At 36.0% G+C, this 64,030-nt stretch overlaps 3 protein-coding genes and 1 non-coding gene across 4 annotated transcripts; 2 read left to right on the top strand and 2 right to left on the bottom strand.

Annotated features, from left to right (window-relative positions):
* Positions 1-11,155: 11,155 nt before the first annotated feature.
* On the bottom strand, positions 11,156-11,668 carry LOC140873958 (uncharacterized). Its single transcript, XM_073277241.1, has 2 exons — positions 11,558-11,668; positions 11,156-11,455 (listed from the first exon to the last, which is right to left on the bottom strand). Exons 1-2 carry the CDS (start codon positions 11,666-11,668, stop codon positions 11,156-11,158), a joined length of 411 nt encoding a protein of 136 aa, XP_073133342.1.
* A 2,237-nt stretch (positions 11,669-13,905) lies between these two features.
* Positions 13,906-15,216, bottom strand: LOC140873957 (uncharacterized). Its single transcript, XM_073277240.1, has one exon. It carries the CDS (start codon positions 15,214-15,216, stop codon positions 13,906-13,908), a length of 1,311 nt encoding a protein of 436 aa, XP_073133341.1.
* Positions 15,217-21,749: 6,533 nt separating this feature from the next.
* TRNAM-CAU (transfer RNA methionine (anticodon CAU)) lies at positions 21,750-21,834 on the top strand. The gene is given in 2 exon segments: positions 21,750-21,787; positions 21,799-21,834. It is a non-coding gene; the product is annotated as a tRNA-Met (tRNA).
* An 8,064-nt stretch (positions 21,835-29,898) lies between these two features.
* LOC140873956 (uncharacterized) lies at positions 29,899-30,751 on the top strand. Its single transcript, XM_073277238.1, has 2 exons — positions 29,899-29,954; positions 30,142-30,751. The coding sequence occupies exons 1-2, from the start codon at positions 29,899-29,901 to the stop codon at positions 30,749-30,751; spliced, it is 666 nt and encodes a 221-aa protein (XP_073133339.1).
* Positions 30,752-64,030: the final 33,279 nt, after the last annotated feature.

Genomic DNA, 64,030 nt, shown 5'->3' with positions numbered 1-64,030 from the left:
ATGGTCTAACCACACGGAGAGAGATCGCACTTCAGAACTTGAGGAAAAGATGCGCAAGATATATCCCTTTCTTTTAAAGGGCAAGTTGACTCGAGTTTCGGGGACGAAACTCTCAATAAGGAGGGTGGGATGTGAAGATTCAGTTTTTTTTTTAGTAACATTACAAGGAATTGAAAGGCCAACATCAATGTAGAAATTGAAGAGTCATGATCAAGGTTTGTAACAGCCCAATTCATGGTTGATAATGACATTAAAGTGGGATTTAATGGCCTTTAACCATGACCATTCAGCTGATCTAAGTTGCCTATAAATACTCCCAAAGGTTGAGTGAAAAATCACAACCAAGAAGCATTTCAAAGTCCATTGTACTGATTTTTTTTGTCACCCCATATGACTTCGAAATCCAATCTTCACCGTTCACAATATACCTTTATATGTTATACATATTATGTTCAAGTTTCAGCTCAATCCAACGGTTAGATTTACGTAAAAGTCCTTCGCAATAATAAGTGGCAGATTCTAGGCGAGAAGGGAGCGACTCCAGTTCGTCGACCAGAAACGGTATAAAATGACCTTCAAAGCCGTTCTTCACTGTTCATAATATTTTTCACATCCTTATAAACGCGCTGACCAAATTTGAGGTGGATCCGACGGTTAAAAATTCCAAAAATACTTCTGCAAATTGACTGAATTTTGTTGCATACAAATCCAAAAATAAGGTAAGTGGGTTTTTGTTTCTTTAAGCCATATTTGTTTTAATTCGATGGAAATCATTGAGTCTTGTTTCTATTGAACTCTTTTTGTTCATTTTGATTCTCTAAGCATTATTCTAAGAAACCATCGATATCTTTGTTTGGGCTTATTCTTGTTTGAAATCACCAAGTATCCGTTTAATGTTTTGATCGTACACTTTTTGTTTTATGTCCTTTGATTTCTTATATTTTTCGTTCCACATGAATCCTTTGTTATGCTTCATTTTGAAGTACCTTATGATTCGTTATGCATTCCTTTGTTAAGCCTTTGTTCAGATTCATTATGTCTTTTTCGTTTCAATTGATACCCATGTGATATGTTCGTTTGTGATGATTCTGATTTGAATAATGGCGCATTGGGAAAATCCTGTGAGGGAAAAAGCCCCAGAGGGAGCCTGTCTACGGGAAAAGGCCCCAGAGGGAGCCCATGCGTGGGAAAAGGCCCCAGAGGGAGCCCGTTTACAGGAAAAAGCCCCAGAGGGAGCCCAAAACCAGTAAAAGCTCATGGTCATTATGATAAGATATGAATAAATATATTTTTAAAAGAATGATGTTCCTGTTTTGAAAACTCGATCGTATATTTCTCGTTTCATGTCCTTTGATTTCGTTTCATGTTTCGTTCTGTACGATTCCTCTGTTATGCAATTAGATCTTGAAATGCACTGTTAAGATTCAAATTAAGAAATGACAAGGAAATTTCGAAAACATGATATGATAAGGCCCTGATGCGGTGGGTTATAATAACCGTTTAAGGTCTCGTCCCCTTATAGGAGTAACAATTAGGGACTGATCAGTAGCCAGGATTAACGAGATGAATAACAGTGCCATGTATAAGTTATGATTCGGTTATGATATGTCTTGATTCTTTGTTTCGTATTCTGTTTGTCTCCTGTCTTGACTCCTATTGAATTCGTATCATGTATATATATTCGATATTTGTGTGTACGATTGGCCCCCACTTGCTGTGTGTTTTCCGAAGCACTCACCCCCTTACTTCCCTCCCCAGATACGGGCGAGGATGAGTTGGAAGATGATGAACAACACACATTTTGGGGTTGGTGATCAAGTTCAAGATATGGAAATTCAAGAATTTATTTCAGTCTTATTTCTTACTACGTTAATTGCTTCCGCACTTGTGTTTTTCACTGTAAAAAACAGTTATGGTTTATGAAATAGACTGATTTTTGGAAATATTTGTACTACGAGGCTTGTTGTTTCAATGTTAAATTGTTAAACAAAGCCGATGTCAACTAGGCCCGATTTCGGGGTGTGACATCTATGATTGGTCCAAATTATGTGGGGCCCATGATTTGGCCAATCAAATACTTCCACACTACCATGGGTAGGATCGAAGTTTCCAATTAAAGGTTATAATATATTTCCAAGTTTGACGTTACATTTCAACCTAGCATATGAGTAATACCTTAATGATAGATCTATTGTCCATGATTTGCCACATCAACAATATATAATTAATTACGCCTATGTGTAAAAATACGAACCGTTGAATGCATGATTTGAGTATTACCCTTATGCTAGAATCTCATCTACCAAATTTGACCAAGATTTATTTGAGTTTTCGTAGTAAAAGTTTGAAAAGCGAGTGGCCATATTAGGCTTGTTGTCGAAGTATTAAATTGGGTTAGAAAAAGCGGACAGAAAGCAAAATAAGCATCGCATTCTTTCCTCTACAGAAAATAAAATTACAAATGTCCAAATTAAGGTCTTGTCTTCTCACATAACCAATCCATATGACCCCACCTCAAAACATCTTTCATGATATATATATATATATATATATATAGATTATGTCCGGTCGATTTTTTTATATGTATTTTGGTTAAAAAAATTAAATTAAAAAAATTAAATTTTTTATTATTTTTAATTAGTAGATTTCAATTTTCAAAAGTGAAAATTTCACGCAAAAGCTAAATTAGGGGGCTAAAAAAAGTATTTTAGAGATTCTGAAAATTACCTTGTTTTTTTAATATAGTTTAAGTATATGGGATAATTCTCAATTTAGTCTCTCATTTTTTTTGACACGGTCTCGATTTCATTCTTCCTTTTTTAATTGACCCAATTTATTCCTTAAATTTTCGAACGCTTTCTGAAATCGGTCCTTCCGTCTAATTAATTGTTAAAATAGACGGAACGACTTGTTTAGCTGATGCAAGTGACCTAATGTATGAGTTTCTTTTATTTTTGACTCGAGATAATTCTCAATTTAGTCCCTCATTTTAGGCCGCGTTCTTGATTTGATCGTCGTTTTTTCATTGACACAATTTAGTCCTCCATTTTCACCGTGTTTCCGAAATTAGTCCTTCCATCTAATTTAGTGTTAAAACAAACGGATTTTTCCTGCTTAGCCCGTTGAGTACTTTAATTCTAATCTCTTCAACATGTCCATCCCATCTTCGATTTTCCTTTGGAGAGCACACAGTATATACATATATCAAAATGAAAAATTTGATGAAGATAAAATATAATACAGCACACGGTACGAACATATATCAAAATTGGACCACAATTTCAAATAATTGATCCAATGATTCAAGTTGGGTAGAAGGGAACACTTTTGTTTTTGTACAAGTCACTGATAAATAAAAAAAATAGTGAAAATTCACATGTAAAAACTTGCTTCGAAAAAAATTAACATGTTAATAAAATTATTAAGTGACTAAGGCAACTAGATTTAAGTTTTGTATGAGTTATTTTCTGTTTTGTAGCCTGAATTTCTTTTCTTTTTTTCCTCTGTAATTTTTTGAATTTGTGGATTATATTCGTATTGAGTTCTTTTATGTGACTATACGAGTGGGTTATATCTGTCTGTGACTCTGTTTGTTGTTAGGTTTAAAGTTCGAATTTTGGTTCTTTTGAATGCCTCCGCTCTCTTGAATAATTTTTATTAATGTATTAATTTTTTCGAAGCAAATTTCCCATGTAAATTTTCACTCTTGTTTTGCTTTATTAGTGGCTTGTACAAAAACACAAGTGTCCTCTTCTGCCCAACCTGAATCCTTTGATCAATTATTTGAAATTGTACTGGTCCAATTTTGATATATGCATGTATCATGTGCTTCATTATATTTTATCTACATCAATTTTTTCATTTTGATATATGTATGTATTGTGTGTTCCCAAAAGAAAATTGAAGAATATGGGTTGGACAGGTTGAAGATGTGAGAATTAAAGCACTCAACGAGCTAAGCAGATAAAATCTGTTTGTTTTAATACTAAATTGGACGAAATGACCAATTTCGAAAACACAGTGAAAAACAGAGGACTAGATTGGGTCAATGAAAAAGCGAGGACCAAATCAAGAACACATCCTAAAATGAGAGACTAAATTGGGAATTATCCCGAGTCAAAAATAAAAGAAACCCATACGATAGGCCACTATCGGCTAAAAAAGTTTTTCCGATTAGACGGAAAGACCGATTTTGAAATGCGTTCGAAAATTGGAGGACCAAATTAGGTCAATTGAAAAATGAAGAACGAAATCGGGACCACGTCAAAAAATGAGGGATCAAATTGGGAATCATCCCATTATACTATATATAGTAAGTATAAGTTAGGGTGCAGTAATTGTCTTGGTTGGGAGAGCGATCGAACCGTATTGTTTGATTGTTCAACGACTTAAAATATTTGAGTTGCATCGTTATTAGCTACCATCTAAATCTTTTGGTAAAGCAACAAACGTTCGATCCTACAATTGGTATCAGAGTCAATGTCACGAGTTCGATACTCATTGATGGGAAGATGTGCAATTATTGAGAGAGAGATTGTTGGTGTTCAATAATTGTCATTGTAGAGACAATGTTCTAAAAAACGCAAAACATGACAAAACGTCACAATCAAGCTTCAAGCTTCACGAGCTTAAGCTGATTTAGAACAAGCTTAAACATGAAAAACATTTGTTTATTTATGGTACAATTTTAATTATATATATTAAATTAATTAATAGAATAAATAATATATAAATTTAAAAATTTTAAGAATAAATACATAAATTTTCAAGTTATAAAAAACATAACTATTAAAATAACAAATTATTTGAAATAAAAATATTTTGTTGGGTCAAGTTTCATCTTAGTCGCAAAAGAAGGAAACAAATTTAATGCTGATATCTTCAAGGTTTTTTTTGGTTTAAAAAACTTATATTATTAAATATTTATTATTTAAAATAGAATTTTTAAAAAAATTAAATAAAAAATAATTTAAATATTATGTTAAAAAATTATATTTTTCATATTTTTCGTGCTTAACATGGTCAACCAAAGTGTTGACTTACTATTTTCACGCTTTTGCTCAAAGCAAAATTTTTTATTCACGCTTCATGCTTAAGCGACAATTTTTTGCGTTTTTAGAACACTATTGTTGGAAGAGGGAGAATGATCAAACCGTGATATTTGGACTGTTGTGCTATCAGCTATAGCTTTTGGTAAGACGACAAACTCTCGATCCTACATGTAATATAGATATAGATATGTACACGCGTGTATACATACAAAGACGCTCAACACATTACCATACATTACGTCGTGTGGTGTAGTTAGAGGGCTAGCTCGAGCAAGAGCTAGAGACATTTTTGAAAAACATGATTGAGTGAATTAAAGTTATAAGATATTGCAAAACACGAGGGCTTATTATTTGATAAATCAATAAAATCACTCCTCACCTAATTAATGTCTCAGTCGGCCATCATTTTTTATATATAGTTATATATACATATAGATGACTAAAATTTTATTTATCTCATTCTTGTAAAGAGAACCACCCTCTCGCCTAATCGGACTGAAATCCACCTTTATATATATGTGTGTAGTTTTCATATTGAAATTCCACATGCTAAGCAATCTCATGTTAGAACTTATAAGAAGGCAAAAATCTTGAATAATATTCATTTACTAGCTAAGATCAATTATCCAAATCAACGTACACAGTCCCCAATTACTTTCCAATAAAGCCATGTTGCTGGCAAACAAAAATAAAATTTGGGTGGTGTTAGGTTGATGGAGAAGAAAAAGGAAATATAAGAAAGAAAAAGAGATTAATAGTGTAAACTAGGGTAAATTAGATACGTGATCAATTATTTTTTCAGTAGATCTCACATTTATTGAATTTTTATTCTTAGATGTATTATTAAAGCAGTTTCTGTACATGTAGGGTGAAATTTTTCGTAAATTAAATCAGATATTTGTCGATAAATATTATACAGGGGAAATCATAATTTGCTCTTATACCCGTTTTTGTATTTTGGATGTTTTTTATTTGTCCAAGTACAGTGTTAGTCATGTGTATTTTAATTTTTGACATTGTAATCATTTTCAACGGAAGTGCTAGTGTGGTATAGTACACATCAGCCTCATCTCCATATCAGAGTGACAGAGTCATGTAGCACGTCATATAGATGTCATGTCAACGTCAGATCAAAATAATGACCAAAATTACCAAAATAATTACAAAAAGTAGCAGACCAAGCAATGCATATAATGCCTATATCAACTTATAACTGGTATATATGATATATCAACTAACTAGTATATATATGCGTAAAAAAAGGACTCCTTCACTTTTTTTTTTGACAAACAATTATTACAAAATTCTATGATAATTAATTATTTAGATATTTAAATCAAATTTTACATAAATTCTCTATGAGACATAATATCATAATTATGTTATTCATCATTTTAATTTACTTATATTACTAATTATTTAAATGTGGACTATACGATGAAAGTATTTTTAAAATAGGACAATTATATATACTTAATGTGTATATACTAATTAAAAATTAAATTATCAAATCTATAGCACTATATATTAAAGTACCATCCATGTTATTACAAGTGTCCTTATCTATATTTACAATATCTATACTATATATTAATAATTTAAAGAGTTTAAAGTAATTAACATATTTGTTAATTTATGAAGTCATTTGTAATTTATCTATAATTACAATATATCTATTTCTTATAAAATTTTAAATTAATAAATATTATTTTATATTTATACAAACTTTCAAATATTGAATTCTTTATTTCATCCCGATCAAATTCACAAGAAAATTAATTAATACAAAAAAATTATATATATGCATGGATAAATATATACTTTTTAATATTTAATTCATTACATCATCTTAAAATCAACACGAAAATTAATTAACACAATATATATATAATATTAAATTAATCACATCTTCTTGAAATTAACACAAAAAATTATATAAATATGCACGCATTGTGTGCAAAAAAATTAAGATTTTATTACCACCTATATATATATATATAAATATAAATGTAAATGTAAATTATAAATTGGATAAAGGTGATTCCTAGCTATTCCATTTCATCATGCCATTTTCTTTTCCTAAAGTTTTACAACTTCCCATCAAATCCATTTTTATTTTATCTATTTTTATGATGATGAACTCAATGTCGCTGTTCTTGGATTTGTACGGGCTGGGGTTTAGGCTGGCTAATACAACCGTCAATAAACCACACTAATCGAATAAACCACATTTAACATACCGTATGTGACAAAATCATTCGAAAAAATATTATTAGAAAGAATCGAACTTATAACAATTGCTTAAGCTCTCACATATAGCGCCCACCAACTCAGCCACCATCGGAGGATCGATCAACTCTATTTGTTCATTATTATGTCAATGAAATACATTTTAATGGATAATCTAATCATGGCAATTCTGGTCCACTATGGTTTTGTTGTCTCAAATTTCTTACAATTAGAATTTTTTTAACACAAAATTAGATGTTTGACTTAATTTGACTAAATAAAAAACAAGACACAAAATAGAGCCATTTACGTACGTACGATTGTTAAAAATAATATCACCGTGGTTACATTAATTGTATATTTTCCACTATTTCTAACTGTTATTGAGACTTAATAAAAACGAAACACACATGTTATTCAGGACATACATATATACTAACTATTCATCTAATGACGTATAATGTGTGATGTATGATTTTTCATGACATTATACAATATGCATATATATAACCTAGCTTATATATATAAAAAAAAATCGTACGTAGCTCATTGCATGTTAATTATATTGTTATTGCATCCATCCTCGTCGAGTCATTGTTTTAATGATAGGATTAAATCAACAGTTATATCGGTCATCAATCCTTAACAGTTAACATTATTACGTGTGAAATGTGAAAAAGCCTAATTTAAATATATTAATGTAAAAAATAATAACTTTATCTATGCAAAAGATATTGTCCGCCAAAGCTGGTAGGGCACAATTATCTTCTGAAAAAGCACTATGCTTAATTTTTAGTGACCTTTTACAAAGTATTTACCTAGTTATTGCATGTCACTTTCTTATGTTCCCCACCACTGACCCGTTAGCGGAACAAATTAATTAAGGACCTATATTAATTCTTCCCGGATATTGAGTTGCACAAAATTAATTAAGAGGCAAAAACAAAATAAAGAAACACTACTAGTTCTCGAAAAGACGATTAATCTTGATTTTGATGATAACAAAACTTATTATTGTATTGTGAAAATTAAATATTTCATCAAACTTTTGGTACAATAAATTGTTTTTACGTACCTTATCTTATATATCGCTCGACTATATATCCAAATGACAAGTTGCAAATTGGTTGAACAATCAACTGAAAATGCTAAATATCATTATTAAGATATATGATGAAAACACAAGTACAAGTCATTGATGGTTATGCACTTCCTAGAGATAAGAAGTTTTCAGCTTGCATACAGATCTACTCATAAGTTTATAAAGGCATATAGACTTAGAATAGAACTGACGGATCAACTCAACTAGCTTAGTGTTTGGGAATACTTCTAGAAAGTATTTTTGAGCTTTTATGAATGAAAAACTCAAAAGTGCTATTTAGAAGCAATCCCTAAGGAAAAACTCAAAACTTCCTAGAAACAGTCTTTAACGAAACTAATTAGTTCAGATCTGAACCGATGACATGATAAGTAAAGAAGTGAAAAATTTCTAGCAATACAAATATGATAATTTGAATTAGAGCTGCCAAAACAAACTGACTCCCAACCCGTCACAACCCACCATTTTGTGGAGGACGGTTCAACCCGATGGATTTAACCATTTTTATTTATAATAGGTGGGATGGAGAGGCCCGACCCGCGATTTGGGTTGGCTGCGAACTTATCAACCCAAATCGCCTATTCGATTGTGTGGGACGAGCCGATCCGACATACCCAATCTATTTTGAAAGACGTCATAAATATAATGCTTAGAAGATAAAGTCAAGAGAGATTGGTGGATATTAAACCATGGGAAGCATATATGAAGAAAATCAGAAATATAGAGAGCAATTAATCACAAGAACGTGTAAAGTGTGAGAAACAAGAAGATTTATGGGCTTTCAAAGATAATCCTATGCATCAAATCAAGTTTGTCTGACACTTTTTTATGTCGTCCAAATATTGAAAAATATATCATTTTTTAAGATGACTCACTCACCAAAAAAAGCAGACAATTTTTATAGAATAATTGAGTGAAAATATTTACAAATATAGACAAGAAAAAAAAGTGTGATTGGTTGTTGACTTTCCGAAAATTGAGTTGTAATGTTCTTAACTTGCCATCAAGAACAGTCAGCGTAGGTTAGAAGTGTCACGCCCCGAAATCGGGCCTAGTTGATATCGGCGTTGTTTAACATTTCGAATTCAAAAATAACAAGCCACGTAGTATAGATAACAGCCTTCAACCAGTCTTTTACATAATCAAATATGTCTTTACAAAATAGAAAATACGATAATAGCAGAAGCGACAAAATAATAGAAAATAACTACTAATAAAACTTCAACTTGATCACCAACCCTAGAATGCATATTGTTCATCCTCTTCTAACTTTTCTTTGGTATCTGGGGAGGAAAGTAAGGGGGTGAGTCTTTTGGGAAACACTCAGCAAGTGGGGGCCGATCGAGCACGATAAACACCAAAATATATTTACATGTACACATGTATATTTCATAATCTCGAAACAAAATAAGCATGATAAATCCGAACAAATTCGAAGCAAATATTGCACTGTTAATTATTTCATTTTCCGTGGTTCTACTGATCAGTCCCCTATATGTTAATCCTCTAAGGGGCGAGGCCAAAGGAACGGTTATTATAACCCACTGCATCAGGGCCATATTAAATCAAATCAAATCATCAAAAATTCCTTAACCATTTCTAAATCGACTCTTAATCGTGCATCTCAAATATTTCCAATTAATTCTAACATGCTTCAAATAATATCACGAATATCCAACAAATAATATTTATCAAAGTGAAACGAATATACGTATCATGCCGATCGAATTTTCAAAAGCATAATTATTTATTTTATGAAACTTAACTCACACACAAAAATAAATATAAGTGTAGAAACTTATATTACACAAAAGAAAGGTAGAAGCCCACTTACCGTATTTGATTTTTCCAAGAAAATCGAGTAGGATAGGTATTTTTGGAAGGCCTCGTACTCGAGCAAATGTAAAACCCAAGTGAAGGTCCGAACGTCTTTGTTCCAATTTTGGGCAGAAAATATCGAAGCTTCTTGACCGATTTCGAGCAGAATTTATAGCTTTGTTTGTTGCAGATGATTGCTCAAACTTGTACAGATTCAAAGGCTTAAATAATGGATAGAATTTGCTTCTCAAAACACCGTTCAAATGTCTCCAAAATGCATAGCAATTCTGCACGAATCTTGAAATGAAAGTTCCTTCGAATCGATGCCGACTTTTTCCCGAGTTTTCTGGGCAGCTTTGAAGATCAACACCGAGCAGAATTTCTGAGCTTTGAATGGTTGCTGTGTGCTTCGAATTTCAGCAGGAACAAGGCTGGTTGAGATCTTTGATATTTCGACAAGAGATACGATCAAGATTTAGACAGAAACTTTGATCGATACGACGCCGAGTACTCCGAGATTTATGGGCAGAAACTTGAGGTTTCGAATTGTTTCTGGGATGCTCCAAACTTGGGATGAAAATAGGCTATATAATACCTCTAATTTAGGGACCGAATTTGGCTTCAAGATTATGCTGAAATTTCCCAACTTCAGCAGTTCCTTGATCACCAGAAAATGGAAGAAATGGGGCTCGAAAATGGTAGAATATTGTATGGGATTGTGGTGCTCGAACTTTTGTGAGTTTTCCATCAGCCGAATCCTCAATTTATATGCTTCAAGTATCTACTGAAAAGCCTCCCATGATCAGTCATTTATCCTCCATAATAGCCATTAATCTCCATCACATGACTGTTACACTAGCTATTACAATTCTTCAGTTCAGAATTTGAAACAAAATCTGACTTCGGTTATGGCTCATGCCTTCATTTCTTCGGTTATGGCTCATCATAGGTTGGGTTCTCACATCCCACCCTCCTTATTGAGAGTTTCGTCCTCGAAACTTGAGTCGATCTTCTCTTCAAAAAGATAACGATATTGTTTTCGCATCTTCTCTTCGAGTTCCCATGTAGCTTCCCTTTCAGAATGATTAGACCACTGTACTTTGACATAGGGAATGGTCCGTTGCCTCAGCACTTGTTTCTTTGTATCCACAATTCGGATAGGAACCTCTTCATACTTGAGTTCCTTATTCAGATTTCCTTCAACTACAAGAGGTTCAATTTCAAGGACATGACTTGGGTTTGAAATATACTTTCTTAGCTGAGACACATGGAAAACATTATGAATTCTTGACATATCCGGTGGTAATGCCAATCTATATGCCAATGTTCCCACCTTGTCCAAAATTTCAAAAGGTCAGACATATCTCGGGTTGAACTTCCCGTTTTTCCCGAACCGGATCACCCCTTTCATAGGTGAGACTTTAACATAAGCCTTTTCACCTATTTCAAATTCCAATGGTCGTCTCTTCATATCAGCTCAGCTCTTTTGTCGATCTTGAGCAGCTTTGAGTCTTTCCTTGATGATGGCCACTTTTTCTACTGTTGCTTGAACAAGTTCAGGCCCAGTGATGGCTTCTCTCCAATTTCATCCCAATACAATGGTGAACGACACTTTCTCCCATACAAAGCTTCATATGGTGCCATCCCAATACTGTTGTGGTAACTATTATTGTAAGTGAACTCAATTAAAGGCAAGTGTTCACTCCAGTTACAACTAAAGTCTAGGGCACAAGCCCTCAGCATATCTTCCAAGGTTTGAATTGTTCTCTCTGTTTGGCCATCAGTTTGCGGATGGTAGGCTGTACTGAGAGTAACCTTGGTTCCCATTACTTCTTGAAAACTTTTCCAGAATCGGGACACAAATCTCGGATCCCTATCCGACAAAATACTAGCAGGCACCCCATGTATTCTCACAATATTGTCCATATATAGGGTAGCTAGCTTATCCAGGTTATAATTCATGCGGACCGGTAGGAAGTGCGCTGTCTTTGTTAGTCTATCCACAATTACCCATATCCCGTCATGACTCTGTCTTGAATTGGGTAAACCAACAACAAAATCCATAGAAATGTGCTCCCATTTCCATTCCAGAATTTCCAGGGGCTGCAGTAATCCTCCAGTTCGTTAATGTTTGGCTTTGAATTGCTGACAAACCTGGCATCTAGAAACAAACTCTGCAACATCCTTTTTCATTCCATTCCACCAAAAATTTCCTTTCAAATCCCTATACATTTTGGTACTGCCGGGGTGGACTAAAAATTTTGATTTGTGTGCTTCGGACATTACCTCCTGACGAATATTGTCAATGTCAGGTACACACAATCGTCCTTTCTTCCACATAACTCCATTTTGATATATTTCAAGATTTGGTGCCTTTTATTCTCCTGCTTGTTACCTGAGTTTTGCTAAAGAAGGATCTTGGTTCTGTTTCAACTTGACTGTTTCTCGAAGACATGGTTGTGCTGAGAGTGAGGCTAAGATTACCTTACCCATGTTCTTCCGACTCAGAGCATCAGCTACCTTGTTTGCTTTTCCGGGGTGGTAGCTTATTGTCAAGTCATAATCCTTCAATAGTTCAATCCACCTTCTCTGTCTCATATTCAACTCTTTTTGAGTAAACAAGTACTTGAGACTTAGATGATCAGTGAATATTTCACACTTTGCATCGTAAAGATAAGGTCTCCAAATCTTTAGTGCAAAGACCACTGCGGCTAGTTCGAGGTCATGCGTGGGACAGTTTTGCTCATACGGTTTTAGTTGTCTTGAAGCATAAGCAATTACCCTTCCATCTTGCATGAGCACGCATCCCAATCCTCCCTTTGACGCATCGTTATAGATGGTAAAATCTTTGTCTTCGGATGGTAGTGCCAATACTGGTGTAGATGCCAGCTTTTTCTTCAAAATTTCGAAGCTCTTTTCACAAGTTTCATCCCAGTTGAACTTAGAGTTCTTTTGTGTGAGTTTGGTAAGAGGTATAGCTATCGAGGAAAAACCTTCCACAAATTTTCGATAGTAGCCATCCAAACCTAGAACGCTTCGAATTTCGGTTATAGTTTTTGGTCTAGGCCAATCCATAACTACCTTCACTTTCTTGGGATCCACAGATACTCCATCTTTGGATATTATATGGCCCAAGAAGGTGACGCTCTTTAGCCAAAATTCACACTTCTTGAATTTGGCATAGAGTTCTTTCTCTCTCAGCGTCTGGAGAGTGAGCCGAAGATGCTCTTTGTGGTCTTCTTCACTTGGTGAATACACAAGAATATCGTCAATAAACACCACCACAAACTTGTCGAGGAACGACTTGAATACTCTATTCATGAGGTCCATGAATGCTGCTGGTGCATTGGTTAACCCAAAAGGCATTACCATGAACTCGTAATGGCCATACCTTGTCCGAAAGGCTGTTTTTGGAACGTCTTCTGCTTTGACTTTCAATTGGTGATAGCCTGACCTTAGATCGAGCTTAGAAAAGACTGTACCTCCTTTGAGTTGGTCAAAAAAATCATCAATTCTTGGAAGGGGGTACTTGTTCTTGATTGTGATCTTATTGAGTTCTCGATAGTCGATACACAACCTCATACTCCCATATTTCTTCTTCACAAATAGGACCGGGGCTCCCCAAGGAGATGCTCTTGGTCTTATTTGCTTTTTATCCAACAATTCTTGCAGTTGCTCTTTTAATTCATTCAATTCCGCTGGAGCCATTCAATATGGTGCTTTTGAGATAGGTGCAGCACCGGGTACTAGATTAATCTCAAATTCCACCTCGCGGTCAGGAATTACTCCAGGTAGTTCTTCAGGGAACACATCCGGAAACTCTTGTACAATCGGAATCTCTTCTATTGCAAGCGTAACTTCTTTCTTTACCTTACCTACTATGGCTAGGTATACTTCTTCTCCACTTTTCATAGCTTTCCAAGCTTGAGAAGCAGATAAAAGAGACTTTTGCTCCTTGGTTTCACCATGATAAATGACTTCGTCGAGGTTTGAAGTTCGCAGTTTGACATTCTTCATGCAACAATCAACTAATGCATGATTATTTGCTAGCCAATCCATCCCCAGAATGACATCAAATTCTACCATGTTTAGTTGAATCAGTTCAGCTTGAAATACGTGTTCACTGATACCAATTATGCAATCTCGGTGTACCCTATGAGTTTCAATTGCTTTACTAGTGGGAGTTGCTACCCTAAAAGGTTCCACAAGTATTTCAGGAATAAGTCCTAACTTCTTAGCAAACCTCTTAGATATAAACAAATGCATAGAACCATAATCAAACAACACATAAACATGAGATTGGTTGATTAAGATGGTACCTGCCACGACATCGTTAGCTTTTCCTGCCTCCTCTTGAGTTAGGGCAAACACACATGCGTTAGGCTTATTCTCCTTGTGATCCTTTGGTTTGTTGGATGTAGCATCTACATTTGATCCTGTCCCTCTCTTTAATGGCTCGGGACATTCAGCAATTCTATGTCCAAGCTTTCCACAATTAAAGCATGCTCCAGACTTCTTCCGACATTCTCCAGGATGACGGGTATTGCAGGTAGGGCACATTTTGGCTTCTTGATAGTTAGAGCCGGTAAATGTGTTCTTGGTTACTCCACTAGCCTGATTGGGTTTCTTGTATGACTGCTTTCCTTGAGAATATTGGCCAGAGAGAGGCCTCTTATTCTTGTTTTCATCTTCCCTTCGATTGATGTCGGTCTCAGCTCGAATTGCGGCTCCCATTAGATCAGCAAAGCTTGTGGCTTGGTATACTGCTAACGCTGTCTGAATACGGCTGCTTAAACCTCGTTTGTAACGGTGCATCTTCATAATATCATCCGCCATAATCGTAGGAGCATATGTCCCAAGTGAGTTGAATTTTGATGTGTATTCAACCACATACATATCCGGAGCTTGGGTGAAATTTTCAAATTCACTCAATTTCTGCAGTTTAACTTTGGATGGATAGTACTGTTTCAAGAACGTATCCTTAAATTGTTGCCACGTGATTGGACCAGCTGCTATCATAGGTGGTGAAACTGCCTACCACAACTTGGCTGCTTTTTCTTCCAAGAAGGGTGTTACTACATCCACCTTAAACTCATCAGGGATCTCGAGTAGGCGGAGTTGAGTCTCGATATTCTTGAGCCAATATTGGCCAACCTCAGGATCTGGATCTCCTTTAAAGGTCTGGGCTCGATTCTTTCTCAATGACTCGTAATGATACTTCACCCCATGCACCAGTGGTACTGCCTGTGGTGGTGGATTGCCATTTACAGGCGGGTTTCCCAACCCTTGAAGGGTGTTAGCCACAATGGCTGCTATAGCCGCCAAGTCAGAATGATTTAGGCCTAACCCTTGCGGTGGTTGTGGTGGCGGCGGTGGTGGAGGGTTCCCTTCATTGTCATTGTTGCGATTCCTATAGCGAGGGTTACGGTTGTTGCGTATCGGTCTCTCGTCCATGTCCTACAAACGTATAAGTTTCTAAGATTCTGATAGATTTATGGATTAGAAGAATAATTGCACAATTTGGACACATAGATAAACAAAATACCATTCATTGAATTTCAGAATAACAACTGAATCGAAATAACAACTGATAGTTTTGGAATTTAAAGCAACAACTGAATTGGAAATAAGTGACAAGGAAACAAATCTGAACCAAAAACTAATGCATCCACACTAATCTAAGTCTATAACTTCTCCATCCCCCACAGCTTTGACGGGCTCTTCCTCCACCTCTCTCTCTTCCGGATCCTCCTCGGGTTCCTCCTCGGAATCCTCTTCTTGCAGTTGATTTACGGCCTGTAGTAGAATGGCATTATGATTATTCAAGTTTGCCACTGTACCCTGCAATTGCTGAACTTGAGCTTCCAGCTGCTGGATGCGATCTCGCATCTGTTGTCGACGCTGCCCATGTTCTGCGCAGGACTGCTGCCCCAACTGCTTCTCATGATCCACTTGTTTAGTCAAGTGGCTAACAACACCAGATAGATCTGTTATGGTGTCCTGTGATGTCCCCAATCTGACTTTCGTCTGCTTATGCTCTATCTCAGCTGCCTCCATTTTTCCTTTCGTCTTGTTATGCTCCTCTTCGGACTTAATCACTTGGTTACGCAGAGCTTCTTCACGGAAGTGATTAAGGTCCATGTCATCACGGAGGTATATGTTATCCCCCCTCACTTGATCTAACTCATAGAAGTACTTGTTGGCCCTCTTCTTCCATTTTCGCTGCTCACGCCTAGCAAGAACAACCTTAGCACAAAGTCGAGTAATCTTATGCTTCTGGTTATCAATAACCAGTTGTTTCATGCGAAAGATGGAATGGGCACGGGTACGAGGAAAACTTGGCGCCATTTCCTGAAAGAAAACAAATGGAAAGGCAAGGCTTAGAACAAAATATCAGAAATCAGCAATTACACAACACATGAACAATTTGCAATAATTACAAACGAAACAGGACTTTTCGGAAATATTTTCCGAAAATGGAAAATTTTGAGATTTTTAATTGAGCTGAAAGTATCGATTGTGAGGATCGTGACACAATCGACGGAATTGGATTTTGAGTTTTTTTTATAAAAAGTTATAAGCATTCTAAATCTTTCCTAAAACGGCAAAAACGCGATTTCGGAGGCCTAAACGATTGAGTTCGGCCGAAATAAGAGTTTCCTCATTGCGAAATACAATTTCGCAATGACTTTGATTCGTGAGATCGTTTCGGAAGGACTATATTGGCCTTTTGGCCTACTATGAGAAACTGCCAAAAATTTTCTAAGGAATTCCCACCCGGATTATGAACCTGGCGGCTCTGATACCACAAAAATGTCACGCCCCGAAACCGGGACTAGTTGACATCGGCATTGTTTAACATTTCGAATTGAAAAATAACAAGCCACGTAGTATAGATAACAACCTTCAATCAGTCTTTTACATAATCAAATATGTCTTTACAAAATAGGAAATACGATAATAGCAGAAGCGACAAAATAATAGAAAATAACTACTAATAAAACTTCAACTTGATCACCAACCCCAGAATGCATATTGTTCATCCTCTTCTAACTTTTCTTCGGTATCTGGGGAGGAAAGTAAGGGGGTGAGTGTTTTGGAAAACACTCAGCAAGTGGAGGCCGATCGAGCACGATAAACACCAAAATATATTTACATGTACACATGTATATTTCATAATCTCGAAACAAAATAAGCATGATAAATCCGAACAAGTACGAAGCAAATATTGCAGTGTTAATTATCTCATTTTCCGTGGTTCTACTGATCAGTCCGCTATATGTTACTCCTATAAGGTGCGAGGCCAAAGGAACGGTTATTATAACCCACCGCATCAGGGCCATATCAAATCAAATCAAATCAAATCATCGGAAATTCCTTAACCATTTCTAAATCGACTCTTAACAGTGCATCTCAAATATTTCCAATTAATTCTAACATGCTTCAAATAATATCACGAATATCCAACAAATAATATTTATCAAAGTGTAACGAATATACGTATCATGCCGATCGAATTTTCAAAAGCATAATTATTTATTTTATAAAAGTTAACTCACACACAAAAATAAATATAAGTATAGAAACTTATATTACACAAAAGAAAGGTAGAAGACCACTTACCGTATTCGATTTTTCCAAGAAAATCATGTAGGATAGGTATTGTTGGAAGGCCTCGTACTCGAGCAAATGTTAAACCCAAGTGAAGGTCCGAACGTCTTTGTTCCAATTTTGGACAGAAAATATCGAAGATTCTTGACCGATTTCGAGCAGAATTTATAGCTTTGTTTGTTGTAGATGATTGCTCAAACTTGTACAGATTCAAAGGCTTAAATAATGGACAGAATTTGCTTCTCAAAATATCGTTCAAATGTCTCCAAAATGCATAGCAATTCTGCCTGAATCTTGGAATGAAAGTTCCTTCAAATCGATGCCGACTTTTTTCCGAGTTTTCTGGGCAGCTTTGAAGATCGACACCAAGCAGAATTTCTGAGCTTTGAATGGTTGCTGTGTGCTTCAAATTTCAGCAGGAACAAGGCTGGTTGAGATCTTTGATATTTGGACAAGAGATACGATCAAGATTTAGACAAAAATTTTGATCGGTACGACGCCGAGTACTCCGAGATTTATGGGCTGAAACTTGAGGTTTCGAACTGTTTCTGGGATGCTCCAAACTTGGGATGAAAACAGGCTATATAATACCTCTGATTTAGGGACCGAATTTGGCTTCAAGATTCTGCTAAAATTTCCCAACTCCAGCAGTTCCTTGATCACCAGAAAATGGAAGAAATGGGGCTCGAAAATGGTAGAATATTGTATGGGATTGTGGTGCTCGAACTTTTGTGAGTTTTCCATCAGTCGAATCCTCAATTTATATGCTTCAAGTATCTACTGAAAAGCCTCCCATGATCAGTCATTTATCCTCCATAATAGCCATTAATCTCAATCACATGACTGTTACACTAGCTGTTACAATTCTTCAGTTCAGAATTTGAAACAAAATCTGACTTCGGTTATGGCTCATGCCTTCATTTCTTCGGTTATGGCTCATCATAGGTTGGGTTCTCACAAGAAGTCTCGATTGAGGATGAGACTTCAACTAATACGAGTTTGTACAACAATCTTGCTAAATCAAATCTTCTAGTAGAATCCTTTTCGCAAGTAGAAATAAAGAAGTTGAAGAATTTGGTATTCGAACTTAATAAGAAAAGTTATGTCTACGTACTTTATATATCACATGCATTTACTTATTGCTACTATTTTGTGTTGGCAATCAATTAAGTTTTGATGATTTAACAAACTAAAAATATTTTGAGAAAAAAACTGATTAAGTCAAATTGGATATTAAAAAGCCTACGGAACTGAATGACTAAAGTATACTGAACTGAATGACTAAGACTACTATGACCAAGACTACCGAAATGAAAGATCTACTCTACCGAACTAATGAGAACAATGTCAATCTTTATTAAACCAACATTTTCTAAAGAAAATCAGTTTACTCTATGGCAGTAATTTGGATAAAGTTTTTAGTAGCAACAGTCACTGAATTTATTCTAGGACTACCTTTAACGTACGATTGTCAGAAACGATGATGACATGGAAGAAGAAAAGATTAACGACTAGTATACCTGGAACATATACAATTTGAATTTAGTGACCGTTAAATCAGAATCTATAAATATAAGAGGTTATCGGTTTGGTTAGAACTCTAGAATCCTTGCTCAAGTTCAAAGACTCGAGCTTTCAAGAGCCAAACTGATTAAAGTTTTTCAGCACACTATTCATATTGTAATTTGATCATTAAAGATCATTTTGTGCTTGAGATTTTGCTTCAAATATTACTAAAAAATTAATAGGGAGCAAACCGTTCAAATTGCTGTAAGAAAGTATACTAGGAGTTTTCAGTTAGGCAGTGTTAAGTCCCACTTAATCGAGTTTCTACAAGTGTTGTAATCTCCAAAGTCTTCTAGTGAAAATCCTTCCCACAACGAATAAGGGTGACGTAGGAGTTGTTCGAGTCTCCAAACATCCAGAAACAACTTGTGTTATTGACATTTTTCAGCAAGCCTATCTTTATCTTTTACCCAGCTATTTTTAGTACTGTTCAATATTTCAGTTAGGCTATCTTTAGCACAGACTGCACAATTTATCTGTTAGCAAACTGACATTGACTTATCGGAAATTATAAATTCAAATTTGTTAACCCAACTGAATTACTGAAGAAACTAGTGTGATTATTTATTCAATCCTTCCTTTTAAATCAAACTGTTAGGAATTATGACAGGGATTACAAAGTTTTAATATTGACAAAATTGAGCAAATAATCCCAGTTCAACTAATGACCAAATACAAATATAGACTGGACAAAAGTGCTCTAAAGCTAAACTAACCACATCAACTGAGTTGACTTTGACCAAGAGCCAAACTGAAACCTTCAAATGGTCATCAAGGAGCATCGAGCACTTGACCTCAAACATGCAAACTGCATTCAGTTTACAGAGCTAAATTGAATGAGTTCCTTAAAAGAAAACATGCATACGCAACTGGATCAGTCTCTCAAATCTAAACTGATGCTTAATCCAACTGACCAAAAAGACTGAGCAAGCTAAACTGGATCAACAAAAGTCTTTTGGATAGACTTGTCCGTACAAGACAACCCGCCACATTTACAGAGCTTATCAGTGTACGAGCATGTCAGGGAATATCTGCGGATGAGACAAGCTAACGGTATCAATTCAAATTCAAAAGAGTCATTGTTCCCCGAGTATAAATACCCATCTTTGGGTCACTTCAAAGTATCCGAATCCATAAACAAACTTCGGTGTTCTTAATTTCAGTTTATCACACTCAAGCACAATCCATCTAATTACAAGTTCAATCTGTTAGTTGACCTTATTATGCACTTATCTAGTTGGTCAATTAACATCGACACACGAAAAAGACAAGATTCAGTTGACTAACCCCAACTGAACCAATCTAAGTATTTTGGAGATCAACTGCTATAGTAGTTCAAGTGATTTGTTTATCAAGCAGTTTAGCTTCCTCAAACCGATCCCAACACAAACACCCGATTCATTTTGGTAGGCATCGTTTGAAGTATTTTATGTATTATAAAACATAAAAATGATGCATACAAAATGTGACTAAATAGTTCAATCAAACTATTTTTATATATTTAACCGGGATATCTTTCAAATGATTTCCAAAATATTTATTTATATTTTAAAAAGTTATGTTGAGTTTCTTCCATTTGACTTAGAACCTATAATCTCTCAGCTCAATCGATAAAATTTGAAGCACAAGAGTTATTGGTATTTGGTACTCTATTTATTTTTTCTCTTCGGCTGTTTGGTATCCATCAACCGTGCCCACCTTTGTGCCCATCAATGAAGTGACACTCAACCCACAAATAAATTGTATATATATATATATGTATGTATGTATGTATTAAATATATCTATTTTAGGGGGGGAAAACCTCCAATAAAATTATATAATAAATTTATAATTATAATTTTTAATAAGATTTATCAGATATATAAAAGTTTGAGGGGCCTGGAATAGTTCATTAACTTTCGTATGGTATGTTTTTTTATAAATAAAAAATACAATTATTCTCAATTTATAAATATTCTAAGGAGCTTGGAATAATTATCTCTAATGTCATGATATGTTTTTTGATAAAAAAAAAATGCCCTTCTTTTGAAAATATAAAATATTCCGTTTAACTAAATAAAAATATCATAAAAAACCTATTTTCGTAAATTTATATCCAATCTTTAATTAACGTATACTAATAAAATAATTTTTTCTTTTATTTGTGTCTAACTTTTGAATGTCTAAATGATCATAGCACTCGTAGAATAAAAATTACTAAAAAAAACCAATTTTTTTTAAAAAATTATTATTATATTATGATCCCTAGATTTTTAAAACCAAAAAATATGTTAATATGTATGAATTTATAAATTGCGTGCCAAGAGGTGGTGGTAATGATTTGAGATGGTGAATATCATGCTTATTAAAAAAGAGTACAAAATATTTCAGCAAGGGGTGGTGGCGCAGTTGGCTAGCGCGTAGGTCTCATAGCTTCTGAGTTATCCTGAGGTCGAGAGTTCGAGCCTCTCTCACCCCATTCAATTTTTTTTTTTGCCTCATATGCGATAGAGATATCAAAAATGAACATCATCCGACGCCAATTGACAAAAAAAAATATCGGGTTATGCTTGGTGGTTTTTGGGTAAGGTTTGACTCGAAAGCTAACTCGAAAAATTTAATCGGGTTCGGGTCAACCCGATAACTCAAAAATTTTATTATTATTATTTTTATAAAAAAAATTAAGAAAGATTTTTTACATTTTTATATGTTGTATGTAGATGTGTCAAAATGGGCTAGGCTGTCGGGTTGGCCCGTCCCGTCTAATGGTGGGTTGTGGGTTGGCCAGCCAAATTACACGTAGGTCCGCTGGGTTGGCTCGTCCTGCCACCTAAAATAAGTGGGTTGAGTTGGTGTTTTTCTAACCCGTCTAAAAGGTGGGCCGACCCGCACCGCCTCACCTAATGGTGGGTTGCGACGGGTTGTGGGCCGGCCCACCCCACTAGTTCGTTTTGACACATATAGTTATATTTTATATGTTTGAATAAAATTTATTGTACATTGATATAATAGATTTTCGTCATTGAGTGTTTATTTTGAACAATTTTGATTTTTTAAAATAATTTTTTATTTTTTCTAGTGACTATATTTATATTTTATGGGAAAATCTCGGTTTAGTCCTAAATATTTGACATTTCTCTCGGTTCAATCCTAAATGTTCCAACATTCTCGATTTCATCCCAAATATTTTCAAAATATACCCGATTTGGTCCTTCCATCTCTTCGCTCATTAAAACTAATAGTACATCCTCTTTACAACCCAAATCTTAAAGCCGCTAGTTTGTGTAACACTCTGAAATATTGATGGATTTCATCTTTCTTACTCACATAATTCTTTCTTATTTCGATTTCCTCTTTCCCACTTGAAATGAAATCAACGATATTATTTGGCAGGTATATATTTCCGGATTTCTTGTAGATAAAATTTGATCAGATTATTGATTCATTAGGGAATTTACTACTGAAAAATGTTTCAACGGCCACTAATTCTTTTCAAGATCTTTTAGTTGAAAATCATATATCAAAACCTACAATACAAACAATAACTTTATTGCGGATCTAAAATACAGAAAAATTGATTTTTTTAAAAAAATTTTATGCATGAAAATTTTCTCAAATTGCAAAAGAAAATCGTCTTCGTAGACTCAATCCAAAGATTTAAAAAAAGTGAGAGAGGAAGTCTGCAAACCTGTTTTTGTGAAAGAAGCAGTAGCACCACCTGATTCGTTTTATAAAGTAGAATTATTCTCTTTGGTGATGGAAGGGAAAAAAAAAACCCGGTTTAGTCCTAAATATTTGGTATATTTCTCGGTTTGGTCCCAAATATTTTGACGTTCTTAATGTAGTCCTAAACGTTTACAAATTTTGACCGAATTGCTCATTCCGTAAAATTAACCGTTAAACATAATGGTAGAAATGAAATGTGATGGGAAATAATCCAGTTCAGTCCCAAATATTTGGCTCCTTTCCTAGTTTAGTCACAAATATTTTTGCATTTCCGTTTTAGTCCTGACATTTACAAATGTTGATCGAGTTGTCCATTTTGTCAATTTAACAGTTAAAATTAACTTTAACATTACATGTGACAATCATACCACTAAAATCCTCAAAATTCATATCAGATGCACTAATTTACAATCCAATTCGAGTATGGACAAACTTTTTTCTTTCTCGTTGCTATCACACTCATAAATTCTGTTCAACATTGATAATGAAATTGACGTTGTTGCACACAATTTATCTCTCTCAGGTAACTCCGACTTTATGATCTTTCGCATCCTGACCACATTTTCTTGTTCTCGGATTCCGACATTACTGTAAAACTTTAAATTTAGGGTTTTTCAAAAAATTAAAATGAAAAATCATTTTTTCTAGATGTGTTGTTATTTGGTTGAATTTCGTATTCTTGTTCTTCGATTATGTTTTTCTCCTTATCTTGCCACTGAAATTTTTTAGAATTAAGGTTCAAAAATTTCAATTAGGGATTTTTTTTTATATTTTTGATTTTTATGGAATAAATTGAGTAATAAATTAAATAAAAGTTTGTAACCATTGATGTTGATAAATCTATCTATTTTTAATTGAGTCATTTTGAGGCCAACTCGGTCAAAATTTACAAACAATTAGGACTAAATCGGGAAGCCTGAAACATTTGTGACTAAACTGAGAAATAATTCAATCATCTAGGACTGAATTGAGTCTTTTTTTCGTTAATTTTAACCATTAACATGACAGAAGGAGTAACTCGGGATAATTTTTGAAACGTTTAGGACTAAACAAGGAACATCAAAATATTTGGGACCAAATCGGAAAAAAAGTTTAAATATATAGGACTGAACTGAGAATTCACTCGTGATGAAAATATGGTGTGTCAAGAAAGAAAGAGAAAATATTGGAGAATGCAATTGGAGCTTTGTGATTTGGGTTTTGGGCTTTTTATTAGCTTACTGTTATTAGTTTTAACGAACAAAGTGATGGAAAGACTAAACTGGTCATTTTTTCGGCTTTTGATTACTTGTTATAGTTAATTTTAATGAACAAAGTGACGGAAGGACTAAACCGGCCATTTTTTGGAAATATTTTGGACGAAACCGGGAACATTGAAATATTTAAGACTGAACCGAGAGAAATTTCATACATTTAGGACTCAATCGGGAGAATGGTGAAACATGTAGGACTGAACCGGGATTCTACAACTAGAGTTTCAAATTTAAAAAATATATATAAGCTTAGATTTTGTTATTATGTGTTTAAATTAAATATATATTACTATTATTATTGTGTGTTTTGAATTTTTATTTAATTATTTTGCTAAAAAAATCGGGTTAGTTCGGATTGATCGTGTTGGCCGGGTTTGGATTCGGGTTGGTCATTTTCGGGTTGATTTGAGTTCGGGTTGAAAATATTTTAAATAATATTTTCGTCAACCCGACCCGAACCCAACCGACTCACCCGAAATGACACCCCAAGACCATGCGAGACAGATCTGACCCGTTTCAGTTGCATTGTTTGGCCGACCTAGGTTTCTCCCTCGTTCCGAAACAAGATCCACACTCTATATATAATTACCAATCACTCTCTTTTTGTATTTTGTTATGTTGATTGATCATGATATTCATATGTTATTTGAATGTCCTTGATTCAACATTTCATGGGCAATAAATAATTTTCTAAAGAACGTTGGTTTTGCCTCTCTTCCTTCACATTTCTGGGAAACAAGTAGAGAAAATGTAAGGATTTTTTTTCTTATCGGGATAAAATATCACTACAATTTCATGTTGGATCACTGAAATAATTTGTAAGAATTTGTGAAATATGAAGTGATAGAGAAAAATTATTGCATATATGATATTAAAGATGTACAAGCATATATATATATATAGAGTTATTTGCACCAACCATCCCTGTAAAATATTGAAAATGCATACTTCTCCCCTGTGAAATTTTAATAGGCATCTTCAACCCTATAACTTTTTAAAAAATTAGCACACTCGCCCCTTCAGGTGAGTGATTGTTGCGCACGCACCCTTCATGCAACTGGACAAAGATTTTGATATTTTTTTGCACCAAATACCCCTGCGAAATATTAAAAATACATATTTGACCCCTGTGAAAATAATTTTTAAATCTATTCAACCCATAATACATAATTTTTAATAAACTACAATTATAAATATTTAGAAAATATTTTTTGTTTTATTATTTTTTATTTTAAATGTATTATCATTAATTAATTATTTTCTAAAAAATATTATTACTTTATCCTGTTATCATTATTTTATTAAATTCACTTTATATTTCCAACTTTTCCATTAAACATGCATTCATAAACAAATATTTAAATAATTTCAAGTATCAAAATATTGAACTATACTGATAAGTTCAAACATATTATTTTTTCGATTTAGGACTATATATTATTGAACCAAAATTTAAATTTTTCGAGAATATGCATTGCACAATTTGTAATAAATAATAAAAAATAACATGCTAATATAATTCTAAATCGAAAAAGTAACATTCATAAACTTATCATTTGGTTCAATATTTTGGTATTTTTAGATATTTAAATCTTTATTTATGAATCATGTTTAATGAAGAAGTTGAAAACAAGAAGTGATTTGATAAAATAATGATAACGAGATAAAATAATAATTTTATTTAAAAATAAATTAATTTAAAATTTAAAATCACAAATTAAAAATAAAAATAAATTAAATAAAAAATGTTTGGTACTTATCATTCACTTATCATTTTGATTTAATATTTTGGTACTTTTAGGTATTTAAATCTTGTTTATGAATGCATTTTTAATGGATAAGTTGGAAACAAGAAAAAAGTTTAATAAAATAATGATAACAAGATAAAACAATAATATTTTTTAGCAAACAATTATATAATTATAATAAATTTAAAATAAAAAATACATTAATTAAACAAAAAATTTTTGCTAAATATTTATAATTAGATTTTAATAAATATTATGTATTATGGGTTGAATAGATTTAAAAATTATTTTTACCGAGGTCAAATATGCATTTTTAATATTTCACAGGGGTATTTAGTGCAAAAAATATATTAAAATCTTTGCCCAGTCGCATGAGGGGCGCGTGCGCAACAAGCACTCATCTGAAGGGGCGAGTGTGCTAATTTTTTAAAAGGTTAGGGTTGAAGATGCCTATTAAAATTTCACAGGGAAGAAATGTGCATTTTCAATATTTTACAGGGGTGGTTGTTGCAAATAACTCTATATATATATATATGTGTATATAACCACTACAAAAGAATCAACCTATTGATTGTAATTGATTCTGCCTAAGAAGAAAACAATCCTAATTGATTTACAATGTGATTTATTTACATAGATACAAAGATTGGAATTCGGCATAGTATTGTGTCCAAAGATTCCTTTAATACTCCCCTCAAGTTGGAGCGTGAATGTCAAGAATTTCCATCTTGGGAACAAGTGTATGAAATGACACTTGTCTCAATGCCTTGGTAAATATATCCACAACTTGATTTTCACTTGATACGCAGGCCGTTTTGATATCCCCTTTGGCAATGCATTCATGGATGAAATGACAATCAATCTCGATATGATTTGTTCTTTCATGAAAAACTGGATTAGCAGCAATGTACATGGCTGCCTGATTGTCATAGTATAACAGTACATGTTGATGATGAATAACATTCAAATCTCGTAATAGATGCTTTAGCCAAGTTATCTCACAAGCAACTGATGCCATAGATCTATACTCCGCCGCGGCTGAAGATCTAGATACGGTTGTTTGCTTGATAACTGTGTTTGATATGCATTTTTTTGTGATTGTTTTTCATGCATTCATATGTTATTATTGTTGTTTTATTTAGTTTTAGCATATTTCATGCATATTGTCTGCATAATACTTCTCGTGGTTTATTTTGTAGGATAATTCAAGGAAAAATGAAGTTTTGGACAGTTTTACACTCGCTCGAGCACATGTTCTGCTCGCTCGCTCGAGCGAGGCCAAGAGAAAATCAAAAAAATCCCAAAAGTACTCTCGCTCGAGCGCACATTGTGCTCGCTCGAGCAAGAAAGACAGATCAGAAAAATCTTCGGAATAGAGCTACGCTCGCTCGAGCGCACGTTGTTCCCGCTCGAGCGAGATGCGCGTACAGAATTTTTATATTTGGAAACTCTTGCTCGGGATGGATATTATATTTTTGGGATCCTTGGACACTTAAATACCGATTTTCTTCATCAGAATAAGGGTTACAAAACGCTTGAAGAGGCAAGAGACGACAACAATTCATCTTCCAATATGTTCTTCTTCTTTTCTTTTTGATTTTTAGTTTATGTTTTGGATTAAAAACTTTGATTGTGAATCATGTTAGATCTTGAGTAATTCTTTCTTTTTAGTTCTTTCTTTTCGATCAAGGCCACGTGATTGGGCCGAACAAATTTATGTAGAAAACTTGGATGTTTATTTGGGATTTTTCAGATTTAATTTGATTTTATTGATTGTTAGATTTATATTTATCTTGTGAACAACCTGATCAACTTTTTGCTTGCATGTTAATTGGTCCTAAGTCGACAGAGGAGTGATTGATTTCGATCACTTTAATAATCAACACATGATAAAACCAACTAGAAATAGTATTTGATTTCAGTGTGCGGTTTAGGTGAAAACTGAATTCTCACAGTTCTTAATGCATTTGAATTTGATTATAATTACGAAAAATTAATCTGTCAATATTTGAATAGGTTTGATTGTTCTAGAAATAGACCTTTGAACAAGTTAGGATAATTCCCGTAATTTAATATTAAATCTGAGTCCTGAATCGGCCACATGTTACATAATTTGTCTGGTACCTACGTGTGTTCTTGATAGAGATTTTTTCATATTTGAATTTAATCCATAAATTCTTGCTGCGTTTTTAATTAAACTTTAGTTGCAATTTAATTTCTTTTAGTTATAAATATGAAATTTCTTCACTTTTATTGGTTAGTCTTGATTAAGTAAGAATAATCATATTTTGGTACTCATACATATACAGTCCATGTGGGTTCGACATCTGGGCCTTTGTCCACTTTACTATTACTTGACTTGGTACGCTTGCCTGCAGATTTTTATCACACCGATTTAAGCGGTCAAGTTTTTGGCGCCGTTGCCGGGGACTATTTTGATATCAGAATTTTTATTCACTTGAGATTAGACTTTATTTTACTTTATTAAATTCTGAATTTTCTTCTTTTTTTGGTAATTTTCAGGTACTATCTGTTGTGCATGCATAACATTCGATCTAGGGAGCTACTACCACTTGATTTAGGGATCGAACGCACGCTCAGAAGGATCCGAAAGTCCAGGAGATCTATCCATCTAAAACTTGAGACAGAATTTGAATCAGAGGAAGATATGACAGATAACAGAACTGTTCTTGATTTGATTCGTCCACCTACTGAAGGCTATGGCTCTAGCATCGTTCGCCCTGCTGTGGAGGCAAATAATTTTGAATTGAAGCCTTCAATTATTCAGATTATTCAGTTGCAAGCAAGATTTGGGGGCACATAGATCTGTGGAAGACCCCTAAGCTTATTTTGAGCGTTTTCTGTCGATCTGCGACACTTTCAAGGTTAATGGGGGTAACCTCTGATGCAATGCGACCGCGGTTATTCCCATTCTCTCTACAAGGCGAAGCAATGGAGTGACTGGATGATTTTCCTGCGGGTTCTATCACTACGTGGATCCAACTCGTTCAAACTTTTTTGAACAAGTATTTCCCTCCTACGAAGATGGCAAAATTATTTTCTGACATCATCTCGTTCAAGAAGAAGGAAGCTGAATATCTTCATGCAGAATGGACCAGATTTAAAAAGATGTTGAGGATGTGTCATCAACATAATCTTACTCAGAGCCAGCAGACTCATACATTTTACAATGGGGCTGATCAGTCTGTTTGATCCATGTTGGATGTTGCTGCCAATGGAAGCCTATTTAGGAAGACACCAGCAGAAGCGTGGGATACCATTGGGAACATGGCTGAAAGCAACATAGGATGACCGGATGTGAAGAAGGAGAAGAAGGCTGGAGTTCTAGAGGTCGATGCTTTAATGACCATGAATGCTAAGATCGACGCTCTGACACAACAAATGGCACTTATGAAAACAACTCCAGTTAATAAAATACAAGGACATAAGCCAGAGGAACAACAGTTGTTTGAGGTGTAGGCGGCTAATTTTGCAGAAAACCAAGGACGGCAGCCGCACAACTCATACAAAAACACCTACAATCAAAAATGGCAGAACCAACCTAAGCAAGAGGTGCAGAAGCCGAGCTTTGAGGAGATCATGATGAAGTATGTTGCAGGAACTGAGGCAAGACTGCAGAATCAAGAAGCTATGTTGAAAAATTGGAGACTCAGATGTCCCAAATAGCAACCCAACTTTCTACTAGAGCACCCGGTTCACTACCAAGGAACACTGAAACAAATCCTAGGGACGTGAATGCTATCATGGTTGTGACTAGATCAAAATCTGAGGAACCCAAGAAGAAGATCGACGGAGATGGGAAAAAAAGGACAATCGCAGCCCCTCACCACCATCGCCACCATCGCCTACAGGTAAGAAAGGTAAGAAAGTAGATTCTCATGTTAATGCTGATGTTGATATGTCTATTTTACCTTTTCCCCAGCGAGCTAAGCAATTATTATTTGATCATCAGTTTAAAAAGTTTCTTGAAATTTTCAAGAAACTACATATTAACATACCTTTTGCAGATGCTTTAGCTCAGATGCCGAATTATGCCAGATTTTTGAAGGACTTACTGAAGAATAAAAAGAAGCTGAACGATTTGGCACATGTCACAATTAATAATGAGTGCTATGCGGTGATCCAAAATAGGCTTCCACAAAAATTTCAAGATCCAGGGAGTTTCTCTATACCGTGCAATATTGGTCAATTTTCTATTGATAATGCATTGTCTGACTTAGGGGCAAGTATCAATTTGATGCCTTATTCACTTGCTAAGAAATTAAACATGGGGGTGATTGAACCCACTATCATCTCGCTTAAGCTTGCAGATCTCTCTAACAAATATCCTAGAGGGGTAGTAGAGAATGTATTAGTTAAAGTGGATAAACTAATTTTCCCTGTTTATTTTTTTGTTCTTGATATGGATGAGGATTATGAGGTTCCTATGATTTTAGGTCGTCCGTTTCTTGCTACTAGTAGGGCTTTAATTGATGTTGAAAAGGGGGAGTTAGTTTTAAGGATGAATGATGAGCAAGTCATGTTTAATATGCTGAAGTCGGCTAGCGATAGCCAAATTTCCAAATCTTGCTCTACTGTAAATTTTATTGAATTCACGATGTTGGGGAATGTCAGCAAGTTCAGCTCTCCAAAAGAATCGGACCCATGACAAATCTCTATAGAAGTGCAGCAAGCAGTGGTAGGATTGATCAGATTTCATCCAAGAGGGTGGAGGACCCACCTTGAATGTTGCCACTAAATAGAAGAATATAGTCGGGCTATAGACTATAAATTTAGCGCTGACTGGGAGGCAACCCAGTGTTTTTTTCCCTTGCTCTTTATTTTAGTTTTGGTTTAGTTTATTTTTATTTGGTTTTTTCTTTCTTCTTTCCCATGTCTATTGCCATGCCCGCCGATATACCCAGCCTACTGCTACCGTCCCACCTGATTCTGCCGAGAAGAAAGAGGACGAATTTATAACCAGGGGAGTGTTATTTTTGTTTTCATTGTGTATTTGTTCGTTTTGCATTCTGTTCATTGTTTCTGAAGCATTGAGGGCAATGCTTTAGATAAGTATTGGGGGGGGGGGGTGTTGTTTAGTTGTGTTTCGTTGATCATTGTGTGTTGAATTCATATGGTCTAGTTCTTTGCATATAGTTCATATTCATGCATATCATTATGTATTGTGTTTGTGTTGTGTGGATAATTAGAATGATGAATGTTGGCCAATGATGATGAGAGTTGTTAAAAATTTTTTTTGTAAAAATGTTGCTTTTGATTGAACATGAGAAGCTGTTGGTTGAATCGTAAAACATTTTAAGCACGAATGTTAGACTGGTGTAATGTAGTAAAGTAATTGATGAAGTTCATCTTTGCTTGACCATTGCACGACAATAAGTGTTTGTTGATCATGATAGTGTCTTTGGATTCCTGATGGTTTTATGACATTGCATGTATGATATTCGGCGCACCTAGAAATTTTTACCAAAATTCTTTGAAAAAAATAAGTTAACTCCATCCGGGTTACGAGCAAGGGATTTAAATCCTAATCCTCTGTTCTTGACTAAGTATGCGGATTCCATGAGGTTAAAAATTTTAAATTTTAAAATAACAATTCCATCTGGGCTTGGAAAATGATTGAAATTCTAATCATTCTTCCATAGCTAAATTTGCGGGCTAAATGGGATTCTAGCTCCGTTTGGGCTATAGACGAGAGGATTGAAATTCGAATCCTATCTTATTTATAGCTAAGTTTGCGGGTAATTATTGGAGCTTATGAAAATCGGGTGCAAAATCCGGAGGTGTGTAATTGATCTCAAGAAAGTACATGTTTTTGTTTGGGATTGTTGGGATGTAAGAGTGCTTGATTGTGACACTTGCATTGATTTTTCATAGGTCGCTAAGCATTCTTAGGACGGATTCTTTTGAAGTTGCATGAAACTAGAATAGCATGGCACACAGACACGTTTACGTTAAACTGACAGTGTATTGTGGACAATCAGAAGTATTTTTGGTTTTTATTTGTTGAAGTGGATCTTATCTGAGGCTATTTTGTACATGATTCAGTCTTAATTATGTCGTTGTTGCATATTGTTTTTGTATGTCTTGCTCGAAGGCGAGCAAGGCTTAAGTATGGGGGAGTTGATAACTGTGTTTGATATGCATATTTTTGTGATTGTTTTTCATGCATTCATATGTTATTGTTGTTGTTTTATTTAGTTTTAGCATATTTCATGCATATTGTCTTCATAATACTTCTCCTGGTTTATTTTGTAGGATAATTCAAGGAAAAATAAAGTTTTGGACAGTTTTACACTCGCTTGAGCGCATGTTCTGCTCGCTCGAGCGAGGCCGAGAGAAAAGCAAAAAAATCCCAGAAGTACTCTCGCTCGAGCGCACATTATGCTTGCTCGAGCAAGAAAGACGGATCAAAAAAATCTTCAGAACAGAGCTACGCTTGCTCGAGCGCACGTTATGCCCGCTCGAGCGAGATGCGCGTACAGAATTTTTATATTTGGAAACTCTTGCTCGGGATGGATATTATCTTTTTGGGATCCTTGGACCCTTAAATACCGATTTTCTTCATCAGAATAAGGGTTATAGAACGCTTGAAGAGGCAAGAGGCGGCTAAAATTCATCTTCCAATCTGTTCTTCTTTTCTTTTTCTTTTGATTTTTAGTTTATGTTTTGGATTAAAAACTTTGATTGTGAATCATGTTAGATCTTGAGTAGTTCTTCTTTTCGATAAAGGCCACGTGATTGGGCCGGAAAAATTTATGCAGAAAACTTGAATGTTTATTTGGGATTTTTCAGATTTGATTTGATTTTATTGATTGTTAGATTTATATTTGTCTTGTGAATAGCCTGATAAACTATTTGCTTGCATGTTAATTGGTCCTATGTCGACAGAGGAGAGATTGATTTCGATCACTTTAATAATCAACACATGGTAAAACCAACTAGAAATAATATTCAGTTTCAGTGTACGGTTTAGGTGAAAATTGAATTCTCACAGTTCTTCATGCGTTTGAATTTGATTAGAATTATGAAAAATTAATCCGTCAATATTTGAATAGGTTTGATTGTTCTAGAAATAGACCTTTGAACAAGTTAGGAGAATTTCCATAATTTAAGATTAAATATGAGTCCTGAATCGGCCACATGTTACATAATTTGTCTAGTACCTACGTGTGTCCTTGATCTGCTTTTTTTAAATTTGAATTTAAAACAAAAATTCTTGCTACTTTTTTAATTGAACTTTAGTTTCAATTTAATTTCTTTTAGTTATAAATATGAAATTTCATCACTTTTATTGGTTAGTCTAGATTAAGTAGGAATAATCATATTTTGGTACTCATACATATACAGTCCCTGTGGGTTCGACATCAGGACCTTTGTCCACTTTACTATTACTTGACCTGATACGCTTGCCAGTAGATTTTTATCACATCGATTTAAGCAGTCATTGCTTGCTTTTCCTAGAGACGAGAGATTTTCCAAGAAAAACCCAATATCCAGTCACTGATCGACACGTAGTGACGTCTCCAGCCCAATCGACATCACAAAAACCAACTAAATTCACATCATTTTTAGAAGTAAAGAATAATCCTTGTCCAGATCAATTCTTCAAGTATAAAAGAAAACGATGGACTGCATCTAGATGGGTTCATCTAGGTTGTTGCATGAATTGGCTAAGTGTGTTAACCGAGAAAAAAATTTCCAGCCTTGTTATTGTTAAATAAATTAATTTTCCCACGAGTCGCCGATAATGTGTAGGGTTTTTGAGTAAGTAACCCTCGGTAGAAGTGAGTTTCAAGGATTTCTCCATGGGGAACCATGCTGGTTTTGCGCCAAGAAACCCTGCTTCTTGGAGAATATCAATGGTTTACTTGAACTGATTAATGATCGAAATTCCCATCTTAGAACGAGCTATTTCAATCCCAAGAAAATATTTTAGAAATACAAGTTCCTTGAGCTTGAAACGAGATGCAAGAAAGGCTTTCACATTGTCAATGGCCTCTTGACTATTCCCTGATAATCATATCATCTACATATAATAAAATAGATGTAAATGAGTTTTCACGCACTTTGGTAAAAAGAGAATGATCAGCCTGCAACTGTTGGAAACCAAAGTTTGTGATGGTAGATTGAAACTTATGGAACCACTCTCGTGAGACTTGTTTTAAGTCATACAAGGATTTGTGAAGTTGACATACAAGTAGATTTGTCAAAATGGGCTAGTGGGACGGGCCGGTCCACAACCCGTCACAACATTAGGTAGGGTGGGGCAGGCCGGGCCACCTTTTAGGTGGGTTGGGAACACACAAACCCAACCCACCTATTTTAGGTGGCGGAATAGGCCAACCCAGTGGGCCTACGTGTAATTTGACGGGTTTTGGCTGGCCAACCCGCAACCCATCGTTAGGCAGGGCGGGATGAGGCGGCCCATCCTTTAGGTGGTTTGGAAAATTTCCAACCCAACCCACCTCTTTTGTATGATGGAGCGGGCCAACCTGACGAGCCTAGCCCATTTTGACACCTCTACATAAAAGTGACGACTCATGTTGATGGAAACCCGGAGGAGGACGCATGTATACTTCCTCGGTAAGATCTCCATGTAAGAAGGCATTGGGATATCCATTTGGTGGAGTTTCCAATCATTAATAGCGGCAAGAGCAAGGAGACACCGAAAAGTGGTGAGTTTGGCTACATCAGCGAAGGTTTTATGATAATAAATGCCTTCTCTTTGAGTGAATCCCTTTTAAAAGACGGGATTTATATCGCTCAATGGTTCCATTAGAATTATATTTAATCTTGAACACCCATTTGCATCCAATCGGATGATGTCCTTAGGGACGGGGCATGAGAGACCAAGTTTTGTTTGCTTCTAATACTGAAATTTTGGCCTCCATTGCTTCAATCCATTTTGGATCCTTACAAGCCTGCTCATATGTTTCTAGTTTTAATATACAAGACATTTTATGGGTAAAGGAACGTTGAGCATGGTAAATATTGGAGTATGACATATGCCTTGATAGTGGGTGTTTGGTTCCAAATCCAACTGGAAGAGACGATACTGTGGCTGATAGAGTATGGTTGATCTGATAGTCTTGTATGTGGGGACCTTGGTTTGCTAATCTAATCTTAGGGGCCAACAATAATTAAACAAAAATAATCTAAGATAATTGACTTTAGAATTTTTTTAAAAAAACAAATACACGGACTCCGTGCAATGGTCCGTGCGGAGATCCGTGCACCAAAAACTCAAAATCAACAAGTTACTGGTCCATAAACGGACTCTGTGCTACCTCCGTGCTAAGGTCCGTGCACAAAAACCCAAAATTATCAAGTTACTGCCTCGATTCTAGACAACACAGACCCATGAATGGACGTATGTACAGGGTCCGTGCCCTGCTAAAATCTGTTTTCTTCATATGTTGTTCCAAATCTGAACATTCCATATACAAACTCAAGTTTACCAAGTCAAACACATGTATTCATACATCAATCTAGTACTCTAAATACATGAAATAACTAGAATAAACAAGGTACTCAACAAGTGGAAAACATGCAACATTACATGGTTTGATATACTTCAAAATATATAGAAGGCCACTTGACTTCTAACATGTTTGACAAAAAACCATAGTACACATCATCTTCTAAAACCCGAGTCATCACTTTTAATCTCGATCTTGAGCTATCCCGGTCGTCTCTGACCCGCTCCTGCCTCACCTATTGCCATGCACACATACGAAACACAGCAATAGCCGGATAACTTTGGTGATAATTTAATCCCAGTATAAAACAACATATTCATGTATTTGGTTAAGGCAAAACAAGTTGTAAACAACAACAAGAATTCATATCAACTTTAATCAAGCAATAGCAACTCTAATATCAAAACTAAAGCGATGCATAAATTCACAATCGATTTTCAAACTCAGTATCGATTCTTTTGGGATCCCGGGGAAGAAGAACACAACAAGTCTCCCACCAACACTCCCATTCAAGGTGGCGTTGGGTTCTTATTCCCAGACTTTGGCCCACTATATCGAGATTCTCACAATAGGGATAAATCAATCACCTAGGCTCTTCGATATAAGTCCAAACATCCTATATTTTCTTGGCAACTCAGCCATCAAAATCTCAAGAGAAAGCTGGCTCAATATGAATGAAATAAAATCTAACAGCATTAGAATCAAACCAACCATAAGCAAGCTAGTTCAAGCAAGCAATCATATATGCAAATACCAAGCATATAAGCACATAGTATGTGATTTTGAAAGGGCACTCAAGAAAGTCATCTTGAGTGTTAAATCCCCTTTACTCACATGATGTCTTATACCTTATTCTTCTTGGTTTCAAGCATCTTCAAATCTTGCAAAATCTGCACAAAACAGTAGCTATCAAAATCGGCTCAATCTCTTCTCAATCCTCAAGGCTGGAAGTCACAAACTTTTTTGTTATTCTACCGGTTTTGAAGTCGAGGTTATTGAGTTCTAAGTCTCCTGTTTTCAATCTGAAATCACAGAATATTATCTAGGAAACATCAACAAGAACTCAAACATATCACAGTTCAATCACATAGATTCAAATTCTAGCATATCTTGAACCGGCGGCGTAACGGTACAAAATCGGTAACCGAAACTCAACTCTATCAATTCTATCAATCATATCTACTTCAATCTCATCTCATATCAGTTCAATATCATCGTAAAACAGCAATATCAGTAGTGTGTGTGTTCAAAATCTTGCTGGAAAATTCATAACAATTTTTCAAACGATAACCGTTCTTCGATCCGACTTCGAAGATACAATACATAACAACTCTAGAATACATATTCATGAGAAAATTTTGAGTTCTTCAGCATACACAATTTTGAAACCAGCTGGATCAAGATAATACTTAAATCACTTTGAAGCTCTTGTCGCAAGGATTCCAGAACTATGCTTGGATTTGAAATCGGATGGACAAATCTTGAACAATCAATGTTTGAAAATGAAATTGGACTTGGGAATTCTGATTTCTCGATTTCTTTGCTGAAATTCTGATATGAAGACATTAAAATACACGTTTGTATCTATACATGCCAAGTGTCCCACTAAATTTCCAAGATTTGCACTTTGGCCCCTAAAATCTTCACTATTTGCAAATCAGTCCTCGGTCAACCTTTTTAATTCAATTTCAATCCTAAATAATTTAAGAATATTATAATTTAAATCTAAACTCCAAAAATTTTCAAATTAAATATTCTCGGAATAAAATTAAATAATTTCGGGTCTTACAATTCTCTCCCCCCCCCCTCTAAGACATGATTTCGTCCTCAAAATTCATGCAATCTCTACACATATAAGATAATGAAATAACAGAAATACTGAACAAGAACTCACATCAGTGAAATAGCTCGGAAAAGCATTGTCTCATATCTGATTCGAATTCTCATGTTGCTTCTTCGACTCCACTGTACTTTAACCGAATGAATAGTCTTGTTTCTGAGTTGCTTCTCTTTCTGATCAATAATTTGTATCCGCTTATCAAAATAACTAGAGTCTCGTCTAATTCTGCTTCATCTGGTTGAAGAATAATAGATGAATTTGGTTGATATTCTCGGAGCATAGAGACATGAAATATGTCATGAATACTAGACAAAGATGGAGGAAGAGCTAGGTGATAAGCAAAATCATCTATCTTCTCAATAATCTCATAAGGACCGATAAATCTCGGAGATAACTTCTCTCTCTTGCCAAATCTGACAATGCCTCTGAAAGGAGAAATCTTAAAAAATACTTTGTCTCTCGGTTCAAAACATAAAGGTCTGTGTCTGATATTTGCATATTTAGCATGTCGGTCTTGAGTTGTTTTCATTGTCTTCTAAATAAGCTTCACTTTATCTGTCATTTCTCGGATGATATCTGGCCCAATATCCGGTACCTCTGAGATGACATCCCAATAAAGCGGAGATCGACATTTCTTTTCATGCAATGCTTCAAATGGAGCCATCTCGATACTCGTCTGATAGCTGTTATTATACGAGAACTCCACAAGTGGTAGGAAATCTTGCCAATTAGTGCTAAAATATAGCACCACAGCTCTAAGCATATCCTCAAGTATTTGGATAGTTCGCTCTGACTATCCGTCCGTTTGAGGATGATATGCGGTACTCAGGTGTGTTAGAACCTAATGGGGGGATTTAGGTTCTATTGGCAACTTTAGCAATTTAAATTGATTATGCAAGTACTAAAGGAGAAGACTTAAAGAAATCAAGATAAATGCGGTAAATAAATGCGTAAAGTAAATTAAGCAGTAAAAATATAGGATATGTTTATGAAAGTTTGACGATAAATCGTCTACGTCTCCCCTAAGGGCTCCAAGGATAGCCTCAACAATATCGCAACAAACTCGGCTTCACACTCGAGTTTTTACAATGATAGCACAACCAAATCACAAATGATTTTTACAAACAACTCTCAATTTTGAACAAATATATCGGATAATTTTTTATAGAACACTTGAAGGAGAGAAGATTGCTTGCAATGAGATGTGAAGTGAATTGGATGGTTTGAAATGGCCTTGGAATGCCTCTATTTATAGTTGCTGATTCTAGTGAGTTCGGACCGTCCGAACTGGCTTCGGAGCCTCCAAAGGTAACTGATTCAAATTCAAATTTTTGCAGCTGAGGAACTGTTCGGACCATCCGAACCTGTCTTTGGATCGTTCGATCGACTGCATTAAATTCATTTCGGCAAATTTCTTCCGACAAAATCTTTCAATCGCCGAAAGCAGTTCGGACCATCCGATCCATACTTTGGATTATCCAAACTATATCTTCGTGCCCTCCGAGCGTGCCTCCGAACATTTTTTAATTCCTGAAACATCTTCGGACCGTCCGAACTATTTTTGGATTGTCCGAACCCAACTTCGTGGCCTCCGAGCTGTGCATCTGAAGAATTAATAAATCCTTGAAAATAATCGGATGGTACGAACCTGACTTCGGACCATCCGAACTCTGGCAGTTTCGAACACTTCAAATTTTTCTTCAATATTTGGCTTATCGGTTCTTGCTTCTAATAATTTTCTTGGAAAAGAAATTTTTATTATCTGCAAATTTTTTACTTTAAATTATTAGTATTAGTTAACCGAGTTTTGTAATAATCAAAACATAATATTTTGAGACTTGTTAATGCATTAAAAATATTAATCTCATAACACGAGATTTGTATGCGTTTAAAACGTAACAATTTCCCCCTTTTTGATGATCACAAAACTTGTTTAAATAGGAGAAATAAAATATAAGCAATTTAAAAAATAATAAACATTTAATGAAGATTATTTAAGCATTCAAAGTTTATTTAACTCCCCCTCAATTTATTAATTAATAATTTAACCAACTTAATTCTCCCCCTTTTTGCGATAATAAAAAAATAATAAAATAAAAGAGAGAAAATACACAATAATTTCGTTACATTAATTTGAATTTTACATAAAAAGCATGAAATAAAAATTACAACTTAAAATGCAAAATAAAATCTAAGAGTCATCGTCGTGATGCGGTGAAGGATAGAAAGCAATGAAGTCATCGAATCTAGTCTCCAAAGAGGCAACTCGCATAGTAATTGCATCCATAGAGGCTATATAAGATGCGAAGTGACTGGCTAGATTCCCCTAAATGCGATGAAGGGTCTCAAAAAGACGATTAGATGGAAATTGGTTGATTGGGGTAGGAGGAACCTCAGGAGTCTCTAAAGGAAGTTCGCCAATGTCAGCCGCAAAAGACTGAAAACCAGTAGAATAAGGAACTTCTTCAGTAGGCGGACCATTGGGAAATCCCCTCGCCTGAATGGATGGAGTAAGATCAGAATAAGGAATGAAAAATTCTTTATCCGGACAAAATTTGGTAAAAATACGAGTTGGGTCGGCAACCCAATGGGAAAAGACAGGATTCCAAGATAAATCCATTTTGGTGATAGTAGAGTGGTTGAAAGTATGGGTGTCGGAGATGGATAAAGGAACCAAGTCATCAAAAGAAATATCAAAACATGCTAAAATATGGTTAATGAAGCGAGCAAAAGGAAGAGTTACTCGTCTCAAGGATTTAGCTACATTATGCATAACCCGCATAATGAAGCGAGGAAGGTTAAAAGGACAGGAGGAGACAATATGGAATAAAACGTACAAATCGAGATATTTGCAAGTGGAGGTGTCTCCACTGCGAGGAACGATAGAGGTAGTGATAAGTTTTTGAATTAATTGATAATCGGGGCGGAATTTAAGAACAAGACGATCGTCTGCGGTAGTGGCCGGACGACCGAGAGTAGTGTATAAGACCTCGTCACGATCAAAAGTAGGATCATCTTGAGGCCATCCCTGAGAAAAGAAACGACTTGGTCCGTCCCTAGAAAGGTCAAACAATTGAGCAAGATCGGTAGAATAAAAGGGAATATACCGACCCTGAACGAATGTGATAATGTGAGGATCACTACCCAGTTCGAGTTCAAGATTGGCGTAGAACTCGTAAATAAGAGCGGGAAAAATAAAATCAGGAATAGAAGGCTGGGAAAAGGATTTCCAATGGTGAGCAGTGATAAGCGTCAGCAGTAGGAGATAGGAAGTGGCTAAATAGTCGACATAAAAAATACGAGCAGGTAGGATAGGTCGGTTGGGGTAGTCGTCGGGGATAGGGCTAGAAACGGAGGGAAGGTTGGGATCATGGACGGTAATAGGGCGGCTAGAGCTCTCTTGATCGCTACGACGTTTGACAGGAATTTTAAGGCTTTAATTTTTGAGTGAAAAGTAAGAGAGGAAGAAGATTTGGTGTGGAAAAATCGGAGAGTCCGAGCCCTATTTATAGGCGAGGGTTTGGACTGTCCGATCGCGGATCGGATCATCCGATCCTGATTACTGAGATGATATGATTTTCAGTGATCGGATAAGCTATGACATAGTTCGGATGGTCCGAAGCCAGTTCGGATGGTACGAAGACAAGGCAGTCAAAATTTGAAGTTTGAATAATTACCGCGCTAGGATCGGACGGTCCATAGCCCGTTCGGACGCTCCGATCTAAGGATTTTGGAGGGGAATTTGAAAAGTTTGAACTAAAAGGGCGCAAGGAAGTTCGGATGGTCCAAACTATGTTCGGATGGTCCGAAATGTCCGAGAACAGATTTCGAGGATGACCTTATGATTTATTAATTTTGAAAATAAGTCCTCAACAATTAATTCACATAAAATTTGAGCTTTATAAATTTGAATAAATATAATTAGTTTGTATTATCCAAAATTTAAATATCTCAAATTTAATATTAAGCTCCCCTTAATATGACATTAAATTTATTTTATGTTCACAAGTGATTACAACTCAATCATGCCAAGTTCACTACTCAAACGAATAAAAATATTTTCATCTAGTGGTTTTGTAAAAATATCAGCAATTTGATTTTTCGTGTCAACATATTGAAGTTCAACTTTATTTCTTTCGATGTGGTCACGCATAAAATGATGACGAATGTCAATATATTTGGTGCGAGAGGTTTGAATCGGATTCTTTGTTAGACATATGGCGTTAGTATTATCGCAAAAAATAGGGATTTTTGAAAACGAGACGCCATAGTCGAGCAATTGATGCTTCATCCAAAGAATTTGTGCACAACAGCTACCAGCAGCCATATATTCGGCTTCGGTCGTTGACAATGCAACACGATTTTACTTCTTTGAAAACCAAGAAAAACCAAACAGTTTCCTTAAAAGAAACAGGTTCCACTAGTGCTCTTTCTATCCACCTTATATCCACCATAGTCGACATCACAGTAAAATTTTAAATCAAATAAAGAATTTTTGGAATACCATAAGCCGAGATTTAGAGTAATTGAAAGATATTTGAAAATGCGTTTTAAGGCGAACAAATGTGATTCCTTTGGACATGATTGAAATCGTGCATACAAGAAAATAATAAACATAATGTTAGATCTACTAGCAGTAGCATAAAGTAAGGAGCCAATCATACTACGAAAATAAGATTGATCTATCGATTTACCATTTTCATCCTTGTCAAATCTGATTGATGTGCTCATCGGTGTGGATGAAGATTTTGAGTTTTCCATCCCAAACTTCTTTAGAATCTCCTTGATATATTTTCCTTGGTTTATGAAGTAACCCTCTTTACACTGTTTGATTTGCAATCCGAGGAAATAATTAAGTTCCCCCATCATGCTCATCTCAAAGTGATCCTGCTTGAGCTTGGAGAATTCTTGGCAAAGAGTTTCGTTAGTAGAACCAAAAATTATATCATCAACATGAATTTTCACAATCAAGAGATCATTTTTAACAATTTTGGTAAACACTGTAATGTCAATCTTTCCTCTCGAAAAACCATGTGAAAGAAGAAAAGTAGATAATTTATCATACCATGCCCTTGGAGCTTGTTTCAAACCATGCAAAGCTTTATTTAGTCTATAAACATGATCAGACAATAAAGGATCAACAAAGCCAGTAGATTGTTCAATATATACTTCTTCTTTCAGTTTACCATCCAGGAAGACACTTTTGACATCCATTTGAAATAATTTAAAATTTCTAGAGCATGCAAAGGCAAGCAACATGCGAATAGAATCAAGTCTAGCAACATGAGCATATGTTTCAGCGTAATCTATGATTTTCTCTTGACTATATCCTTTTGCTAAAAGTATAGCTTTATTTCTAATAATTGTACCATGTTCATCAAGTTTATTCCTAAAAACACATTTTGTACCAATGATCGTTCTATCATGCGGTCTAGGAACAAGAAACCATACATCATTACGTTTAAACTCATTCAATTCATCTTGCATGGCTATAATCCAAGAATAATCTAATAATGCATCATCAATACACTTAGGTTCAATATGAGAAACAGAAACAAGATGATTGCAATTATTATTAAGAGATGAATGAGTGGTTAGTCCCTTTGAAGGACTACTGATAATAAGATCCATTGGGTGATCTTTGTGAAGTGTCCATTCCTTCGGAAGAGGAGTTTCCTCACCAGTAGTATTTTCATCATTTAGGCTTGAAGAAGTCGCCTCTTCGTCAAGTAGGTCTACATCATCAATGTTAGTCCAATAAATAGTAGACACGGATTCATCAAAGACTACATGCATGGATTCTTCTACTAATTATGTACGTTTATTAAAAACTCTATAGGCTTTGCTAGAAGTAGAATATCCTAGAAAAATACCTTTGTCGGATTTGGCATAAAATTTACCAAGATTATTCTTACCATTGTTATGGATGAAACACTTTGATCCGAAAGCCCAAAAATAAGAAATGTTAGGCTTTCTCCCTCTCCATAATTCATATGGAGTTTTCTTGAGAATAGACCTTATTGATACACGATTGATGATGTAACATGCAGTGTTCATTGCTTCAGCCCAAAAATATTTTGGTAGAGAATGCTCAAACATGGTCCTCGCTATCTCTACAAGTGTCCTATTTTTCCTCTCAACGACCCCGTTTTGTTGAGGAGTCCTAGGACAAGAAAAATTGTGACCAATGTATTTATCTTCACAAAAGTTTGTAAAATTTTCATTTTGAAACTCAGTTCCGTGGTCACTACGGATCTGTTTTATTGAAAGATTTTCCTCATTTTTAACACGCTTAACAAAAGTTTTAAAATAATCAAAGACATCATTTTTGTGGGCTAAAAACAATGTCCATGTGAAACGTAAGAAATCATCCACAATGACAAATGCATAAAGCTTTCCTCCTAGGCTAGCGTTCCTCGAGGGACCACATAGATCTAGGTGGAGAAGTTCAAGGGGCATAGAAGTAGATAAAATTTTTTTGATTTTAAATGATTCTTTTGTGTGTTTTCCAAGTTGACACACATCACTAACAGAATCTAATTTTAAATCAAGCTATGTCATACCAACAACTAGATCAAGTGTAAAAAAGTTTTTCAATGATACTAGGACCAACATGACCTAATCATCTACGCCAAATAATGTTGTTATCAATATTCAAGGATACAAGGCTTTTTATATTTGTCAAAGATAAATTATTTAAAGAAACCTTGTAAACATTTTCACTTCTATAACCTTTGAAATTTATGGACTTGTCAGTTGTGAGTGATATAGTGCAGCGTTGGGGAGTGAATTTGACTTCATAACCGCTATCGCACAATTGACTTATGCTTAGTAGATTATGATTAAGTCCTTTCACTAGGAGAACATCATCAATCAATTAGGATTTAGATATACTTATTGAGTTGATTCCTTCAATTACTCCTTTGTTGTTGTCTTCAAAGGTGACAGTTCCCTTCTCCTTTGGTTTGATTGATTGGAGTAGCTCTTTGTTCCCTGTCATATGTCTAGAACATCCACTGTCTATATACCATATACTAGGGAGAACATTTTTCCTGTTTCCCTGCAAGAATTGATTTTTGTACCTTTTAGTTCTTTTGGGTCCACAGATGTTAGAAAAGGGAAATGTAAAATAGATTTATAAGAGTTCAGTCTCTCATAGAAACATCATCGACACTTTCCAAGAGTGCTCCCAGTAGTAAGTAGGGCTAAAAGGCCTCTTTAAAAACCTATTTCCTTAGACAGAGCAGCGTTCATTAGGGAGACCAGTCGCAAGTCAAGACAGTTTAAACAAGTCTATGATGAACTCCCTTAGATCATGTTCCCATAATCCCAACTCATGAGTTGTTAAGTACTCTTAGGCCTCCATTTCATATAGTTTTTTTTTTATCATATTGATATTTTAAAGATCTACATTTATGTCTAGCATGTCCTATTTTACAACAGTAAGAGCATGTAGGGGGTGATCTCATTTTAGCTTTAGCAATAAGGCTAGTAAAGTCTATAGATTTCTTACCATACCCTATTCCACCTTTATCAAATTATTTTTCTAAGTGAGCTATATCATCTTTTAAACTTAGGTTTTCATGCTCCTTAGATTCTAATTCATTTTTGAGGTTTCTATTTTCCTTTCTAAGAGATTTAGTCATGTCAAACATAAGTTTATATGCATGTATTAATTCATCGTAGGAAGGTACCTCATCATCGTCGTTGGAGATGATGTAATCATCCCTAGCCATGAGGCAGATGTTGGCTTCCTCCTCGTCATCATCACTATCGCTCCATGTTGCTATTAGGGCTTTCTTCTTCTCTGTGTCAATCTTCTTCTTGTGAGGACACTGCATAGTGGCCTTGTTGTTGACAGTTATAGCATGTTACTCCTTTCTCCGGCTTCTTTTCCTTCTTGAATTTGTTTCCTCGCATAAATCTTTTGAATTTCCTTGTTTAGAGTGCCATGTCATCATCTTCTTCTTATTCGACTTGGCTGGATAAGGCAATTCCCTTTGCCTTGATATTCTCATCCTCCTTCTTTACTTCCTTCTTTGTGGATAATTCCAACTCATGGGTTTTAAGGTCCCATGAAGTTGATCAAGATCGTAGGAAGTGATGTCGCCTTTGTTGGATTCAATGATGGTTATTCCCTTTGCATCCCACTTATTGGGTTGGGCGCGTAGAGCTCTCCTCCAAATTTGTTTGGATGGATATTATTCTCCAAGTTGGACTAACTTGTTGATGATTAGGGTGAGCCTCCGGAACATTGTATCTATATCTTCTTTGGGATCCATCTCAAAATGTCTCGTATTTGAGTTGTAGTAGATCGATCTTTGTCTCCTTGACTTGACGAGGAGCACATCCGGTTGTACTCGTTCATATCTAAAGAACAATGACTTTAGCATTTTGAGAAATTAATTTCATGTCCTCTTATGAAAAGTCATCCATTCCCTTAGGAACTTCAATCCCATCAATTTTTTCATAGGTGTATATGGACCTTTCACCGTCACTTTCCAAAGATCATAATCTAAGGATTGGATATATAGGAACATTCATTTTTTCCAATATCCGTAGTTTATGCCATTGAAAAGAGGAGGGTGATTGATTGATTGCCCTTGAGCATAATCACTCTCTAGATTTGCCATAGAGCCTTTTTGAAAATATTTTATAAAAGAGTGGCTCTGATACCACTTGTTAGAACCTAATGGGGGGTGGATTTAGGTTCCATTGGCAACTTTAGCAATTTAAAGCGATTATGCAAGTACGCAAGCGGAAGACTTAAAGCAATCAAGATAAATGCAGTAAATAAATGCGTAACGTAAAAAAAGTAGTAAAAGAGATAAGATATGTTTATGAAATTTCGATGATAAATCGTCTACGTCTTCCCTTCTTGGTTAATGTCGATTAACCAAGGATCCACTAACACTTGAAACGTCTTGGCCTTGATGGCTCCAAGGATAGCCGTACAACAAAATGATCACCGCGCCGATAGCTTTACAACTCGATACACTTGTTCTTAAGGGCTCCAAGGATAGCCTCAACAATATCACAACAAACTCGGCTTCACACTCGAGTTTTTATAATGATAGCACAACCAACTCACAAATGATTTTTACAAACAACTCTAAATTTTGAACAAATATATCGGATAATTTTTGATAGAGCACTTGAAGGAGAGAAGATTGCTTGCAATGAGATGTGGAGTGAATTGGATGGTTTGGAATGGCCTTAGAATGCCTATATTTATAGTTGCTTCTTCAAGTGAGTTCGGATCATCCGAACTGGCTTCTGAGCCTCCGAACATAACCGATTCAAATTCAAATTTCTGCGGCTGAGGAACTGTTCGGACCGTCCAAACCTGTCTTCGGATCATCCGATCGGCTGCATTAAAATCATTCCGGAAAATTTCTTCCGACAAAATCTTTCAATCGCCGTAAAGCAGTTCGGACCGTCCGATCCGTACTTTGGATCGTCCGAACTATATCTTTGTGCTTTCCAAGCGTGCCTCCGAACATTTTTTAATTCTTGAAACATCTTCGGACCGTCGGAACTATTTTCGTGTCGTTCGTGTTGGAGAACGCGGCGATCAGATCAATCAGAATTGATACCCGGTGCAGCGGAAGTTTAAAAATTTTATATGGAACGATTCCATAATGGGTATCAAAACTTAACGATTAAATTGTGTGTGTAAAAATTAAATAACAATTATAAATTTTTACCTCCAATCTCGAAGCGAGATTATGGACACCAACAGATTGCTCTGCTCTTGTTGTATATCCCTGGAACTGATGGACGAACTGTTCTTCAATCAGGTCCACGAACGGATATTTAATCCCTCTGATAGATTGCACTAGAAAATATATCAGAAGTTTCTACGAAGAGATTAACGAATTTGATCCGTTAAACCAGAATGTAAATCAAAATTCACAGACTGGATTTTCCGAGCAGAGGGGAGAAAGGGGGCGGCCACTATTGAGAGAAAAATACTAGGGTTTTCGAAAATTGTGACCTGTTGTTTTTTTTTTTTTTTTTTGTATCTAATTTCTATACTGCAATAACTTATTTATAATGTAGGCCGCTAACAGCTTAGGGCCCATTAGTCATAAGTTCAAGCCCGACAAGCAAAGCCCGCATGTTCAGAAATTAATATAAAATTCATCATGACTCCGATTGATAAACCGATTTCACCAATGTGCACAGAAACCATTTCTGCACCTTTTAAAGTCAAGATAAATTTTTCTGAATCCGAATTCAGTGGTTTCCAAAAATGCCCATCCCTATGTCATTTTAGGAAATCTCACTCCTCTACTCATAATTAAGAAGTCCAACTTCTTTGTTCATTAAATTTAACTCTTTAAATTTAACTATCTCAACGGGGATTAAAAATCCATTACTCTGTGTGACCCTCAATGGTTCAGAGATACAGCTAGCCGTGGGCTCACAACTCCTTGTGACTCGAAACAACAATTTCCGATTTGCCCATCGAATCATGGTAAGAGCGCCTAGCAACATCGCCCCATGATTCCCTAGGTATCACTGATAGTGCCTGCAAGAACCAATAGATTTTGGTTAGTGTACAGTACGGTCCCTTCATCCATATATCCCGATCGAATCAACAACCATTGGTAAATCGAGAGTCGTTCGAGATTCGATAACTATGCAATACATCTTGAAGATCAAATAGTGACATCGCATGTGTTACTAAGAAACCATTTCTTAAAACCCATCATGTACTCTGGCCAGAGATTCGTCACACTAATATCTCCTCAGATCGCATAGGATATCCACACTCGCAAGTATGTGGTGAATCCTTGACAACAAAGCATCGACTCCTATATGTGTCGTAACTGTACCCAATCCCGACACCTGATGACCCCAATAGAGTCGGTAAACGAGTCAAAGCACAGTACTAGCATATAGAGTCTCAATGATGTTTCAAGTAGTAAGGACTAATGGTGTACAACCAAAACCGCGGACTTTATCCACTCGATAAGTGATAACCACTTGGAAAGTCCGGATAGGGTAGTTCGATCATTCATCGTATGAATATCCATTTGCATGCTTCGAACATCTCTATGTTCCTTACCAATGAAACGTGGTACTCTGCATCGCAAATGCTAGTCTCAAACTCGAGCGATCCTTATCCTTATTATCGGACGGCTCAATCGACTAGGAACAGTTTAGAATATACAGTGACTATAAGATGTGTTTCATGATAGACATCTCCATGTTCTACCACATCTTACATACACTATAGTATATTCAAGGTCTTTATCAAAACAACAATAGTATATCACAATATAACAATATGAAGAAAGATAAAGTCATTGCCATTAATAAAAGTGTAAATTATATTTAAACAAAAGATTGTTTATACAAAGAGTCATCAAAGCCCTTAGCCACAAGTTGGCTCACCGGGCACCTACTCTTTCAATCTCCCACTTGCCCTAAAGCCAACTAGTCATACTACGTAGACCCATTGCTTCGCGATGTTTGTCAAATAATGGTCCTGGCAAGGGCTTAGTAAGTGGATCAGCGATATTGTCTGCAGAGGCCACTCTTTCGACAGTGATGTCTCCTCTTTCCACAATCTCCCGGATGATGTGGTATTTCCTCAGTACGTGTTTGGATCTTTGATGAGACCTTGGTTCCTTTGCCTGAGCAACGACACCCGTGTTGTCACAGTACACCGGGACTGGACCAACAACTTCTGGAATGACGCCCAACTCTTGGACGAAATTCCTCATCCAAACGGCCTCTTTAGCAGCAGCTGATGCTGCAATGTATTCTGCCTCAGTGGTGGAATCCGCTGTGGTGTCCTGCTTGGAACTCTTCCAAGAGACAGCACCGCCATAGAGAATGAACACAAATCCAGAGGTTGACTTCGAGTCATCCACGTCACTTTGGAAGCTAGAGTCGGTATAGCCTTCCAATTTTAGTTCTCTTCCTCCATATACCATGAACATATTCTTAGTCCTTCGTAAGTACTTAAGAATGTCCTTCACGGCTTTCCAATGCATTTGACCGGGATTAGCTTGATATCTGCTCGTGACACTCAGAGCAAATGCTACATCCGGTCTGGTAGATATCATCCCATACATGATACTACCTATGGCTGACGCATATGGTACATGTGTCATTTTCTCTATCTCTTCATCAGTCTTGGGACGCATAGACTTGGATAGAGAAACTCCATGACACATGGGTAGATGTCCTCTCTTGGACCCATCCATTGAAAACCGTTTCAATATGGTGTCGATGTAGGTTGATTGAGTGAGTCCTATCATTCTCTTAGATCTATCTCTATAGATCTGTATCCCTAGAATATAGGATGCCTCACCCAAATCCTTCATCGAGAATCTACCTGATAACCATATCTTTGTTGACTGCAACATCCCTACGTCATTCCCAATGAGTAGGATGTCATCAACATAAAGTACTAAGAATGTCACAGCATCCTTAACTACTTTCTTGTACACGCATGGTTCCTCCGGGTTCTTGATGAAACCAAAATCCTTTATTGTTTCATCAAATTTTTGGTTCCAACTTTTTGATGCTTGTTTTAGACCATAAATTGATCTCTGAAGCTTGCATACCTTATGCTCGCTTCCCATGGATGTGTACCCCTCAGGCTGCTTCATATAGATTTCTTCCTTAATGTCTCCATTAAGAAAAGCAGTCTTCACATCCATTTGCCATATCTCATAGTCATACCAAGCAGCTATGGCAATAAGGATTCTTATGGACTTGAACATTGCAACTGGTTAAAAGGTTTCATCATAGTCAACTCCTTGTCTTTGAGTATAACCTTTCGCCACCAATCGCGCCTTGTAGGTCAATACCTTACCATCAGGCCCAAGCTTTCTCTTGTAGATCCATTTACACCCTATTGGAACAATTCCATCGGGAGGATCTACTAAAGACCAAACTTGGTTTGTTTGCATCGAATCTATTTCCGACTGCATAGCTTCAAGCCATAAATTTGAATCCGCATCAGAAATTGCTTCCTTGAAGTTTCTTGGATCACATCCAACATCGGGTTCATCTTGATCCCCTTCAAGAAGAAGACCATATCGAATAGGAGGTCTAGAAGTCCTCTCGGATCTTCTAGGTACAGGCGTGTCTATCAATGGTTCCTGAGGTGTAGGATCGTTATTTTGTATTTCGGGTTCTTCTCGAATTTCTTCGAGTTCCATCATCTCGCCTTTCTTATCCAATAAGAACTCCTTCTCCAAGAAGGTGGCATTCCTTGAAACAAACACCTTTGTTTCAGCAGGATAATAGAAATAATATCCGATTGAATTCTTCGGATACCCTACAAAATAACATAAGGTGGATCGGCTATCCAACTTATCTCCCACTGTCTGCTTCACGTAAGCAGGACATCCCCAAATCCTCAAGTACGAATACTTAGGAGCTTTGCCATTCCATAACTCGTATGGTGTTTTGTCCACTGCATTAGTGTGGACGTTGTTCAACAACAATACCGCCGTTTCAAGCGCATAGCCCCAAAACGAAGGTGAAAGCTCAGTGAAGCTCATCATGGATCGAACCATGTCCAACAAAGTTCGATTACGACGCTCCGATACACCATTCAGCTGAGGTGTCATAGGAGGAGTCCACTGAGAGAGAATCCCATTCTCTTTCAGATAGTCCAAAAACTCGGTACTCAAGTATTCTCCACCTCGATCCGATCGAAGTGCTTTAATACTTTTACCTAGCTTGTTTTCTACTTCAGCCTTGAATTCTTTGAACTTTTCAAATGCTTCAGACTTATATTTCATTAAATATAAATACCCATACCTAGAATAATCATCAGTAAAGGTAATGAAGTAGGTGTGGCCATATTGAGTACCAACTCTAAATGGACCACAAACATCTGTATGGATCAAATCCAACAGATTTTGACTACGCTCAGGTTTCCCCTTAAAAGGAGATTTAGTCATTTTTCCTTTCAGGCAGGATTCACAAGTAGGTAGAGAGTTAATATCAGACATATCAAACATGCCCTCTCCCACTAGCTTGTTCATCCTCCTTGAGGAAATATGACCTAGCCTAGCATGCCAAAGGTTTGCCGGGTTTTGGCTATCGATTTTCCTTTTGTTCGTTGTTGCTGGTTTATCAACATAATTTATTGGAACGTCTTTTAGTTTTAAGTTATATAGATCATTTTCAAGTTGTCCATTTCCAATCAAACATTCATTCTTGTAAATATTGCAAATCCCATTTACAAAATTGCAAGAATAACCATCTCTATCAAGCATAGAAACAGAAATAATGTTTTTAATCAAATCTGGAACAAATAAAACATCTCTCAAAAATAACTTAAAATTGTTCTGCAAAATTAAATAAATGTCTCCTATAGCTTTGGATTTATCTCTGGAACCATTCCCGAGCCTTGACTGGGTCTCACCCATCCTTAGCCTATTACTTCTTGTCATCATTTGCAACTCATTGCAAATATGAGATCTACATCTGGTATCCAATACCCAAGAAGTAGTATTAAGAAAAACATTTATTTCAATGTAAAACATACCCTTTGCAGTTCGCAACTGCTCGAGGTATTCCTTGCAGTTACGTTTCCAATGACCGGGTTTCTTGCAGTGATGGCAAACTTGTTTAGACTTGTCCAATTTTGCATGTAACATTTGGCCTTGAGATCATGGTCCAACCATTTCTCTAGTTCGGCCAACCTTTCGGCAGTTACATCAGCCGGGGCAGTTTTCGGAGAAGCCTTTTCTAACACTTAGAAAATCTTTTCTGAACTTAGGACAATCTTAACTTATGGAATCATTCTGTATTGTTTGCGCCAGTAAGTTTGTTTTGTTCGAGAACATGTGGATTACGAATTCATTGTAATGAAATACTGAGTTGAAACAGACAATAATCGATGATTGTTTAATGAATTTACTAAGACATAAAATAGGCGAAATTTATTTTATGAATCTCACTCCCACTATTTTAACGATTTCACTACCCTCTAGTGAAAACGGGAAACTGTTTTCCTTAGTGAGAACATGGAGTCCAATTGACAAACCATGGTCCCGAATAATATCAGCCAACCATAATTTTCAAAAGGTAGAGCCCAATTGCTTCCAAAGCAACCTCCACGTTTTTACCTCATGTCCAATAAGGGCCCAATAATATGACGCCGATTATTGTGACATGTCAAGATGACCCATCAATATTAAGTTGTGATGGACGGTCGCCATGTGGATCCCCCAATAATATGAGCCGATCCCATGGGAGTTCCACCCAACTTACAACATGTGTCGATCCAATGTACAACTTTCCGACGAACGGGTCACCCCAATAATATGAGCCGGACCGTATCCGCGGGTAGAATCTCATACATTGATCGTTGATGGAAGGTAGGAACATTTAAACAAATTTAAATTTCCTTTATTTATCTTGATATCAATTTTAAATCATATTTAAAATGAGGGATTTTAATTTTGAAAATTTGTCTCATCATTTTTAAAATTTTGTATGCTTGCCGGATTCACACAATTTTGTCTAAAACATGCATACAACAATAATATCACATATTATATAGGATGATCGATTCCATTTCTAATCGACCCGTGGTTGCCAATCACGAGTCTTAGTCCAATCCTAGGTAATATGCAGTATGCAATGCAATCCTATTACATTGTGCTTCCAATTTACATTTCTTCTGTCTTTATTGTCTGCTGGGCCCACCTCCGTCTTCAAATCTTCATCTCCCACTAAATCTAATGTATTTACAATAAATAACAATGACAAGTAGGGGATACATTTTTAAGGGGTGGGAACGGGCCATAAACCAAGCCCACTTTTATTACTTATGACAATTCATATTGGGCCATAAACCAGGCCCATTAATAAATCCAACAACAATAAAAACAAATGTAAATTCCTAACATATACCTACAAAATTGGTCATGGCAATCGATCATCCTTATCCAATAACATTTAATTCAAAATTAATTTATTGGATAACATGCAATGGCAATTTAAATTTAAAAGGATAAAATCATATTTCATATATAAAATCTTATTTTACATAAAAAATCATATTTTATCTTTTTATCAAATAAAATCATATTTTATCTATAAAATCCAATTTTATACATAAAATCATATTTTACTCAATATATCCATAAGATCATATATTATCATCAATTGTACCAAAAATAATTAATTTCAAAATTCAATTTAACGGATAAAATATTTAAATTTTCAAAAAATTCAAATTTATCCAAAAATCAATTTTAAAATTTTCGGACTCGAACAATTCGATTTGACGCCTCGTGGACCAATCAAAAACAATTTTCAATCGGACCAAAAATAGAATTTTAACATATTAGAATTTTAATTTAAAATTAAAAATAATTTTTCGCGGGCCGCCCGGGACACTCCCGGGCTGCCCGCGCCCCAAAGGGGCTCGGGCCAGGCAGCGCCGATCGCTGCCCTAGGCAGTGCCGTGCGCTGCCCGGGGCAGCGACCATCGCTGCCCGGGTTTTGCCCGAAAAAAAAAAATTTTATTTTTAAAATATTTATTTTGTTTCAAAAACCGAGGCTTAAAAATTTTTGTACAATCGATTAATTTAATCGCTTGATCTGAGCAACCTGGCTCTGATACCACTGTTGGAGAACGCGGCGATCAGATCAATCAGAATTGATACCCGGTGCAGCGGAAGTTTAAAATTTTATATGGAACGATTCCATAATGGGTATCAAAACTTAACGATTAAATTGTGTGTGTAAAAATTAAATAACAATTATAAATTTTTACCTCCAATCTCGAAGCGAGATTATGGACACCAACAGATTGCTCTGCTCTTGTTGTATATCCCTGGAACTGATGGACGAACTGTTCTTCAATCAGGTCCACGAACGGATATTTAATCCCTCTGATAGATTGCACTAAAAAATCTATCAGAAGTTTCTACGAAGAGATTAACGAATTTGATCCGTTAAACCAGAATGTAAATCAAAATTCACAGACTGGATTTTCTGAGCAGAGGGGAGAAAGGGGGCGGCCACTATTGAGAGAAAAATACTAGGGTTTTCGAAAATTGTGACCTGTTGTTTTTTTTTTTTTGTGTCTAATTTCTGTACTGCAATAACTTATTTATAATGTAGGCCGCTAACAGCTTAGGGCCCATTAGTCATAAGTTCAAGCCCGACAAGCAAAGCCCGCATGTTCAGAAATTAATATAAAATTCATCATGACTCCGATTGATAAACCGATTTCACCAATGTGCACAGAAACCATTTCTGCACCTTTTAAAGTCAAGATAAATTTTTCTGAATCCGAATTCAGTGGTTTCCAAAAATGCCCATCCCTATGTCATTTTAGGAAATCTCACTCCTCTACTCATAATTAAGAAGTCCAACTTCTTTGTTCATTAAATTTAACTCTTTAAATTTAACTATCTCAACGGGGATTAAAAATCCATTACTCTGTGTGACCCTCAATGGTTCAGAGATACAGCTAGCCGTGGGCTCACAACTCCTTGTGACTCGGAACAACAATTTCCGACTTGCCCATTGAATCATGGTAAGAGCGCCTAGCAACATCGCCCCATGATTCCCTAGGTATCACTGATAGTGCCTGCAAGAACCAATAGATTTTGGTTAGCGTACAGTATGGTCCCTTCATCCATATATCCCGATCGAATCAACAACCATTGGTAAATCGAGAGTCGTTCGAGATTCGATAACTATGCAATACATCTTGAAGATCAAATAGTGACATCGCATGTGTTACTAAGAAACCATTTCTTAAAACCCATCATGTACTCTGGCCAGAGATTCGTCACACTAATATCTCCTCAGATCGCATAGGATATCCACACTCGCAAGTATGTGGTGAATCTTTGACAACAAAGCATCGACTCCTATATGTGTCGTAACTGTACCCAATCCCAACACCTGATGACCCCAATAGAGTCGGTAAACGAGTCAAAGCACAGTACTAGCATATAGAGTCTCAATGATGTTTCAAGTAGTAAGGACTAATGGTGTACAACCAAAACCGCGGACTTTATCCACTCGATAAGTGATAACCACTTGGAAAGTCCGGATAGGGTAGTTCGATCATTCATCGTATGAATATCCATTTGCATGCTTCGAACATCTCTATGTTCCTTACCAATGAAACGTGGTACTCTGCATCGCAAATGCTAGTCTCAAACTCGAGCGATCCTTATCCTTATTATCGGACGGCTCAATCGACTAGGAACAGTTTAGAATATACAGTGACTATAAGATGTGTTTCATGATAGACATCTCCATGTTCTACCACATCTTACATACACTATAGTATATTCAAGGTCTTTATCAAAACAACAATAGTATATCACAATATAACAATATGAAGAAAGATAAAGTCATTGCCATTAATAAAAGTGTAAATTATATTTAAACAAAAGATTGTTTATACAAAGAGTCATCAAAGCCCTTAGCCACAAGTTGGCTCACCGGGCACCTACTCTTTCAGTCCGAACCCAACTTCGTGGCCTACGAGCTGTGCAATTGAAGAATTAATAAATCCTTGAAAATAATCGGATGGTCCGAACCTGGCTTCGAACCGTCCGAACTCTGACAGTTTCGAACAATTCAAACTTTTCTTCAATATTTGGCTTATCGGTTCTTGCTTCCAATAATTTTCTTAGACAATAAATTTTTATTATCTGCAAATTTCTCAATTTAAATTATTAGTAACAGTTAACCGAGTTTTGTTATCATCAAAACATAATATTTTGAGACTTGTTAATGCATTAAAAACATTAATCTCATAACACGAGATTTGTATGCGTTTAAGGCGTAACAAGGTGCAATCGAGTTCCTAGAGCTTGATGCAGACCGTTCCAAAAATGTGATGTAAATCTAGAGTCTAATTTTGAAACGATAGATTTAGGCACACCATGCAATCTTACCACTTCTCTAACGTAAATCTCTGCCATTTGATCATCTCTGTACGTCATCTTGTACGGAATAAAACATGAAGATTTCGTCAATATGTCAATAACTACCCAAATGGCATCACAATCTCTGGATGAACGTGGTAGATTCGTAACGAAATCCATGGAAATATGATCTCATTTCCATTCTGATATAGACAAGCTTTGCAATAGACCACCAGGTTTCTGTGACATCAGATTTCATCTGTTTCCACAAATACTGATTCTTCAAATAATTGTCCATCTTTCTGCCACAAGGATGATACTGAATCTAATGCAATGAGCCTCTTTCAAAAGTCAAAACCTTTTGTCTCAAATCTGAAACATCTGGCACAAAAATTCTGTTATTCACAAACAAAGCACCATAATCACTAACCTGATACTCTAACTGATGCCCTGATCTGACCCTCTCAACTGACTCCTGAATATTCAAATCTGATTTTTACGCTTCTTTATTTCTTATCAACAATTTTGGCTCCGTTGAATAACACAAACTCTAATAGGCTACATATTTGTCTCAAATACCAATCTAGAAATACAAAATCTTATACCAATCTGGATACACCTATCGTAGATAAGAATAAGGAACATACCTTTCTACTCAAGGCATCTGCAGCTGCATTGGATTTTCCTGGATAATATTTGATCTCAAAATCAAAATCTTTCAACAAGTCTAGCCATCTTCGTTGCCTCATATTCAGTTCAGACTGCAAAAATAGATATTTCAAACTTTTGTGATCAGAATAAATCTTAAATTTCTCATTGTATAGATAACGTCGTCATATCTTCAGAGCAAATATAATGGATGCAAGCTCTAGATCATGGATAGGATATCTGGTCTCATATGGTTTCAACTGTCTCGAGGCATAAGCAATGACATGTCCTTTCTGCATAAGCACACATCCTAATCCCCTGTGAGAAGCATCACAATAAACAGTAAAATCACTAGTACCTGAAGGAATAGTCAATACTGGTGCACTCATCAATCTCTTCTTTAGCTCAATGAAACTGGCCTCACAAGCTTTTGTCAAGACACATGGTGCATTATTCTGAGTCAATTGAGTAATAGGCTTGTCGATGCTGGAGAAATCTTTGATAAATCGGTAATAATATCCTGCTAAGCCCATAAAACTGCGTATCTCTGGGACTGATGTAGGTCTTGGCCAATTGATCACTGCTTCGACCTTGCTAGGATCGACAGAAATCCCATCTTTGGAAATAATATGCCCAAGAAATACAACTCTCTTCAGCCAAAATTCACATTTCGATAGCTTGGCATACAATTTCTCTGTTCTCAAAGTCTGTAATATAATTTCTCAGATACTCAGCATGATCACAAATATTCTTAGAATAAATCAAAATATCGTCAATAAAGATAATAACAAAGTCATCAAGATACTTCTGAAATACCCTATTCATAAGTCCCATAAATACTGCTAGAGCGTTGGTCAGTTCAAATGGCATGACTATAAACTCATAATGGTCATACCTCGTTCTAAAGGCAGTCTTAGGTATATCTTCATTTCGGACTCTCAATGATGATATCTAGATCTTAAATCGATCTTGGAATAAACAGATGAACCCTGCAACTGATCAAATAAATCATCTATTCTCGGCAATGGATATTTATTCTTTACCGTTGCTTTATTCAATTGACGATAGTCGATACAGAGTCGGATTGATCCATCCTTCTTTCATAAAAATAGAACCGGAGCACCCAGGGAAAAACACTCGGTCTATTGTATTCTTTTGCCAAAAGATCTTCCAAATGTTCTTTCAATTCTTTCAAATCAAGTGGTGTCATTCTGTAAGGAGCTTTTGAAATAGGTAATGTACCTTGCATCAGTTCAATACTGAAGTCTATCTCCCGAACTAGAGGCAATCTCGGAATTTTATTTGGAAAGACATCAGCAAATTCACTAACCACTGGCAAGTCTGCCAATTCTAGGCTAGGTTTCATCACATCTACTGCATAAACAAGAAATCCCTCTGCTCCTTTCTGCAATAATAGAGTCATTGACAACACAGAAATCAATGGAATCTTAGCTCTAGAGCCCTTACCGTAGAATTTCCATTAATTTGCCATATATGATCTAAATCTAACTATATTCTAGAAACAATCGACTGTGAACCTGTACTTGGTTAACATATATATGCCTATAATGCAGTCAAAATCTGACAAACCAAGCACGATACAATCTAGCTCTATCACATTACATTCGTATTGTAGTGCACAATTTGTGATCAATCTCACAAATACAATTGCTCTCCCTAAAGGTGAAGAGATAGAAACTAAAACATGAAATATTTCAAAAGATAATGCATGTAACATAACAAATTGTTCAAAGATGAATGTATGTGATGCACCTGTATCTATCAAGAGATAAGCAGGATAACCAAAGATAGAACAGTTACCTGCTATGACATCGTCAGGTGCTGCCTGAGCCTGTTCTTTAGTCAATGCAAAAGCTAGGGCCCGTTGTCTCGAAGGTTGACTCCCCGCTTGACTTCCTCCTGTTCTGTTATGTTGCTGAGGTTGTGGCTGGAAGGAATGTACAGAAGATACTTTCCTTTCAGGCTGAGCCACTGATCTCGATGACCCTGCACCTTGCGATCTTTCGGTACTATGCTGTGGACATACTCTTGCAAAATGTCCTGTATGATGGCATATATTGCAACTCCCAAACACACCTCTGCACTGATCACTGGGATGTCTCCCTCCACATCTGCTGCAATAAACTCCTGAATAACCCAAACTTTGACCAGAACTGCTTTGTCTTGGCCCACTGGAGCTGGATGAACTGCTCCCTGATTTCTTAAACTGATTCCTTCTTGGCCTCAGAAAATCTTTCTTACCACTGCTACTACCACCTCCCTCAAATCTGAGTGATGGTTGCTGAAACTGGAATGGGGGTTGTGGCTGTTGTGGTGACTGAGCTACAAACGATGCTCCTCGTTTTTTAATCAAACCAGTCTCTGCTCCCTTTGCTATATCAAGTGAATCAGCAAAGTTTTTAGGCCTCCCAGAGTTCACTAACGTAAATACATCTGGATTCAGTCCATTGATGAACTTATCAGCTTTTGCCTCTTCATTCTCAGCTACATGTGGAGCAAACTTCAACAAGGTGGAGAACTTAGCCACATATTCTTCTATATTCAGGTTGCCTTGATTTAAATTAGAAAACTCTACATTCTTATATTTTTTGTACGACACTGGAAAGAAATGTTGATAAAATTCTGTTTTAAACACTTTCCAAGTGATAGTCATACCTCGGTTCTCAAGAGCTTTATTGGTTGTAATCCACCAACTCTTTGCAACATCTTGAAATTGGTGCCCAATCAGTTTGATTCGTCTATCATTGGCATAGTCAAGAGAATCAAACAGCATCTCAATGTCCTCTAACCAGCCCTCACATTCAACTGAGTTCTCGGTTTCTTTTAGAGTAGGCGGCTTGAAGGACTGCAATCTTTTCAATAATATCTCCATCGGTGACGGTGTGACATCCATCGGATCTTTAGATGTACTACCCTGTTCGGTTCTCTGAGCTTTTGGTGCTTGTGGCACATTTTTTCTCAGAGATTCTGGTGCTTGTGGAACATTCGGTACTCTACGAAGAGGCATATCTGATATACAAGAGGATTTGCACACAATATCTCATCATTTCATAGTCAATAGTTCTGTTTCAATCCTCCTCCTATCGACATTCTCATGATCAGATCTGATGCATTATCAAGTCATACTGAAAGCAACAAAGCATGCTAGCATAGATATCATGTAATCCACATTAATATCATTCTTATGCATAAATAAATCAATAAAGAGGACTCGATCTACCCCGCTCACTAACTTCTATCCTAGTATGAGGAACTTACGCTCTGATACCACCTGTTGTGGGGACCTCGGGTTGCTAATCAAATCTTAGGGGCAAACAATAATTAAACAAAAATAATCTAAGATAATTGACTTAAGAATTTTTTTTAAAACAAATACACGGACTCCGTGCACTGGTTCGTGCGGAGTTCTGTGCACCAAAAACTCAAAATAAACAAGTTAACTGTCCATACACGGACTCCGCTACCTCCAGGTTAAGGTACGTGCACAAAAACCCAAAATTATTTAGTTACTGTCTCGATTCCAGACCACAAGGACCCATGCACAGACGTATGTAAAGGGTCCGTGCCCTGCTAAAATCTGTTTTCTTCATATGTTGTTCCAAATCTGAACATTCCATATACAAGCTCAAGTTTACCAAGTTAAACACATGTATTCATACATCAATCTAGTACTCTAAATACATGAAATAACTAGAGTAAACAAGGTACTCAACAAGTGGAAAACATGCAACATTACATGTTTTGAAATACTTCAAAATATATACAAGGCCACTTGACTTCTAACATGTTTGACAAAGAACCATAGTACACATCATCTTCTAAAACCCGAGTCACCACTTCTAATCTCGATCTTGAGCTATCCCGGTCGTCTCTGACTCGCTCCTACCCCACCTATTGTCATGCACAAATACAAAACACAGTAATAGTCGGATAACTCCGGTGAGAATTTAATCCCAGTATAAAACAACATATTCATGTATTTGGTTAAGGCAAAACAAGTTGTAAACAACAACAAGAATTCATATCAACTTTAATCAAGCAATAGAAACTCTACTATCAAAACTAAAGCAATGCATGAATTCACAATCGGTTTTCAAACTCGGTATCGGTTCTTTTGGGATCCCGGGGAAGAATAACACAAAAAGTCTCCCACCAACACTCACATTCAAGGTGGCATTGGGTTCTTATTCCAGGACTTTGGCCCACTATATTGAGATTCTCACAATAGGGATAAATCAATCGCCTAGGATCCTCAATATAAGTCCAAACATCCTATCTTTTCTTGGAAACTCAGCCATCAAAATCTCAAGAGAAAGTTGCCTCAATATGAATGCAATAAAATCTAATAGCATTAGAATCAAACCAACCATAAGCAACCTAGTTCAAGCAAGCAATCATATATGTGAATACCAATATACTATCATATAGTATGTGATTTTGAAAGGGCACTCAAGAAAGTCATCTTGAGTGTTAAATCCCCTTTACTCTTGTGATGTCTTATACCTTATTCTTCTTGGTTTCAAGGCTCTTCAAATCTTTCACAATCTGCACAATACACTAGCTTTCAAAATCGGCTCAATCTCTTCTCAATCCTCAAGGCTAGAAGTCACAAACCTTGTTCGTTTTTCTACCGGTTTTGAAGTCGAGGTTCTTGAGTTCGACGTCTCCTGTTTTCAATATGAAATCACAACATCTTATGTAGGAAACATCAGCAAGAACTCAAACATATCACAGTTCAATCACATAGATTCAAATTCTAGCAAATCTTGAACCGGTGGCGTAACAGTATAAAATCGGTAATAAAAACTCAACTCTATCAATTCTATCAATCATATCTACTTCAATATCATCTCATATCAGCTCAATATCATCATAAACCAGCAGTATCAGTAGTGTGTGCGTGTTATAAATCTTGCTGGAAAATTCATAACAATTTCAAACGATAACCGTTCTTCGATCCGGCTTCGAATATACAGTACATAACAACTCTAGAATACATATTCATGAGCAAATTCTGAGTTCTTCAGAATACACAATTTTGAAACCAGCTGGATCAAGATAATACTTACATCACTTTGAAGCTCTTGTCGCAAGGATTCCAGAACTATGCTCGGATTTAAAATCGAATGGACGGATCTTGAACAATCAAAGTTTGAAAATGAAATTGGACTTGGGAATTCTGATTTCTAGATTTCTTTTCTGCAATTCTGATATGAAGACATGAAAATACACGTTTGTATTACATGCCAAGTGTCCCACTAAATTTCCAAGATTTGCACTTTGGCCCCTAAAATCTTCACTATTTGCAAATCAGTCCTCGGAAATTCTTTTTAATTCAATTTCAATCCTAAATAATTTAATAGTACTAGAATTTAAGTGTAAACTCCAAAAATATCAAATTAAATATTTTTGGATTAAAATTAAATAATCTTGGGCCTTACATTGTAGGTCAGCTGGTGCGCGTCTTGGACGAGTGGATTTTCAAAATGTTGCTTCTGGGATGACTTGGTGTGTGGTCACCTCATGTGGGTTTTCGAGGTGTAGTGTATCTGTGAGGGAACGGATTCTGGTTTAGAGTTGGTGGAGGTATTGGAAGGAACATGATTGTTTTGTGTGAATGGGGCAGTTGAGGCGATCTCCTCGTCTATGTATTTTGGCAAGATGAGAGTGCATCTTTGGTCATCATTGGGTTTAGTAGAGTAGGGAAAAACATTTTCATGAAAAACAACATCCCGTGAAGTGATTAACTTTCTATCCTCCAAATCATAGACAAGGTACCCCTTTTGTCCCGATGGATACCCAATAAAAATGCATCGGCATGAGCGGAAATCTAATTTGTGAGTAGGATGGAGGTTGGTAGCGAAACATAAGTAGCCATTGGTACGTAAATGAAAGTAAGAGGGGATCCGGTTGTGTATTCACTCATATGGTGTTTTGTTGGATAAAAGTGGTGTGGAAAAATGATAAATGAGATAACAAGCCGTATTGACAAGTTCTCCCCAAAATTTTAAGGGAAGATTGGCTTGAAAACATAGGGCACGAACGAAATTTAAAAGGTGACGGTGTTTTCATTCAACAACCCCATTTTGTTGAGGGGTGTAAATACAAGATCGGTGGAAATTTGTACCACATTCATTGAAAAAGGTTTCTAAGGAAATAAATTCTTTTCCATTGGCCGACCGTATGCTTTTAATTGAGCAATTGTGTTGTGTTTTGACCCAAGCAAAAAAAAATATTAATGAGGGATTGGGTTTCAGATTTGTGACGCATGTGATGAACCGAAGTGTAGCGAGAAAAATCGTCTACAATAGATAAAAAAATAAAGTGCTCCAGAATGAGAATAAATCCTATGTGGTCTCCAAATATCACAATGTATTAAATCAAAAGGTTCATTACTAGAAATATTATTAGAAGGAAATGGTAAGCGTGATTTTTTTGCTAAATGACAAACATCACAAGTAGTGCTAAAATCAAAGGAAATATATGGGATAGTTTGAGATAATAACTATAGTTGGTTGGCACAAAGGTGCCTGAGTCTTTTATGCCAAAGGCTGGGTGTGTGACAAGTTGTGTTGGATAAGTGTGGACTCCAATTCGGGGTAAGGTAATAGAGGCCATTACTCTGCCTGCCCAGTCCAATCGTCTTCCTCATAGTTGAATTCTGCAACACGCAAAAATCAGAGTAAAATGTCACATTACAAACCAAGGCTTGTGTAAGTTTGCTAATTTAAGTTAACTTTGAAGTTTGGGATGTAAAGCACGTCATCAACAGTCATATCATTGCATAATTTCATGGATCCAATAGATTTGATTTGTGTGTGTCCTCAATTTGGTAACTGCACGGTGGGGTGTTTAATAGCTAGTTCATTTGAAATGGGAGGATTTCTTGAAACACGGTCGGTGGCGTCACTGTCTAGTATCCATGTGCTATGTGTTAAAATAGACTTATTCCCTAAATTTTTGATAAGAGGCTTATTGTTACCAGTGTCTTTGCGGAGAAGCTCCATAATTTGATCATACTCCTTGAAAGTGAGTTGTTTGGTCTCCACGTTGGA

The sequence above is a fragment of the Henckelia pumila genome, chromosome 1 (assembly GCF_033568475.1).
Source record: "Henckelia pumila isolate YLH828 chromosome 1, ASM3356847v2, whole genome shotgun sequence".
In the NCBI taxonomy this organism is placed as follows: Eukaryota; Viridiplantae; Streptophyta; class Magnoliopsida; order Lamiales; family Gesneriaceae; genus Henckelia; species Henckelia pumila.
Note: the sequence above shows the minus strand (reverse complement) of the source record. Positions and strands in the feature narration are given on the sequence as shown.

What these genes read in the sequence shown, in the direction of transcription:
- LOC140873957 (XM_073277240.1), bottom strand. Translation starts at nt 15,216, where the DNA reads ATGATAGCAGCTGGTCCAATCACGTGGCAACAATTTAAGGATACGTTC.
- LOC140873956 (XM_073277238.1), top strand. Translation starts at nt 29,899, where the DNA reads ATGGGAAAAAAAGGACAATCGCAGCCCCTCACCACCATCGCCACCATC. An exon ending in ATCGCCACCATCGCCTACAG is followed by an intron (nt 29,955 to 30,141) that starts GTAAGAAAGGTA and finishes GAATTATGCCAG; the next exon opens with ATTTTTGAAGGACTTACTGA.
- LOC140873958 (XM_073277241.1), bottom strand. Translation starts at nt 11,668, where the DNA reads ATGAAGAGACGACCATTGGAATTTGAAATAGGTGAAAAGGCTTATGTT. An exon ending in GGAAGTTCAACCCGAGATAT is followed by an intron (nt 11,456 to 11,557) that starts GTCTGACCTTTT and finishes CATGTGTCTCAG; the next exon opens with CTAAGAAAGTATATTTCAAA.